Source organism: Hordeum vulgare, chromosome 6H (assembly GCF_904849725.1).
Source record: "Hordeum vulgare subsp. vulgare chromosome 6H, MorexV3_pseudomolecules_assembly, whole genome shotgun sequence".
Taxonomy (NCBI): domain Eukaryota; kingdom Viridiplantae; phylum Streptophyta; class Magnoliopsida; order Poales; family Poaceae; genus Hordeum; species Hordeum vulgare.
Window position 1 is genome coordinate 415,860,000 of NC_058523.1, and position 72,089 is coordinate 415,932,088.

General features: G+C 44.5%; 3 protein-coding genes across 5 annotated transcripts; 1 reads left to right on the plus strand and 2 right to left on the minus strand.

Moving 5' to 3' along the window:
• Positions 1–4,694: 4,694 nt before the first annotated feature.
• LOC123405546 (probable E3 ubiquitin-protein ligase RNF217) lies at positions 4,695–7,798 on the plus strand. The gene is made up of 2 exons (XM_045099198.1): positions 4,695–5,290; positions 7,574–7,798. Exons 1-2 carry the CDS (start codon positions 4,695–4,697, stop codon positions 7,644–7,646), a joined length of 669 nt encoding a protein of 222 aa, XP_044955133.1. The 3' UTR covers positions 7,647–7,798.
• Positions 7,799–9,350: 1,552 nt separating this feature from the next.
• On the minus strand, positions 9,351–12,635 carry LOC123403717 (peroxisome biogenesis protein 19-1-like). 2 transcript variants are annotated; one of them, XM_045097631.1, is made up of 4 exons: positions 12,360–12,635; positions 11,997–12,276; positions 10,478–10,794; positions 9,351–9,605 (listed from the first exon to the last, which is right to left on the minus strand). In XM_045097631.1, the coding sequence occupies exons 1-4, from the start codon at positions 12,470–12,472 to the stop codon at positions 9,560–9,562; spliced, it is 756 nt and encodes a 251-aa protein (XP_044953566.1). In that variant the 5' UTR covers positions 12,473–12,635; the 3' UTR covers positions 9,351–9,559. The 2 variants fall into 2 exon arrangements, with proteins under 2 accessions (XP_044953566.1, XP_044953565.1); XM_045097630.1 differs by having other exon boundaries at positions 11,997–12,279.
• A 36,892-nt stretch (positions 12,636–49,527) lies between these two features.
• Positions 49,528–53,408, minus strand: LOC123404368 (probable trehalose-phosphate phosphatase 1). Of its 2 annotated transcripts, none has more exons than XM_045098286.1 (11): positions 53,319–53,408; positions 52,088–52,249; positions 51,566–51,961; positions 51,313–51,453; positions 51,143–51,214; positions 50,869–50,967; positions 50,723–50,779; positions 50,466–50,567; positions 50,136–50,354; positions 49,926–50,018; positions 49,528–49,841 (listed from the first exon to the last, which is right to left on the minus strand). In XM_045098286.1, the coding sequence occupies exons 3-11, from the start codon at positions 51,845–51,847 to the stop codon at positions 49,791–49,793; spliced, it is 1,116 nt and encodes a 371-aa protein (XP_044954221.1). In that variant the 5' UTR covers positions 51,848–51,961; positions 52,088–52,249; positions 53,319–53,408; the 3' UTR covers positions 49,528–49,790. The 2 variants fall into 2 exon arrangements, with proteins under 2 accessions (XP_044954221.1, XP_044954220.1); XM_045098285.1 differs by having other exon boundaries at positions 51,566–52,005.
• Between the last annotated feature and the right edge of the window lie 18,681 nt (positions 53,409–72,089).

The following is a 72,089-nucleotide window of genomic DNA, read 5'->3' on the forward strand; positions in this document are numbered from 1 at the left end:
GGTGTTTAGGGCTTTGTGTGGTGGTGTATTCGGTTTACCCAATGCTTTCTTTCGGTAGCGTAGTTGTTCTGCGTGATCCATCTATCTTGGAACCGACATTGTATGAGGGTTATCTCACCATCTTGTATCTTACGTTTGCGAACTTAGTTTGATGCTTGCTTTATATATAAAAGGGAACTACTATGCAACAGCACGTCAATCAGAACTTTTGGTCGGTCCCCTAGCAGTCGCATGATTAAAACAATTTGTAGCATACGATTGACTCAAAAAACCAATCATCGTCTTCCTCTTAATCTCACTGAAATAGAGAAAAGTCCCTTTCTGCCATTGACGTGCCTACAGCAAACTTGCTTCTCATGGATACGAGAGTACCCCCAACTTGAAGCGTCATTGTCCCACCACCATTTGCCTTCCTTGTCATATCGCAGACACTCACCTTCCTCGTCAGTTCCAGCAGGGCGTTGTCGCAGCGTCGAGTCGTTTCCCTCGTAGCAATGCCCGCCATCCGTAGAAAGCCTGATGCCTCCGTTTGCAACAACTAATCGTTGACGTCGTAACACACCCGTTGCAGCACCACCATGTTGTTGGCCATAGCTCCCGGCGATGCCCCTCATAACATCGTCAGCAGACATTGTCGGTTTTTGAAGATTCACGATGGTAGCTCTTTTTTACACCGGTTGAAGCTTTTTTCCTGTATGGTTGAAGCTTTGTGTGATTCCGGTCAAAACTTTTTCACATGGGTTGAAACTTTTCTCGAAGCTGGTTGAAGCTTTTTTTTACACCGGTTGAAGCTTTGTTTGGTTCCAATCGAAGCATTTTTCACACGGGTTGAAACTTTTCTCGACGCTGGTTGAAGATTTTTTTACACCAGTTGAACTTTTTTGCTGTATGGTTGAAGCTTTGTCTGATTCCGATCGAAGCTTTTTTCACGCGGGTTGAAACTTTTCTCGATGCTATTTGAAGCTTTTTTTACACCGGTTGAAGCTATTTTTCTATATGGTTGAAACTTTGTCTAATTCCGAAGCTTTTTTCACACGGGTTGAAACTTTTCTCGACATTGGTTGAAGCTTTCTCCATGTTTGAAGCTTTTTCTCTACGTCGGTTGTAGCCTTTTCCCATAGTTGAAGCTTTTTTCTATGTCGGTTGAAGCTTTTGCGGTTGCTGGTTGCAGCAATCACGGCGCCATCCCCCGTTGCCGCCCCAGCACAATTCCGCCGTTCTAGATTCTAGTTTGTTGGTTGCGGCAAACTCTGTATCGCGGTTCGCCGTGAGGGCAGTGCCTCGTGCCGGTTACAACAAAAACATTTGGCCCGTTCCAGCATATGGTGGTGGTGTTGGTAGCAAATGAGATTGCCAATTGTAGCTCTTCCTGCTGCAGGTTCCATCAATGACGCCGACAGCTTGTTACACCCATAGGGGGCGGTTCTAACATGTGTGACGACGGATTGTAGCAGTCGTAGTGGCCGGTTCCGGCATTTGTGACGGCGGCTTGTAGCACCCGTAGTGGTCAACTTCAGCACCAGTGTTTGACGATTCCAGCACCAGCGGGGCGGGAAGGGAGCACTAATGGTGGGCGTTCCAGCACCTATGGCGCCCGTTTCTAGCAAAACCACGAGGCTTGTTCTAGCACCTCCATGGCCGGATGTAGATTTTGGAGGAAGCGCCCCCAGTAAACCTCCTCATTGACACTGCTAGCACCTCGTCCATGGCCAAAAAGTTTCCCTTGCTGAATGGCTCGAATCCGGCCATGGCCTACGCCCACCACATGAATCTGGCCATGGAGCATGCAGCCAAGGCACCGCCGCATGGTGACCTTTTTTTTTTGAGGGACCGGTAGGAGCACTACCTTTTTCTTATAGAAGGGATGGTGAAAAGACACAATTTAAAGAGGGGCGAGCGTTTTTAGGGAACATCGCAGAAACCACAAAAAACCAATCTAGAAACTAGTTTAGTCAATGCCCGTGATTGGCAGGGTGCCAACAAAAGCCAGGTCATGCTGGTTAATTGCGTCTAGGGCAAGTGCCGCCACCTCGCGGCGCGTCAGCCGATGTCGATTGAACACACGCTTATATCTCTCCTTCCAAATCGACCATAGCGTGTAGATGATTCTCCCACTACGCCTCTTGCGCAACTGTTTGGACTGTGATTTCAGTGTCTTATCCCACCAGTTGGACACGTTTCCTGGCTCTGGGAGGAAGCCCAAGATTGGGATGCCCTCATTTGTCCATGTGTTCACCTGGTTCCACACCGTGACCATGAAGGGACAGTCCTTGCAGACGTGAGTTGTTGTTTCTGGCTGCTGAAGACATAACAGGCACCTGGGGTCATGAGGTCATCCCCTCATAGCCAACAAATCCGTAGTGAGGATTCTTCCATGTAGAGCTAGCCACGCAAAGAACTTGCATTTGGTCTCACCATTTGCGGACCAGACCTTGGCCGTGTCGAAACATGAGTAGGAGCCAAAGAATTGTGCGCCGCAGGCAGAGGCAACAGAGTATGCCCGTGAGGTGGTTAAGTTCTAGTGAATGTTGTCCTCCTGGGCAGGAAGGAGGGCGGTATGACTGATCTGAGTCCATATAGACACGAATTCTCCCAATTGTTGAATGGTTTGATGTCTGGCCACCGCCCTGATCCAGTTCTCATTCATTATCTCTTTGTGCACCGATCTGTTCTTTCTGGAGGTAATTTTGTAAAGCTTTGGAGCTAGAACCTTGAGTGGGCCGTCTTCGGTCTGGTTGTCATGCCACGAGAGGGTCTTTTGCCCATTGCCTAGCGTAATCGAGGTGCACGCGTGAAAAGTGGTTCATGTCTGCTTGGTCACACGGTAACTCCGATCCCACCCACTACCTCTCTGGATCAGTCCATTGCAACCACGACCACTGAAGGCGCATGACACGGCTAAATCTCTCCAGGTCCATGATCCCAAGACCGCTCAAATGCCTCGCGTGGCAGACGCTCTTCCAGTTAACAAGGGACTATTCGCCCAGGTCTGAGATGGGTCCTCTTTTTGCCAGATGAAGGCCCGAATGACTTTGCCAATCTTTCTCACAGTCCCCTTTGACAAGTTGAGAGCGGTGATGTGGAAGGTAGCCATGGTCGTGAGGACAGACTCTGCGAGTGCCACCCTGTCAGGCTTGTTGAGCAGTTTTCCTTTCCATCTTGGAAGTCTGCACGCGAACCTATCGATGAAGGGTTGGAGATCAATCCCTTTAAGACGGCGATAATGTAGGGGGGTGGGGGCAAGTAGCGTCCCGGGAAGGTGGCGATCTTGGAGGGGAAGACTTACAACACATCCTGGAGGTCAATGCCGGCACATCAGATCGGGAACACCTCAGTCTTGTTCAAGTTTGTGATCAGTCCGCTTGCCTGCCCAAAGGTCTTCAGAATTGTAGAAATCGCACAAAGCTCATCCTTGTGTGGGTTCGCAAAAATGCAAGCATCATCGGCGTAAAGAGAAATCTTGCATCTGGCCGTCCTTGCACGAATGGGCTTGAGGATGCCTTGTCGGGAGGCGAGCTAAAGGATCTGCTGAAGAGGGTCAATGGCCGGGATGAATAGCATCGAAGATACTAGGTCGCCCTGAGGGAGGCCCTTTGCGTGTCTGAACTTCCTTCTGGGGTTTCCGCTAAGTAGAACTCTTGATGAATAAGAAGACAGGAAGAGACAGATCCAGTCCCGCCACCGTTGCCCAAAAGCGAGGAGTTGCATGACCTCAAGGGCGAGTTAACAGAGTCGAAAGCTTTCGAAATGTCAAGCTTAAGGAAAAGACCCGGGATGTTCCGACAATGCAGGCCCTTTATGAGATTCTGGACATGCAAGAAGTTATCGTGGATGGAGCGCTTCTGCACGACGTGGTTTGCTTCGGAGAGGAGGAAGAAGCATGGCACGGGCACAGGAAAGGGAAGAGAACGGTGAGAACGGTGATGGGATGTGGACGGTGGAAAAAGAAAATAAGAAAGAGAAAGCTAGTGTAAGGCCCTCACGCATGCCTCGCATAGGTGCGACCGGAGAAACGTTTCAGTCGGCACTCCAGCTAGAAACGAGGTAAAAGCTGGTTTTAGGCTGGTCATAGTGGGGTATCATAGCTAGTAACATAGTCTTGGAACTAGCAAACATGGTGATGTGGCAAGTAATTAAAGAAGAGAGAGAGGATTAGAGTAACATAGGTAGATACCGTACCATGTTAAATGCTATGCTACTATGTGTCATTCATGTCAATAAATGAGATCACCTATAATACTAGTTTATGTTACTATGCACTATGAAGATAGTATCATACAATAGTAATATATGCATGATACTACTATATGTTACTTCCCGAGCAGCGTTAAGAATACGAGATCAAAATACATATGTGAGATTACACGGTAGGTCAGCCGGCTGAATTTTTTTAGGAAAATGAGTCGAACCAAACCACGGTCCAATCGTATCATTTCCGCTCACCTTGGGAACATAAGACGTGGGAAACCAACAGACGCCATTTAAATCCCACCGTAAAGTCCTTTAAATCATAACGAAACCAAAGAAACTAACAGACATGGCACCATTCTCTCTCCTAAACAAGAAGATCGTATACCATCCGAAGAAGAGAGATTGTTAACGGTGTATTCATCGTAACTGCAGTAACACCGGCCGTAAAATACGCCAAACTCAGTAGCTTCCCACCTTTCCAACCAAAAGCTCGCGCCACAGCAATGGAGGAGGAACCCGTGGGGAAGGCGCAGCACTCCTGCAGCATCTGCATGGAGCCCATGGCGCCTACTGAGGCCCACCGCGGCGGCAGCGGGTGCGCGCACGCCTTCTGTCGGGCGTGCCTGTCGGGCCATGTCCGCGCCAAGGTCGAGGCCGGCGCGGCCGTCGTGCGGTGCCCCGGCGTGTCCTGCGCCGGCGCTCTCGACCCGGAGCTGTGCCGAGCCGCCCTCCCGGCCGACCTGTTCGTGCGGTGGTGCGGGGCGCTATGCGAGTCCATGTTCCTCGGGGTGCGGCGGACCTACTGCCCATTCCCCGATTGCTCCGAGATGATGGTGGCCGACGACGACGGCGGTGGCGTGTCCGAGGGGTCCGTGACGCAATCGGAGTGCCAGGTGTGCAGGCGGCTGTTCTGCGCGCATTGCGCGGTGCCGTGGCACGCCGGCGTGAGCTGCGCTGAGTTCGCGCAGCTCGGCGCTGGGGAGCGCGGCCGAGAGGATCTGCTGCTCGTTGAGGCCGCCAGGGAGTGCAAATGGAAGCGCTGCCCGCGGTGCCGGTTCTACGTCGAGAAGTCCCATGGCTGCCTGCACATCACATGCAGGTACGTACTGTATTCTGTCTGTATACACCTAGATGAATTTGCGACACGCCCATATCCATGCGTCTCTAATTTAGGAGCTATCGGTCGACCTCTAACTTCTGAATTCCGATGTGTAATGACGTGGCAGTAATTTTCTGCTGCAGAACAACACTTGGTTTCTGCGGTGATTGAAAATAGTACTATATGTGTTGTGACTTTTATCTAAAGTTTTAAGTAGTGGGGGCTTTAACCCTGCTGTACAACTAATTTTGAAGAGCCCTCTCGCTAAAGTTAATATAAAGCAAATTTAACAGCGCCCTCTTACCAAGTGGCAAGTGCATAGAAGATCTGAACCGTTGATTTTGTGAAGTAGTAGGGGCAAGTAATTAACATGTGATCAGTGCTTGATGCCCGACCAGTGCTTGATTTCTACTCCTTCTATCTTAAAATAAGTGTTTTAATTTATTTTTTAACTTTAGTATAAGATGGAGTACTCCCTCGTTTCTAAATATATAAGTTATTTTTAAGATTTTAATATGAACTACAAATAGATGTGTATAAACATATTTTAAAATGTAGATTCATTCATTTTGCATTGTATGTAGTCTGTATTGAAATCTTTAAAAAAATTATATTTGGAAACGGAGGAGTACATGTGTTATACTTTCTCTGTTTCTAAATATAAGTCTTTTTAGAGGTTTCATTAAGAGGCGACATACAAATGTAAAAAAAAAAAATTGAAACGCGGTCCCTTATGTACCGATCTCATTAAAAAAGGTCGAAGAGAGTTGCCCGGTTAATAATCGGAAAACCGGGCTAAAACCGTTACAATGCGCCCGCCACAACAGGGCACACAGGGCGACTTGGCAACCTACACAAGAACGCACACACGCCGTCAAGGGGAAGAGCTCCGTCGAGGTTGTAATCCCGGTTTCATCGTCATCACGCCTCTGCGAGGGCGACTCCGACTTCACCATCGACGACCACGGATGTAGCCTCCACCGCAGACAAGCGTAGAGGCTTGCGTCGGACAGCACCAAACAGTCCATCACACGCGCCGGCGACCTCTCGAACACGCCGGATGAGACCGACAACCAGAACCCAACAGCAAATCCTACTCCGCTTGAAGGGGTCACACAAGAAGCTGCATAGATCATCCACATTGCCGGACGAGCCCCAGCCGACGGCAATGTAGCGAGCGTCTAGCCTTGGAGAGGGCCAACGAGATCCAAAGCTCTTCAAGACGACGCCCCCAAGGAGGAAGCGACGATGCCGACACCGTCGTCCGGCCCAACCAGGCCTAAGGTTTTCACCCGAAGAACTGGATCCGAGAGTGTGTAGGGAGAGAACTCCTCAACGGTGCCTCCAAGGAGGTGAGACGACGTCCACAGACGCCGACACCGTTGGCCGGCAAGCTTTCGCCCGGAGCACCTCCCAACACCACAACCCTCCCAACACCACAACCCCACGCACAGCACCTCCGCTAGCCCGCACGCCTCCCACCAAGCCACCACGCCAGCGGCATCGGAGAGCCACCGAGCACCTCACCTCCCCGCCGTAGAGGCCGACGGGCCAGATCCGGCCGATCTGGCATCCCACCACCGCAGCGCAAACGAAGCCACCAAAGGCCAGCCCGCCACAAGCCCGACCAGTGACCGCGCCCCACAAGACGCGTTGAAAAGGAGTCGCCCGGTCAAAGACCAGACGCCCGTCGACGGCGCTGCCACGGTTGCCACCCGCGAGCGCCGCAGCCAGGAAGCCGTCCCGCTGGAGAAGGAGGCCTAGGGGCTCATCGGTGACGCAGCTGAAGCCCTCGACAAATCCATCGCGCGATGCGGAAAAAGGGGATCGAGCCTCCCCACCCTGAGATCCCGTGACCTGACGAGAGGAGAAACGCCCCCGTCGTCGCCGTTCGCTGCCCGGGCTTAGCCCGGCGGCCTCCTCCGGCGATGGCGAGGGGAGGAAGGAGGAGGGCGGGAGGGCGGCGCGACTAGGCGTGCCCCCGTGTCGCCTCGGCTGAGACGACGCGGGGGCGCAAGATGTCTTCTATGTTTTTTCCACTTGTGATATACAAATGTATATGAATATGCTTTAGAATATAAATTTATTCATTTTGTTTTGTAGGTAGCCAATAGTAAAAACTTTAAAAAAACTTATATTTAAAAATAAAGGGAGTATTATACCATATGCCTGATTGTATGCTTAGTTGTATCATGTTTCTATGCTTTAATTAAGAAAAAACACTAGAACACGCTGTTACATGGCATAGTCCGCTATTTAGATCTTTGATTGATCCCATGGCAGGTGTGGCTTTGAGTTCTGCTATGGATGTCAGAAGCCGTGGCAACTCGAACACGACGGCTGTCCTGGAGAATGAAGTGTGTTCTCTTATTTGTTCATGTGAACAATGGCAACCTACCGTGTGCCCGTTGAAACTGAAACACGCAACGCGAGGAGATTGCATAGACATGATGGATCTTTCATCCACCCGTGTCTATGTAACATGATCAAGTTTATTTTTTATTTGGAGCATGCCGAATCCATTTTAGAGGCTAACATTGTCATTCTCAGCCATCGAGCATATATATATGTTAGTTCGTTGAGTTGATTCTCAAACTTCAAGCATTTTTATGTTGCCACCATATCCGGTGCTTCACACAAAACCGTTCAAGTTTATACATATATGCAATGTCTTGTACTCCCTCCGTTCCGAAATATAAGACATTTTAGAGTTTTGACTATAGGCTACATACGGAATAAAATGAAAGAATCTATACTTTAAAATATGACTACATACATCTGTATGTAGTATATAGTGGAATCTCTAAAAGGTCTTATATTTAGAAACGGAGGGGTAGTTTGAAGGGAAAACACAAAGACAGCTGGCCAAATTAGCAAGAAAACAAAGGATAAGGCAGCCATCCAACGACCAGGAACAATCAAGATGCGACATCTGACGGCCCAAATCGTTGAGGGCGTCAGAGGGCTTGAAGGTGCTTAGTTTTACGGTGTTCAAAACAAATCTGAAATAATAACGTCCATACGTGTGGTATGTTTGCACTTTATCCACACACGTCGATTAATGTTACTCCCTCTGTCTCGGTGAATAAGTCATTTTACGAAAATCAAATAATCCCAAAACACTTAGGCACGATGCATTAACTTTTACCTCGTTTCTTGTTTTTTGACATGAATAAAGGAATCAACCAATAAGAGACATGGGTCATGTATGTTTTTAATGACTTGAGACTAACTAGCACAACATGCATTGGTCAATTCATTGCATGCAATGGTATTAATTAGCAAATTAGCATTGATTTCTCTCGTTTTCCTCTCCGTCTGGTCACGGTGCACAACCTAAGATGACTTATACACCGAGATGGAGGAAGTAATTTTGTTTTAGCCTGGTCATAATAAAACTAACGTAAGTAGTAACATAGATACCACATAAGCAAAAAAAATGATGTGATAAGTAACTAACGAGAAAAGTGGCATAGAATAACATAATATGTTGTGTTTTTCAATGCAAAATGACTCTATAAAGTAATAAATAAGGACATTTATGTTATCACTCCTATGACACTATCCACTATGAAGATAGTAATATAGACTAGTAACATATGCATGTTACTAGTTTAAGTTACTCCCCACTATGACCAACCTTACACGAATAAGTAGTTAATCGTACATGATAACTATGATTTAATTACACGCGATAACTACCGTTAACTAGACATAGCGACTATAGTTTATCAAAACAAAGAAGTTGACATGCTTTTTTACAACTACATTTGCCATTCCGAATAACTAAACTTGTCATTCCTGAGGTAACTAAAGTGTCATCGTATGGATAACTAACGTAGCTGCGTTAGGACGTGTGGACAGATTTGCTGCGCCCCCACGTGTGGACAGTTCTAATGTCCATCCATACAAGACCGTGTGAGCTGCCTCGTGATTATGCCACACAGGACAAGTGCGCATAATGTCTAATATGCAATATATGTGATGAATATCAGCACCCAAATAAATACAAACATGTTGTCTACAATATTTATGCAGAAACACTCAAATATACCCCATCTTTGCAAACGGACTTACTTTGCTCATTATTATAGTACATCAACTGAACCGAATATGACATTCATCCAAGAATAAGAAAATTGAATTCACTTTATATCTGCAGAGCTTTACAAATATCCCAATGAAAAGAACTTTGAACTAAAAGGGGAGTGGTTACAGGTATTGTCGCTACTACATGGAATTTGCACCCAAGATGGACTGTTTTGCTCATCACATTATGCAGCAATTTTCTGTTGATTCAAGCATCTCGGGAGATCTGCAATATAGTAAAAATCCCTAGTTAGTCAGTATTCGGTGTAAATAAGGGTGTACATAAGACATCTTCTTTTTAAAAACTACGGCAAAAGACTTGCCTCAAGGAGAGGGAAAGAGTACAAAGCATGGCATAATACGTCCATTTGTTTACCAACAACAATACGATGTGCATAAGAAAAAGTAATACTACTAGCATACTCTATTGTTAAACAGACAGGCTAATTGCTAATTAAATCACAAGACAATTTCTTTAACCAGCTGATCACCAGCTGAAATTACCATGTGCAGATGTGTTCTAGCCTATAGTATGCTCATACGAACAACTACTACTATTGAAATTGAGCAAGAAGATGTTGGAAAGGAAATTGGCAAATAATAACCTCCATTTTTGCATAAACACAATAAAAACAAAGTGGTATTTACATTCTTAAGATCAGAGATGTGCCCTCAGTAGTATGCAGTTTTTATTAGAGAACTCTTTACTTGATACTATCAGCATAATTTAGGCAATCTGTTGTCATGCAGTTTGAATCCAGAAGCATAAATGTTTTTGTGTCACAACAAGTAGAAGATAAACGACCATCACAAAAGAACAAGATCAACAACATCATCATTCGACCAGAGTTCAATAAATCTTTTTACAACTCACGCCATTAAAAGAAGATTGCATGATCTTCCGTAATAAAGTTTACCATTGTTCATCACAAGATATAAGTAATAAATAAATTATTATCTAGAGGTAGTGTACATCACATAAAATAAATAAAAATACCAGTAGCCCACAAGCATATAAACTTCGGTTCAGACGGACGTGCCAATAAAATCAGTAATGACAGCGTAATGGTTTAAAATGGAGAAGACAGTAAGACTTACAGTTGTCCCAACTTGCTCAGATCCAGATCCGGAACAATATCTTGAACAAGATCACTGGGGGGCTGACCACATTCTTGCATGTTTTGCATGATCTCAAAGACCTTAGACATATTCTCAGGCTCATGTTCATAGACCTCATTAAGTTTCAGCATGAGTTCGAGCTGATTGCTGTAACGCTCATATTCTTCTTTGCTTATCTTGCTTTTGTTATCCTCCAGCCATTTTGGGTACTTCTCTACAATGTCCTTCATGGGTTCATAAAGAATCTCCTTGGAAAGAAGTTGTTTCATCATTGTTTCAACAATAGAGTCCATATCCTGCGGAAGATGAGCAAAGTAAAGCAATTGATTCACAGTTGTATGAATACAACATAAGGTTACAACACTTTATCATCAAACATTCTGTTTTGGAACTTTCTAACATCAAACACTAACTTAACAGCTTCTTTACATCAAGTTCTCTATTTTCCATGGTTGAGTCGTACAACTAGTAGAAACTAATAATATATACGACTTCTTCCCAAATAAACCAACAATCTGCCAACAATGGTGCCATAGTTTACTAGGGAGTCTTATAGTTTCAAATCCCATGCCTAGAAAAGGACTAGTTGGTAAGATACTGAGCATAAATAATGATGTAACATGTGTTGTCTTAAAAACTTCTTAGCAATAGTCATGCCTGCCCAAAAATTGTGATTTCATTACAACTGAAGACATCACATTCACATGTAGGATTGGAGTGAGCTTATTGCACCACTCTAACTGCTATTCAATTTAAGGAGTATGCCCTCGAAAACCAGATTTACACCAATGGATTCCTTGACTCCTATGCCTATGAGTTCAATTAGCTTTCTCAGGCAAAGATTCTTAAGACTAAGAAATATCCCTATGCCAGTACACCATTACATCCTAAATTTGTATCCCCGTGAAGTGTTGGTTTAGCCAATGGCTTTCAGCATGTCACATATTTTACCAGATTAAGCAGCCAATTTAAGGCTTCGTTTGTGGGGTCAAACAAACGCTAAAATTGGAAAAGCAGGTGCGGCAAACAGGATTGTGAGAATCTACCCCAATGTCAAACCAAGCTAAACTGCATGAACATGCATGGTAAATGAACCATACTTGCACTCCAACATATTTTCTCCTTAAAACATTTTAGTAGCAGTCCCGCAACTGAAGGCATCGCATATAGAAATTGGAGCTAACATATAACATCACCTGAGCAACTATAAAACTAAGGGAGTATGCACTGTAAAAATCAAATCACACAAACGGCTTCACGTTGCAGGCAACTAAATTTGCTTTCTACTCGCAAAAATGGAAAAAGTAGATTAGCTTTCTCCAGCAAAATCTTAAGCTAATGAATCCCTAATAAAATGCAAATACACGGATTGCATCCATCCCAGCACTTTGGAACGATTTTAGCATGTCACATTTTTAACATTACTGACTGGGCAGTCACCGAAGTCATCCAGGCATTTTCTAATTTCCATTGAACATGCATCGTACACCAATCATACCTGCGTGCCAGCGAACTCCTCGAACTGCTTCACAAAGTCCTCCATCATCGCCTCGTCATCCAGGCCCGCGATCCCCCCGGTGGCCGTCTCGAGCCCCCGGACCGCCTCCCGCGTCTCGCGCGTCAGCTTCTCGAGCGCCTCCGACGCGTGCGCGCCCCTCGGCGGCGGCGGGGGTTGCCTTGCCGCGCGTCTCCTTGGCGCCCTGGGGTCAGGCAGCGACATCCCCAGACCCATCACCGGCCTCGCGCTCCCGGAAGACGATGATGCCGATGCCTCGCTGCTGCTGCAGAGAAGGGACGTCGTCACAGATTCAGTCAAAATCCTCGCGAAATAGTTTTGACTCGGCGGGTACTCGAGGTGGACCTTTTGGGGGCGGCGGCTAGATCGAGGCTGGTGAAGTCGTCGAGGGCGCTGTCGAGGAGCTGGTCGAGGTCGTCGGCGGCAGCGGCGCCGGAGCTGGGATTGGAGGAGGCCATGGGAGGTCGGACCTCAGAGCAGGAGAGACGCCGCGGCGTGGATGGGGCTCCTGATTCGGGGGTTTCGGCGGAAGGCGTGTGGGAATTGCGCTTGGGATTCAGGGGTGAGAAAGGAACGCGAGGAGGAGCCGGGCGAGCAGAGGCAAGGTAGTCCTAACGAACACGGCCGGCAGTGGATCCCTTCTCCGACTAGCAAGGATAGCCTTCGCTATCTCAGCCGTCGGATCGTCATCCTTGGACGCAGGAGCCTTACAACTTTAGAGCATCCTCAATGGTCCCACAAAAAATCCACACGCAATAAAAGTTATAGCGCGTCACGGTAGCACTTTTTAATACGCCTGGACCGATATTGCTTGTATAGACGTCTAAAAACGCAGGCAGTAGTCCGGCAGCAAAAACTCCATATCGAGATTGAGGACATTCTCGAGAAAGAGGAACTATACTGGATGCAACGAGGGAGAGCAGACTGGCTTGCAAAAGGAGATCAAAATACATGCTTCTTCCACCGCGCAGCCAATGGCAGAAAGAAGCGAAACGCGATTATGAAAATCAAAGATCCCAATGGCAACTGGGTAGAGGAGCTTGATGATATACATGAGCATATTTCAGCTTACTTTACCTCTCTCTTCACGGCTGGAGCACAAGGAGATGATGACACTGTCATTCAGACAGTCAACCCTAGGGTCACACAGGAGATGAACACAATGCTCAATAAACCCTATAATAGAGAGGAGGTTAAAAAAGCTTTGTACAACATTGGTGATTTCAAAGCCCCTGGCCCTGATGGCCTGCATGCTGTTTTCTATAAGCGGTTCTGGCATATCATAGGGGAGGATCTGGTGGACGAGGTGTTGCATGCGATACAGACCAAGAAAATCCCTAGGGGATGGAATAATACAACGATAGTTCTTATTCCCAAGGTGGACAACCCTGAATTTGTTACACAATTCAGGCCTATCAGCCTCTGCAATGTTCTATATAAGATCATATCCAAAGTGTTGGCAGGGAGACTAAAACTGGTACTATCAGAGATCATATCACCCAACCAGAGTGCATTTGTACCGGACCGGCTCATTACCGACAATTTCCTAGTAGCTTTTGAGTCCTATCATGCCATCAAGAGGAAGACATCGGGGTATGGCACCTGTGCTGTGAAACTAGACATGCATAAGGCGTATGATCGGGTGGAATGGAGATTTCTTGAGAATATAATGATCAAGCTAGGGTTCAGCGCCGAGTGGGTGGCCCTCATCATGGAATGCGTCTCCTCAGTTCAGTATCAGGTACGTATTAACGATGATCTATCAACACCTTTTACTCCAACGAGGGGCCTCAGGCAAGGCGATCCACTATCACCATATTTATTCCTGTTATGCGCGGAAGGCCTGTCTAGTATGCTCGCTTCCGAGGAGATGGCTGGTAATATTACAGGGGTTAAAGTTTGCCGAGATGCGCCAGCGGTCTCCCACCTACTCTTTGCTGACGATTCACTAATCTTGATGCGCGCCGACCAGGCAAATGCAACATCCCTACGGAGAGTTCTTGACGACTACTGCAGGGCCTCGGGACAGTTAGTCAGTGAGGCCAAATCAGCGTTGTTCTTTAGCCCGTGTACGTCAGTCCAAGCACGAGTGGAAATCTGCACCACTCTCAACATCATGGCCGAAGCTATCTCAGAGAAATACCTAGGCCTGCCGCCAATTGTTGGAGTGGATCGCGCAGACTGCTTCCAGCACCTGGTGGAGAGAGTTCTGAGTAAGATCAGAGGATGGAAAGAGAAGCTTCTCTCGGTGAGGGGAAGAGAAATATTGCTCAAAGCAGTAATACAAGCTATTCCCTCTTATGCCATGTCTGTGTTGAAACTACCAAAGGAGATATGTAATGAGATTACATCGGCTATCTCAAAGTATTGGTGGGGTGATGAAGAGCAGAAAAACACATGCACTGGTTTGCATGGTGGAAAATGTGCGTGCCAAAAGAAAAAGGAGGTATGGGGTTTAGAGACATCCAATGTTTTAACCTAGCTCTCCTAGCAAAACAATCTTGGAGGCTCCTATGTTATCCAGATTCATTGTGTGCAAGGGTTCTCAAGGCCAAATATTACCCAGATGGTGATCTGCTTAACTGTACCCTAAAGAAGGGGAGCTCCTACACATGGCAAAGTGTGTGGAGTGGATTACAAACATTCAGACAAGGCATCATTTGGCGTGTGGGAGATGGAGCTTCTATTAAAATCTGGGAGGATCCGTGGATACCTAGCAGCCCCAACAAGTAACCTATGACTCCACGGAGTAATATTGTGCTAACTAAACTTTTTGAACTTATAGATATGATAGCAGATCATGGGATGAGGTGCTCATCACGGATATCTTCTGGCCAATTGATGCACAGCGCATCTTAAATATTCCCCTGGCGGTGGGAATGATGGATGACTTCGTTTCCTGGCACCCAGACAAGCGAGGCATGTTCTCGGTGAGATCGGCATATCACCAAGAATGGGATCACCAACATGGGCGAAAGTTGAGGAGGACGAATACAAATCATTCCTCAGGTAATAACCCTATTTGGAAGACCATATGGAAGTTGAGGCTGCCTGCAAAGATCAAAATCCATATATGGAAATCACTACTAGGAGCTATACCATGCTATGGGGTTTTGGCAAACCGACACATCATGACCAGTTCTCAATGCCCGCTTTGCTCACTAGACTGTGAAAGTATTAAGCATGCTCTTTTCCAGTGCCCTAGAGTACAGGAAGTATGGAGGGTTCTTGGCCTCCTGGAACTGGTAAACCAAGTGTGTGATCTGGAGCAGAACGGGAGTGCGGTCCTATCTGAACTGATGCTATCCAAGAGCACCATTAATGCAAATGTTCTGGATGTTGATCAGGCTGAACTAATTGCGACAACGGTCTGGTATGTCTGGTGGGAAAGGAGGAGTTTTACTCATGGGGAACATGTTGTTGATCCACCAAGATCGGCACATGCAATATCGGCACTGGTGAAGAACTTTGTAAGGGCGAGGAAGAGGACCCCGGGTGTTGTTCGACATGGATGGCAACGGCCGCCTGATGGTACTTACAAGCTGAATGTGGATGCTGGCTTCTCGGCAGACTCGGGGAGAGGTAGCACCGGTGCAGTGTTGCGATCAAACAAAGGGGTCTTCATAGCTGGCGCACGCAGAGATATACCCTTTGCCGAAGATGCCAGTTCAGCGGAAGCGAGATCGTTGCGAGATGGACTACTTTTGGCCAGTGAGGTCGGGGTACAGCAGCTCCTTGTCGAATCTGATTGCCAGGATGTGGTTGACACCATGCTACTCGACGGCAATTCACTAGGTCCAGCGGCGGCATTATATGAAGAGTGCTCTTTCCTCGCCAAGAACTTCTCCCTGATACAATTTGCTTTCTGCCCAAGGGAAGCAAATATGGTAGCTCATACTCTAGCTAGGTTTGCTGAACCCACTAGGACTATAAAGTGGATGGAGGAGCCTCCCGGTTTCCTTATTGATACACTAGCAAATGATGTAACTGTGTTTCCCAATGCAATATAAAAGCCGTCAGGCTTTCCCCGCTCAAAAAAAAAACGCACGTCTAAAAGAACATGCAGTGTAAATTCTAAAACACGCGCAATCCGACGCCATATATTTGTTGCGCGCGATAACGTCTTTTAGTGCGTGCCCAAAATTTTTTAGCGCGCACAACATTTTGTAGCCTCTGCTGGAGCTGTGCGGCGCCAAAAAAATGGATTTTTAGGGCGAAGCTTTTTTGGGTGCATGTTGAAGATGCTCTTAGGCCAACATAAGGCGTCGGCCCAAGTTTCGACCGGTCGCGCGCTATCTGTTTGATTGGATCCCCTCGAGCCGTTGACTTCTTGTTTCTAAGTCGTATTCTCCCTCCTTCCCTTCTCCTTCGCTCCTTCATTTGATCTTCCTCGGCGCATAGGTTGCCGCACCCCACCGCACGTGATTCCGCGCCTTGTCGTTTGAAGCTCGTGATTGCCCGTTGTTGCCGTTTGGAGCTTGCCAACCGGCATAGCACACGCCAGCGTGATGATATAGCTCCCACCGCCCGCCGTTGCACCAATTATGTGCGTTGTTTCATCCCCTACCAACGTCGTGGAGGCATAGCTAGTCGACGATTGCAGCACCGACGGTGTCAAGTGCCACGGCTCGAATCCCTGATGGGCACCGCCGGTTGAAGCTCGTCATGCGTGCCACCCCAGTACCGCATCACCTAAATTGTTGATTCGAGGAAAAAGAAACATCGTTTCCAGCATAAAAACACCGTCGATCAGAGCAAAAGCCACCATCAGTCCCAACAAAAACCATCAGTCGAGCACCCCCTTTTGCTGGTTCCAACAAAATGAAGCATCGATTCCAGCAAAACAAAACATCAATTCCAGCAAAAAGCACGCTGGTCGTAACCAAACCCACCATCGGTCCCAACAAAAACATAAGTAGTTCTAGCAAAAAATATAGTTGCTGTAGCAAAAAATCCACTAATTCCAGCATCCCAGTGCCACATTTCTGGCACCATCGCATCCCCGCCAGTCACCGCCGTCACAACTTTTTCGATAGTTGGTTGCAACTTGTTTGTCAGTGAGTTGCGCCACAAAAAAGTGACGGCCATCGATCTGCCCAACGCCACTTCGGTTCCATCATGAGCAACGATGGCACATCACAGGTTGCATCGTCGTTTTTTTAATCTAATTGAAGCTCCTTGTGTTGACCTCTTTCAACCTCCATTGGTCACAACGGGGGGTGCACATAACTACGGTGAGCTTCGTAGGCGCATCCGTGCAACAGTCTCTAGATGAAGGGCCAGCCAAGGGGAAGAGCAATAGGAGCAGCGGCGGAGCGGCGATGGAAGAAAATGATAAGGGAAGTGGTTCCAACATCGAACGTGTGATGAGGAAGAAGATAGGCAAGAGGCCAGTTGCACAAGCCCACATTGGACGACGTGCCCCATGTGCGCTGATATGTGCAATTTGCATCATGAATTCTTACTGATATTTATAATTGTTCTTGTTCATTATTCCTCATTGTTATACAATTCTTATGCATTTCCCTCTCAATTTACAAGGTACATCACAAAGGGGAAAACTGCCAGAGACTAGACGTGAAAACCAAGAAAATGCTGAAAAAGCACTGGACTCCAAATGACTTGAAACTTCACGGAGAATATTTATGAAATATATGTGAATTATTAGGCCAAAAAATTACTAGAGGGGGGCACCTGATGCCCACAAGCCAACAGGGTGAGCCCACCCCCTAGGCACGCCTTGTTAGCTTGTGAGGCCCCAATAGGTCTCCCCCTCTTCTCCTATAAGGTGTATTTTTACCTAGAAAAAAATACTATACTTTTAGGATGAAGAGCCACCGTCTCGAGGCGGAAACCTGGGTAGAGACCCTTCTGCTCTCTCACAGAGAAATTCTGCTCCGGAAACTTCCCTCTGGGAGGGGGAGATCGAAGCCATCCTCATCACCAACGCCTACTCCTTCGTGGGAGGACTAATCTTCATCGACATATTCACCAGCACCATCTCATCTCAAACCCTAGTTTATCTCTTGTATTCAAACTTTGCCTCAAAACCTCACATTAGTACCTGTGGTTTACTAGTAGTGTTGATTACATCTTGTAGTTGATGCTTGTTGGTTTACTTGGTGGAAGATATTATGTTTAAATCTTTGATCACCATTATTATACCTCTGATCTTGAACATGATGATGATGTGTGAGTAGTTACTTTTGTCCCTGAGGACATGGGTGAAGTCTTGTTATAAATAATCATGTGAAGTTGGTATTCGTTCGAATTTTTGATGATATGAATGTTGTTGCTTCTCTTAGTGGTATCGTGTGAACGTCGACTACAAGACACTTCACCATGTTATGGGCCTAAGGGAAGGCATTCTGGAGTAATAACTAGATGATGGGTTACGAGAGTGATAGAAGCTTAAACCCCAGTTTAGGCATTACTTCATAAGGGACTGATTTGGATCCACACATTTTATGCTATGGTTAGATTTATCTTAGTTCTTCTTTCGTAGTTGCGGATGCTTGCGGGAGGGGGTAATCATAAGTAGGTTTCTTGGTCAAGTAAGAACAACAACTTAGCACCGATCCACCCACATATCAAATTATCAAAGTAAAGAACGCAAATCAACTCAACATGATGAACATGACTAGACAGAAATTCCCATATGTCCTCGGGATCGTTTGCTTCATATAAGAGTACTTTCAAGCATGTCCTTTGCTATAACAAGGATTGGGCTATCTTTCTGCACACTTGCTACTATTGTTACTTGTTGCTTGTTATGAATTATCTTGCTACAAAACTATCTATCAGTGTTACTCACAATAGTTGGAGAGAACCCCTTGCTGAAAATTTCTTATCGTTTTCTTCTGCTCCTCATTGAGTTCGACACTCTTACTTATTGAAAGGAATATGATTGATACCCTATACTTGTGGGCCATCAAGACTCTTTTCTGGTGCTATTGCGAGGGAGTGAAGTGCCTTTTGTAAGTGGAACTTGGTAAGGAAACATTTTTTATACATGCTGAAATTACCTGTTGCTTGTCACTATGGATGGTCACCCTTTCAGTGGCTTGTTCGGGGCATCTTCGCATCGAACTAAAGTGGAAAAGATTGCTTCTCAACCTACTGAACCTACTGAATTTTTTTATTATGAGATTCCTTCGGGTATGGTTGAGAAACTGCTAGCAAATCCTTATGACGGTACAACTCATCATGATTACCACTTGATATATGTAGATGAGATTTGTGGATTATTTAAGCTTGCCGGTCTATCCGGAGACAAAATTAAGAAAAAGGTTTTCGCTTTATCTTTGGAGGGAAAATCATTGACTTGGTACATGCTATTGGATGATATTGGATCATGGGACTAGAATCGCTTGAAGCTGGAATTTCATCAGAACTTTTATCCTATGCATCTAGTCCATCATGATCGAAACTTTATATATAATCGTTGTCCTCGTGAAGGAGAAAGCATCACTCATGATTGGGGAAGTCTTAAATCTATGATGCACACTTGTCCCAACCATGAGCTATCAAGAGAATTGATTATACAAAAAAATTATGCTCGGCTTTCTCATGATGATCAATTAATAATCGATTCTTCTTCTACTGGTTCCTACAAGAAGAGGACTACTGAACTCAAATGGTATCTTCTGGAAAGAATTAAACGCAACTCGGAAGATTGGGAATTCTATAAAGGTAAAGAGTCAGGTGTAAATCTTAAGTTTGATTGTGTTAAATCTTTTATGGAAGCTGATACTTTTCATAAGTTTAGCAATAGATATGGGCTTGTCTGTGAGATAGTAGCTTCTTTCTGTGAATCATTTGCTACTCATTTTGATCTCCCTAAGGAGAAGTGGTTTAAATACCATCCACCTATTGAAAAATCAATAGAGGAACCTGTTAAGGTTAAGGAAGAAATTATTATTAACCATGTTGATCTAGTTGTTCCTACTACTTACATTGAGAAATCACATTTTCCTGTTAGCATTAAGGTGTTGGAGAACGTCGCATGGGAAACAAAAAATGTCCTACGCACACGCAAGACCTATCATGGTGATGATCATCTACGAGAGGGGAGATCGGATCCACATACCCTTGTAGATCGCTAAGCGGGAAGCATTAAGAAACGCGGTTGATGTAGTCGAACGTCTTCGCGATACGAATCGCAAACGTCTCACGAACTCTGTCTCGATCTAGTACCGACGGACGGCACCTCCGCGTTTAGCACACGTATAGCTCGATGATGATCTTTGTCTTCTTGATCGAGAAATAGAGATGAAGAGGTAGTTGAATTCTCTGACAACATGATGGCATGGCGGTGATGGTGGTTGAGCTACTCCGGCATGGCTTCGCCGCGCCGTACCGAACTAGCTATGGGGTGTCACAAAGTGGTGGAGGGAGATAGGGTTGCACTATGGCTTGGGGTGCAAAAATCCTCTCAAACCTATATATAGGTGGAACAAGAGCGAGGGTTGTCTTGCCTCCTACTCAAAGTAGGAGGGTTCGGCCGAGCCAAGGGGAGGAGTCCTCCTCCAATTCGGTTTGGTGGAGGACTCCCTTCCCACTTGTCCACCTCCTTCCTTTTTTTCCTTTTTTCCTTTTATATTTTCCTTTAGCCGAAATAGGTTATTGGGCTGGCCTCACCAGCCCACTAAGGGCTGGTGCGCCATCCATAGGCCTATTAGGTCCTCTCCCGGGTGAGTGGCCCCTCCCGGTAAAACCCCAGAACCCATTCGTCACTCCCGGTACTTTACCGATAATGCCCGAAATCTTTCCGAAAGCCAAATGCAACATACATATATATCAATCTTCGTTTTTGGACCATTCCGGAAACCCTCGTGACGCCTGGGATCTCATCCGGGACTCCGAACACCATTCGATTACCATCATCAATAATTCAACTATATCGAAATGTCATCGAACCTTAAGTGTGCAGAGCCTACGGGTCCGAGAACTATGTAGACATGACCGAGACACTCTCCGTTCAATATCCAATAGCGGGACCTGGTGTTGGGGAACATTGCATGGGAAACAAAAAATTTCCTACGCACACGAAGACCTATCATGGTGATGTTCATCTAGGAGAGGGAGATCAGATCCACATATCCTTGTAGATCTCTAAGCGGAAGCGTTAATAAACGCGGTTGATGTAGTGGTACGTCTTCATGATCCGTCCCACGATCCGTCCCGATCAAGTGCCGAACGGACGGCACCTCCGCGTTCAGCACACGTACAGCTCGATGATGATCTCCGCCTTCTTGATCCAGCAAGAGAGACGGGGAAGTAGACGAGTTCTCCGGCAGCGTGACGGCGCGCGGGTGATGGTGATGATCTATTCCTGCAGGGCTCCGTCCGAGCTCCACAGAAAATCGATCTAGAGGAAGAACTACGAAGTAGAGGTTTAGGGTTGCACGTGGCAAAGTTGTGTCCCAAAAAGCCCTAAACCTCTCGTATATATAGGAGGAGGGAGGGGGTATCCTTGGCGCCACAAGGGAGGCTCCCTTGTGTCGGCCGAAGTGGAGGAGGGAGGAGTCCTCCTCCAATCCCACTTGGATTAGGACTCCTTCCTTAATTTCCCACCTCTTTTGGATTTTCCACTTTTTCCTCATGGGCTTTCCTTGGATGACTTTGTCAGCCCATTATGCCTTATTGTGCACCCAATAAACCCATGTGGACCCCTTGGGGCGTGGTGGGCCCACCCAGTGGGCCCCGGAACCCATTCGTCACTCCCGGTACACTACCGACAATGCCCGAAAACCTTCCGGAATCCAAATACCAACTTGCAATATATCAATCTTCGTTTCTGACCATTCCAGAACTCCTCGTGACGTGCGGGATCTCATCCGGGACTCCGAACAAAACTCCGGTCACCAACACATATAACTCAACTATACCGAAACGTCACCGAACCTTAAGTGTGCAGACCCTGCGGGTTCGAGAACTATGCAGGCATGACCTGAGACACTCTTTGGTCAATAACCAACAACGGGACCTGGATTTTCATATTGGCTCCTACATATTCTACGAAGATCTCTATCGGTTGAACTTCTATGTCAAGGATTCATATAATCTCATATACTATTCCCTTTGTCCTTCGGTATGTTAGTTGCCCGAGATTCGATCGTCGGTATCACCATACCTAGTTCAATCTCGTTACCAGCAAGTCTCTTTACTCGTTCCATAATTCAAGATCCCGTAACTAACTCCTTAGTTATATTTCTTGCAAGGCTTGTTGTGATGTTGTATTACCGAGTGGGCCCCGAGATACCTCTCTGTCACATGGAGTGACAAATCCCAGTCTTGATCCATGCCAACCCAACAAACACCATTGGAGATACCTGTAGAGCACCTTTATAGTCACCCAGTTACGTTGCGACATTGGTATTCCTCCGGTGTCCGGGATTTCCATGATCTCATGGTCATAGGAACAGATACATTGACATGCAGAAAACAGTAGCAACAAACTAACACGATCATATACTATGTTTATAGTTCTGGTCTTGTCCATCACATCATTCTCCCAATGATGTGATCCCGTTATCAACTGACAACACTTGTCTATGGCCAGGAAACCTTGACCATCTTTGATCAACGAGCTAGTCAACTAGAGGCTTACTAGGGACAGTGTTTTGTCTATGTATCCACACATGTATTTGTGTTTCCAATCAATACAATTATAGCATGGATAATAAACGATTATCATGAACAAAGAAATATAATGATAACTAATTTATTATTGTCTCTAGGGCATATTTCCAACAGTCTCCCACTTGCACTAGGGTCAATAATCTAGGTCACATCACTATGTGATTTTAACTAATCACCCATACAGTTCTGGGGTTTGATCACATCTTGCTTGTGAGAGAGGTTTTAGTCAACGGGTCTGAACCTTTCAGATATGTGTGTGCTTTACAAATCTCTATGTTATCCTATAGATGTTGCTACTACGTGCCATTTGGAACTATTCCAAATGACTGCTCCACTATACGAATCCGCTTTACTCCTTAGAGTTATTCGGATTAGTGTCAAAGCTTGCATCAACGTAACCCTTTACGACGAACTCTTTAATCACCTCCATAATTGAGATAAATGCCTTAGTCCATTAGTTACTAAGGATAACTTTGACCGTTGTTCAGTGATTCAATACTAGATCACTCTTTGTACCCCTTGACAGACTTATGGCAAGGCACACATCAGGTGCGGTACACAACATGGCATACTTTAGAGCCTACGTCTAAGGCATAGGGGATGACCTTCGTCCTTTCTCTTTCTTATGACATGGTCGGGCTTTGAGTCTTACTCAAATTCACACCTTACAACACAGCCAAGAACTCCTTCTTTGTTGATCTATTTTGAACTCCTTCAAAAACTTATCAAGGCATGCATGTCATTGAAAGTTCTATTTAGCGTTTTGATCTATCTTTATAGATCTTGACGCTCAATGTTCAAGTAGCTCTATCCAGGTTTTCCTTTGAAAAAAAACTCCTTTCAAACAACCCTTTATGCTTTCAAGAAATTCTACATTACTTCCGATCAACAATATGTCAACCACATATACTTATCAGAAAATCTATAGTGCTCCCACTCACTTCTTTGGAAATACAAGTTTCTCATAAACCTTGTATAAACCCAAAAGCTTTGATCATCTCATCAAAGCATATATTACAACTCTGAGATGCTTGCACAAGTCCATAGAAGGATCGTTGGAGCTTGCATACTTGTTAGCATCCTTAGGGTCGACAAAACCTTGTGGTTGTATCACATACAACCTTTCCTCAAGGAAACCGCCGAGGAAACAATGTTTTGACATCCTATGTGCAATGTCTCATAAATAATGCAGTAACTGCTAACATAATTCCAACATACTTTTAGCATCGCTACGAGTGAGAAAGTCTCATCATAGTCAACTCTTTGAACTTGTCGGAAACATCTTTGCGATAAGTCGAGCTTTTCTTAATGGTGACTTTTCACCATCATCATCTGTCTTCCTTTTAAAGATCCATACGTACATAATAGTCTTACGACCATCAAGTAGTTCTTCCAAAGTTTATACTTTGTTTTTACACGGATCCACTCTCGGATTTCATGACCTCCAGTCATTTGCCGGAATCCGGGCCCACCATCGCTTCTCCATAGCTCGAAGGTTCATTGTTGTTCAACAACATGACCTCCAAGACAGGGTTACCATACTATTTGTAGCAGTACGCGACCTTGTCGACCTATGAGGTTTGTAGTAACTTGATCCGAAGCTTAATGATCACTATCATCAGTTTCCACTTCAATTGGCGTAGGCGCCACATGAACAACTTCATGCGCCCTGCTACACACTGGTTGAAGTGACGGTTCAATAACCTCATCAAGTTCCACCACCCTCCCACTCAATTCTTTCGAAAGAAACATTTCCTCGAGAAAGGACCCGTTTCTAGAAACAAACACTTTGCTTCCGGATCTGAGATAGGAGATGTACCCAACTGTTTTGGATATCCTATGAAGATGCATTTATCCGCTTTTGGTTTGATCTTATCAGACTGAAACTTTTTCACATAAGCGTCGTAGCCCGAAACTTTCAAGAAATGACAGCTTAGGTTTGTCCAAACCATAGTTCATACGGTGTCATCTCAACGGAATTACGTGGTGCCCTATTTAAAGTGAATGCAGTTGTCTCTAATGCCTAATCCAAAACGATAGTGGTATTTCGATAAGAGACATCATAGTATGCGCTATATCCAATAGGGCGCAATTATGACGTTCAGACACACCATCAAACTATGGTGTTCTAGGTGGCATGAATTGCGAAACAATTTCCACATTGTCTTACCTATGTAGCAAAACTCGCAACTCAGATATTCATCTCTATGATCATATCGTAGACAGTTTATCCTCTTGTCACGACGATCTTCACACTGAAATAGCTTTGAACTTTTCAATATTTCAGACTTTGTGATTCATCAAGTAAATACTCCTGTATCTACTCAAATCGTCAGTGAAGTAAGAACATAACAATATCCACTACGTGCATCAGCACTCATTGGACTGCACACATAAAAAATGTATTACTTCCAACAAGTTACTTTCTTGTTCCATCTCACTGGAAAAACGAGGCCTTCAGTCATCTTGCCCATGTGGTATGATTTGCATGTCTCAAGTGATTCAAAATCAAGTGAGTCCAAACGATCCATCTGCATGGAGTTTCTTCATGCGTTTATACCAATAGGTATGGTTTGCATGTCTCAAACGTTTCAAAAAGGAGTGAGTACAAAGATCCATCAGCAGGGAGCTTCTTCATGCATTTTATACCAACATGACTCAAGTGGCAGTGCCACAAGTAAGTGGTACTATCATTACTACTTTGTATCTTTTGGCATCAACATTATGAACATGTGTAACACTACGATCGAGATTTAATAAACCATCGAAGGTAATTATTCAAGCAAATAGAACAACCATTATTCTCTTTAAATGAATAATCGTATTGCAATAAACACGATACAATCATGTTCATGCTCAACGCAAACACCAAACAACAATTATTTAGGTTTAACACCAATCCCGATGGTAGAGGGAGCGTGCGATGTTTGATCATATCAACCTTAGAATTACTTCCAACACACATCGTCACCTCACCCTTGCTAGTATTCTTTTAATCCGTAGCTATAACTTCGAGTTACTAACACTTAGCAACTGAACCGGTATCTAATACCCTGGTGCTACTAGGAATACTAGTAAGGTACACATCAATATCAGGTATATCCAATATACTTTGGTCGACTTTGCCAGCCTTCTCATCTACCAAGTATCTAGGGTAGTTCCGGCTCAGTGACCGTTTCCCTCACAACAGAAGCACTTAGTCTCGGGTTTGGGTTCAACCTTGGGTTTCTTCATTGGAGCAGCAACTGGTTTGCCGTTTCATGAAGTATCCCTTCTTTCCCTTGCCCTTCTTGAAACTAGTGGTTTTACTAACCATCAACAATTGATGCTCCTACTTGATTTCTACTTTCGCAATGTCTAACATTGCGAATAGCTCAAGGATCATCATATCTATCCTTGATATGTTATAGTTCATCATGAAGCTCTAGTAGCTTGGTGGCAGTGGCTTTGGAGAACCATCACTATCTCATCTGGAAGATTAACTCCCACTCGATTCAAACGACTGTTGCACTCACACAATCTGAGCACATGCTCAACGATTGAGCTTTTCTCCTTTACTTTGTAGACAAAGAATCTTGTCATAGGTTTCGTACCTCTCAACAAGGGCACAAGCATGAAATCCCAATTTCATCTCTGGGAACATCTCATATGTTCCGTGACGTTCAAAACGTCTTCGATGCCTTAATTCTAAGCCGTTTAAGCATTATGCACTGAACTATTACGTAGTCATCAAAGAACGTGTATGTGAGATGTTTGCAACATCCACAGACGACGCTCGAGGTTCAGCACACCGAGCGGTGCATTAAGGACATAAGCCTTCTGTGCAGCAATGAGGACAATCCTTAGTTTATATGGACCCAGTCCGCATAATTGCTACTATCAACTTTCAACTAAATTTTCTCTAGGAACATATCTAAAACTGTAGAGCGACAACGCAAGCTACAACATAATTTGCAATTACCTTTTGGACTATGTTCATGATAATTAGTTCAATTAATCATATTACTTAAGAACTCCCACACAAATAGACATCCCTCTAGTCATTCGAGTGGCGCATGATCCAAATCCACTAACTCAAGTCTGATCATCACGTGAGTTGAGTATAGTTTCAGTGGTGAACATCTCCATGTTGATCATATCAACTATATGATTCATGCTCGACCTTTCGGTCTCTTGTGTTCCGAGGCCATGTTTGTACATGATAGGCTCGTCAAGTTTAACCCGAGTTTTCCGCGTGTGCAACTATTTTGCACCCGTTGTATGTGAACATTGAGTCTATCACACCCGATCATCACGTGGTGTCTCGAAACGACGAACTGTCGCAACGGTGCACGTCGGGGAGAACACAATCTTATCTTGAAATTTTAGTGAGGGATCACCTTATAATGCTACCGTCATTCTAAGCAAGATAAGGTGCATAAAAGGATTAACATCACATGCAATTCATAAGTGACATGATATAACCATGATCTTGTGCTTCTTGATCTCCATCACCAAAGTACCGGCATGATCTTCATCGTCACCGGCCCCCCATCATTATCTCCATCATCATGATCTCCATCATCGTGCTGCCATCGAGGTTGCCGTGCTATCTATGCTATTACTACTAAAGCTACAACCTAGCAATATAGTAAACGTATCTGCAAGCACAAACGTTAGTTTAAAGTCAACCTATGGCTCATGCCGGTTGCCGTAGCATCTACGTGCAAGTCGATATTTAACTACTACAACATGATCATCTCATACATCCAATATATCACATCATGTCTTTGGCCATATCACATCACATGCATACCCTGCAAAAACAAGTCAGAAGTCCTCTAATTTGTTGTTGCATGTTTTACGTGGTTGCTATGAGTACCTATTATAATCGCATCTTACTTATGCAAAACCACAACGGTGATGTGCAAATTGCTATTTAACCTCTCTCCAAGGACCGCCTCGGTAAAATCCGATTCAACTAAAGTTGAAGAAACAGACACCCGCGAGTCATCTTTATGCAACAAGTTGCATGTTAGTCGATGAAACTAGTCTCTCGTAAGCGTGCGAGCAAGGTTCGTCCGGGCCGCTTCAATCCAACAATACCGCCGAATCGAGAAAAACTAAGGAGGGCAGCAAATCGAACATCAACGCCCACAAAAACTTTTGTGTTCTACTCGATATTACATCTACGCATGAACCTAGCTCTCATACCACTGTTGGGGAACATCGCATGGGAAACAAAAAAATTCCTATGCACACGAAGACCTATCATGGTGATGTGCATCTACGAGAGGGAGATCGGATCCACATACCCTTGTAGATCGCTAAGCGGAACCGTTAATAAACGCGGTTGATGTAGTGGTACGTCTTCACGATCCGTCCCACGAACCGTCCCACGATCCGTCCCACGAACCATCTCACGATCCGTCCCGATCAAGTGCCGAACGGACGGCACCTCCGCGTTCCGCACACGTACAGCTCGATGACGATCTCCCCCTTCTTGATCCAGCAAGAGAGACATGGAAGTAGATGAGTTCTTCGACAACGTGACGGCGCGCCGGTGATGGTGATGATCTATTCCTGCAGGGCTCCGCCTGAGCTCCGCAGAAAACCGATCTAGAGGAAGAACTACGAAGTAGAGGTTTAGGTTTGCACATGGCAAAGTTGTGTCTCAATAATCCCTAAACCTCTAGTATATATAGGAGGAGGGAGGGAGCAGCCTTGGCGCCACAAGGGAGGATCCCATGTGTCGACCGAAGTGGGGGAGGGAGGAGTCCTCCTCCAATCCCACTTGGATTAGGACTCCTTCCTTAATTTCCCACCTCTTTTGGATTTTCCACTTTTTCCTCATGGGCTTTCCTTGGATGACTTTGTCAGCCCATTATGCCTTATTGCGCATCCAATAAACCATTGTGGATCCCTTGGGCGGGTGGTGGGCCCACCCAGTGGGCCCACGAAACCCATTTGTCACTCCCGGTACACTGCCGACAATGCCCGAAAACCTTCCGAAATCCAAATACCAACTTCCTATATATCAATCTTTGTTTTCGGACCATTCCGGAACTCCTCATGATGTTCGGGATCTCATCCAGGACTCCGAACAAAACTTCGGTCACCAACACATATAACTCAACTATACTGAAACGTCACCAGACCTTCAGTGTGCAGACCCTGCGGGTTCGAGAACTATGCAGACATGACCTGAGACACTCTCTGGTCAATAACCAACAGCGGGACCTGGATGTCCGTATTGGCTCCTACATATTCTACGAAGATCTCGATCAGTTGAACCTCTATGTCAAGGATTCATATAATCTCGTATACTATTCCCTTTGTCCTTCGGTATGTTAGTTGCCCGAGATTCGATCGTCGGTATCACCATACCTAGTTCAATCTCGTTACCGGCAAGTCTCTTTACTTGTTCCATAATACAAGATCACATAACTAACTCCTTAGTTATATTGCTTGCAAGGCATGTTGTGATGTTGTATTACGGAGTAGGCCCCGAGATACCTCTCCGTCACACGGAGTGACAAATCCCAGTCTTGATCCATGCCAACCCAACAGACACCTTTGGATATACCTGTAGAGCACCTTTATAGTCACCGAGTTACGTTGCGACCTTTGATACACACAAGGTATTCCTCCGGTGTCCGGGAGTTGCATGATCTCATGGTCATAGGAACAGATACATTGACATGCAGAAAACAGTAGCAATAAACTGACACGATCATGTACTACGTCTATAGTTTGGGTCTTGTCCATCACATCATTCTCCCAATGATGTGATCCCGTTATCAAGTGACAACACCTGTTATGGTCAGGAAACCTTGACCATCTTTGATCAACGAGCTAGTCAACTAGAGGCTTACTAGGGACAATGTTTTCTCTATGTATCCACACATGTATTTGTGTTTCCAATCAATACAATTATAGCATGGATAATAAAGATTATCATGAACAAAGAAATATAATGATAACTAATTTATTATTGGCTCTAGGGCATATTCCAACACCTGGATGCCCATATTGGATCCTACATAGTCTACGAAGATCTTATCGGTTGCACCTCTATGTCAAGGATTCAGTTAATCCCGTATAATGTTTCCTTTGTCTTTCGGTATGTTACTTGCCCGAGATTCGATCGTCGATATCTATATACCTATTTTAATCTTGTTACCGGCAGGTCTCTTTAATCATTACGTAATACAAGATCCCATGGCTAACTCTTTAATCACATTGCTTGCAAGGCTTGTTTGTGATGTTGTATTACCGAGTGGGCCCCGAGATACCTCTCTGTCATACGGAGTGACAAATCCCAGTCTCGATCCATGCTAACTCAATGGACACCTTCGGAGATACCTGTAGAGCACCTTTATAGTCACCCAGTTATGTTGCGACATTTGATACACACAGGGTATTCCTCCGGTGTCAGTGAGTTACATGATCTCATGGTCATAGGAACGTATACTTGACATGCAAAAAACAATAGCAACAAAATAACACGATCACGTGCTATGTTTATAGTTTGGGTCTTGTCCATCACATTATTCTCCTAATGATGTGATCCCGTTATCAACTCACAACATTTGTCCATGGTCAGGAAACCTTAACAATCTTTGATCAACGAGCTAGTCAACTAGAGGTATTAGGGACATTGTTTTGTCTATATATCCACACATGCATTTGTGTTTCCATTTAATACAATTATAGCATGGATAATAAATGATTATCTTGAAATAGGAAATATAATAATAACTATTTTATTATTGCCTCTAGGGCATATTTCCAACAGTCTCCCACTTGCACTAGAGTCAATAATATAGCTACACATCTCTATGTCATTTACAATGCAACGAATCTAACACCCATACAGTTCTGGTGTTGATCATGTTTCGCTCGTGGAAGAGGCTTAGTTAGCGGAACTTGATACCTCCATTTTGCATCATGCTTTCATGTTGATATTTATCGCTTTTTGGGCTGTTATTACACTTCAGGTACAATACTTATGCCTTTTCTCTCTTATTTTGCAAGGTTTACATGAAGAGGGAGAATGCCGGCAGTTGGAATTCTGGCCTGAAAAAGGAGCAAGTTTGAGATACCTATTCTGCGCAACTCCAAAAGCCGTGAAAATCAACAAGGATTTTTTTGGGATTTATAAAAAATACTGGGCCGAAGAAGTACCAGAGGGGCGCCAGCAGGAGGCCACAAGCCTGCTAGGCGCGACCTCCCCCTGGCCGCGCCTAGGGGGCTTGTGGGCCCCCAGCTGGCCCTTTGGCCCCCCTCTTTTGCTACAAGAAGGGTTTTGTTCCATAAAAAATCAGGAGGAGGCTTTTCGGAGGATTCGCCGCCGCCACGAGGCGGAACTTGAGCAGAACCAATCTAGAGCTCCGGAAGGACGATCCTGCGGGTGAAACTTCCCTCTCGGAGGGGGAAATCGTCGCTATCGTCATCACCAACACTCCTCTCATCAGAGATGACTCATCACCATCAACATCTTCATCAGCACCATCTCATCTCCAAACCCTAGTTCATCTCTTGTAACCAATCTTCGTCTCGCGACTCCGATTGGTACTTGTAAGGTTGCTAGTAGTGTTAATTACTCTTTGTAGTTGATGCTAGTTGGATTACTTGGAGAAAGATTATATGTTCAGATCTTTGATGCTACTCATTACCTCTCTGGTCATGAATATGATTATGCTTTGTGAGTAGTAACTTTTGTTCCCGATGACATGGGATAAGTCTTGCTATAAGTAGTCATGTGAATTTGGTATTCGTTCGATAATTTGATGTGTTGTATGTTGTTTTTCCTCTAGTGGTGTTATGTGAACGTTGACTACATAACACTTCACCATTATTTGGGCCTAGAGGAAGGCATTGGGAAGTAGTAAGTAGATGATGGGTTGCTAGAGTGACAGAAGCTTAAACCCTAGTTTATGCGTTGCTTCGTAAGGGGCTCATTTGGATCCACTAGTTTAATGCTATGGTTAGACTTTGTCTTAATTCTTCTTTCGTAGTTGCGGATGCTTGCGAGAGGGGTTAATCATAAGTGGGATGCTTGTCCAAGTAAGATCAGTACCCAAGCGCCGGTCCACCCACATATCAAACTATCAAAGTAGCGAGCGCGGATCATATGAACATGATGAAAACTAGCTTGACAGAAATCCCCATGTGTCCTCGGGAGTGTTTTACCTCCTATAAGAGTTTGTCCAGGCTTGTCCCTTGCTACAAAAGGGATTGTGCCACTTTGCTGCACCTTGGTTACTTTTGTTACTTGCTACTTGCTACGAATCATCTTTTCACACAACTACTTGTTACCGATAATTTCAGTGCTTGAAGATTTTACCTTGCTGAAAACCACTTGTGAGATCTTTCTGCTCCGCGTTGGGTTCAACACTCTTACTTATAGGAAGGACTAGGATAGATCCCCTATACTTGTGGGTCATCAAGACTCTTTTCTGGCGCCGTTGCCGGGGAGTGAAGCGCCTTTGGTAAGTGGAAATTGGTAAGGAAACATTCATATAGTGTGCTGAAATTTATTGTCACTTGTCACTATGGAAATTAATCCTTTGAGGGGCTTGTTTGGGTATCTTCACCTTGAACGGAAGCACGAAGAGTTGCTCCTCAACCTGCTGCACGTACTGAAAATATTTTCTATGAATTTCCTTCGGGTATGCTTGAGAAACTGCTGGCTAATCCTTTTACATGAGATGGAACATGACATCGAGACTTGCATCTAATCTATGTAGATGAAGTTTGTGGTTTATTTAAGCTTGCAGGTTTGCCCGAGGATGAGGTCAAGAAGAAGGTCTTTCCCTTTTCTTTGAGGGATAAGGCGTTGACATGGTATAGGCTATGTGATGACACTGGATCATGGAACTACAATCAGTTGAAATTGGAATTTCATCAAAAGTTTTGTCCTATGCATCTAGTACATCGTGATCGGAATTATATTTATAATTTTTGGCCTCGTGACAGAGAAAGCATCGCTCAAGCTTGGGGGAGGCTTAAATCAATGTTATATTCATGCCCCAACCATGAGCTCTCGAGAGAAATCATCATTCAAAACTTCTATGCTCGGCTTTCTCATGATGATCGCACCATGCTTGACACTTCTTGTACCGGTTCTTTTATGAAGAGAGATATTGACTTCAAATGGAACTTATTGGAGAGAATTAAAGGAAACTCTTAAGATTGGGAGCTTGATGAAGGTAAGGAGTCAGGTATGAATTTCAAGTTTGATTGCGTTAAATCCTTTGTCGAAACAAATAATTTTTGTGATTTTAGCGCTAAGTATGGACTTGACTCTGAGATAGTAGCTTCATTGTGTGAATCATTTGCTCCTCATATTGATCTCCCCAAAGAGAAGTGGTTTAAGTGTCGTCCTCCCTTAGAAGTCAATGTAGTTAAACCCAATCCAGTTGAACAGAAAGTCATTGCCAATAATGATCCTATTGTTCCTAGTGCTTACATTGAGAAACCACCTTTCCCTGTTAGGATAAAGGATCATTCTAAAGCTTCAATTGTGATACGTAGGGGCTACATTAGAACACCTACACCCCTTGAGAAAATTAGAGTTGAACCTAGCATTGCTATTATCAAAGATCTCCTGTCCGACAATGTTGATGGCCATGATATTCACTTCTGTGAAGATGCTGCTAGAATTGCTAAACCACATGCTAGAGACAAACATAGGCCTGTTGTTGGCATGCCTGTTGTTTATGTTAAGATAGGAGATCATTGTTATCATGGTTTATGTGACGTGGGTGCTAGTGTTAGTGCAATACCTCAATCCTTATATGATGAAAATAAAGACGAGATTGCACCTGTCGAGATAGAACCCATTGATGCCACTATTCAGCTTGCTAATAGAGATAATATCTGCCCTATGGGAATTGTTAGGGATGTTGAAGTCTTGTGTGGTAAAACGAAGTATCCTGCTGATTTCCTCGTTCTTGCTACCACACAAGATAGCTTTTGTCCCATCATTTTTGGCAGACCTTTTCTCAATACCGTCAATGCTCATATTGACTGTGAGAAGCAAATTGTCATTGTTGGCTTTGAAGGCGTGTCACATGAGTTCAGTTTCTCCAAGTTTGGTAGACAACCTCATGAAAAGGAGTTGCCTAGTAAGGATGAAACTATTGCCCTAGATTCTATTGCCGTGCCTCCTACTGATCCTTTAGAGCAATACTTGCTTGAGCATGAAAATTATATGTATATGGATGAAAGGGATGAGATAGGTAGAGTTGTCTTAGAAAAATATCCTATCCTTAAGAATAATTTGCCTATTGAACTGCTTGGGGATCCACCCCCACCAAAGGGTGATCCTGGGTTCGACCTTAAATAGTTGCCAGATACTCTTAAGTATGCTTATCTTGATGAGAAAGAGATATATCCTATTATTATTATTAGTGCTAGCCTCTCAGAGCATGAAGAAAAGAAGTTATTAAAAACTCCGAGGAAGCACCGTGCTGCTATTGCATGTACTCTTGATGATCTTAAGGGCATTAGTCCCACTCTATGTCAGCACAAGATTAAAACTGATCCTGATTCCAAACCAGTTGCTGATCATCAACGGAGATTAAATCCTAAGATGAAAGAGGTAGTAAGAAAAGAAATACTAAAGATCCTGGAAGCAGGTATTATCTATCTTGTTGCTCATAGTGATTGGGTGAGTCCGGTGCATTGCTTCCCTAAGAAGGGAGGTATTACCGTTGTCCCTAATGATAAGGATGAATTGATCCCACAGAGGATTATTACTGGCTATAGGATGGTGATCGATTTTAGGAAATCGAATAAAGCCACTAGGAAAGATCATTACCCTTTGCCTTTTATCGACCAAATGCTAGAAAGACTGTCTAAACACACACACTTCTGCTTTCTAGACGGTTATTCTGGTTTCTCCCAAATATGTGTTACACAATCTGATCAGGAGAAAACCACTTTCACCAGCCCTTTCGGTACCTTTGCTTATAGATGTATGCATTTTGGTTTATGTAATGCACCTGCCACCTTTCAAAGATGCATGATGGCTATATTCTCTGACTTTTGTGAAAAGATTGTTGAGGTTTTCATGGATGACTTCTCCGTTTACGGGTCTTCTTTTGATGATTGCCTCAGCAACCTTGATCGAGTCTTGCAGAGATGTAAAGACACCAACCTTGTCTTGAATTGGGAGAAGTGCCACTTTATGGTTAATGAAAGCATCGTCTTAGGACATAAAATTTCTGAAAGAGGTATTGAAGTCGATAAGGCTGAGGTTGATGCAATCGAGAAAATGCCATACCCCACATATATCAAAGGTATAAGAACTTTCCTTGGTCATGCTGGTTTCTATAGAAGGTTCATTAAAGACTTCTCTAAGATTTCTAGGCCTCTTACTAATCTCTTGCAAAAGGATATTCCTTTTGTTTTTGACGATGATTTTGAGGAAGCCTTTGAAATACTTAAGAAGGCCTTGATAACTGCGCCTATTGTTCAACCACCTGATTGGAACTTACCTTTTGAAATCATGTGTGATGCTAGTGATTATGCTGTTGGTGTTGTTCTAGGACAAAGAGTTGATAAGAAGTTGAATGTCATTCACTATGCTAGTAAAACTCTAGACAGTGCCCAAAGAAACTATGCTACTACGGAAAAGGAATTTTTAGCAGTCGTGTTTGCATGTGAAAAGTTCAGATCTTACATAGTTGATTCCAAAGTCACTATTCACACTGATCATGCTGCTATTAAGTACCTCATGGAGAAGAAAGACGCTAAACTTAGACTCATCAGATGGGTTCTCTTGCTACAAGAATTTGATTTGCACGTTGTCGACAGGAAGGGTGCTGATAACCCAGTAGCTGATAACTTGTCTAGGTTGGAGAATGTTCTTGATGACGCACAACCTATTGATGATAGCTTTCCTGATTACGCAAACTATATCGTTGCCAAATATATACCACCTAGTTTCACTTACCAGCAAAAGAAGAAATTCTTCTTTGACTTGAGACATTACTTTTGGGATGATCCTCACCTTTATAAGGAAGGAGTAGATGGTGCTATTAGACGTTGTGTACCTGAACATGAACAGGGACAGATCCTACAGAAGTGTCACTCCAGGCCTACGGAGGACACCATGCGGGAGATAGAACTGCACACAAGGTATTGCAATCAGGTTTCTATTGGCCCACTCTCTTCAAGAATGCCCGTAAGTTTGTCTTGTCTTGTGACGAATGTCAAAGAATAGGTAATATCAGTAAACGTCAGGAAATGCCTATGAACTATTCACTTGTCATTGAACCATTTGATGTCTGGGGCTTTGATTATATGGGACCTTTTCCAAAATCCAACGGGTATACTCATATCCTAGTTGCTGTTGATTACGTTACTAAGTGGGTAGAAGCTATCCCGACTAGTAGTGCTGATCACAACACCTCTATCAGGATGCTTACAGAAGTTATTTTCCCTAGATTTGGAGTCCCTAGATATCTAATGACCGATGGTGGTTCACATTTCATTCATGGTGCTTTCCGTAAAACAATTGCTAAGTACGATGTCAACCATAGAATTGCGTCCCCCTATCACCCTCAGTCCAGTGGTCAAGTAGAGTTAAGCAATAGAGAGATTAAACTAATTCTGCACAAGACTGTCAATAGGTCTAGAAAGAATTGGTCTAAGAAGCTCGATGATGCAATGTGGGCTTATAGAACTGCCTATAAGAGTCCCATGGGCATGTCTCCGTACAAAATGGTGTACGATAAAGCATGTCATTTACCTCTTGAGCTAGAGCATAAGGCTTATTGGGCAATCAAAGAGCTCAACTTTGGTTTCAAACTTGCTGGTGAGAAGAGGTCATTTGACATTAGCTCACTTGATGAGTGGAGAACTCAGGCATATGAAAATGCCAAGTTGTTCAAAGAAAAGGTTAAGAGGTGGCACGATAAAAGGATACAGAAGCGCGAGTTCAATGTAGGTCATTATGTCTTGCTATATAATTCTCGTTTAAGATTTTTTGCAGGCAAGCTTCTCTCTAAATGGGAAGGTCCTTACATTGTTGAGGAAGTATATCGTTCCGGTGACATCAAGATCAACAACACGGAAGGTAATTTTCCGAGAGTGGTAAATGGGCAGAGAATCAAGCATTATATCTCAGGTACTCCCATAAATGTTGAAAGCAATATTATCAATACCATAACTCCGGAGGAGTACCTAAGGGATATTTATCAGCCTGTTTTAGACTCCGAAAACGAAGAGGTATGTGATTCGGTAAGTAAACAGACTCCAAAAGTTTTCTAGTAGGAGTTTTCATCCGTTTTGGAATTTTTGAAAAAACAGAAAAATTTATAGCAGTCCAGAAAGCGCACGAGGAGGCGACAAGCCTGCGAGGCGCGGGCCACCCCCTGGCCGCGCCTGGGGGGCTTGTGGCCACCTCGTGTGCCTCCCGGACTCCGTTTTCTTGCGGAGTACTCCTCCTGGTGTGGAAAAAATCATTATATATTCTCCCGAAGGGTCTGACCCTCGTATCACACAAATTTCCTCTGTTGTCGTTTCGAGCCTGTTTCTGCTGCAAATCTAGATCGTTATGACGTCCCCAAAAGCTCCGAAAGACAAGATCTTCGAGAAGGTCATCAATCCCTACCTCGTGGGAGTGCTGCAACACCCTCAATCTATAGAGATGCGTGAGGGGATGTTGCACATCCATGATGTTGAGGGGCCCAAGAAGACCGGAAGCATGGAGGCGAGGCTCGAAGCAATGGAGCAACATGTCTTCAAGTGCCAAGGGATGGTGGAGCGTGGACTCAACGCCAACCACATGATGATCGCGGAGTTCACCAACAAGCACAAGATTGATGCCAATGACATCGGGAAGCACCTCTCCAGGCTCTATGACAGAATTGATCACCTCCAAGCCCAGATCTATGATCTGCAGAACCAAAACTGTGAGTATGAGTATAGATTTAAATCAATACGGTTGGCTGCAGATTTGAGGATTCCGGAGACTCGGTCACCTTTCCATGATGGAGCACCTATGCCTTGGAATACGGAGGATCAAACCCATGTTGCAACAACTCCATCACCATCACCTCCAAAGGAAGACAACTGAGCATGGGTATGGGCAATCCCTTGGCTTGTGCCAAGCTTGGGGGAGTTGTCCCAGTATCGTATCACCATCACATCTTTTGCCTTTACCTTTTCTTAGTTCGTTCCTTTTCGGTTTTATTCTTCTCTAGTAGAATAAAGGTCTTAGTGTTTTAGGCTTGAGTTTTGCTTTGTGTCACCCCCGATGTATTCGAGCTCGTGAGCCATATAATAAAGAGTGTCTTAGTTAAGGGCCTTGCTTCATGCCATGATCAAAAGAATGAGAAAAGAACAAAAGCATGAAAGATCATGTAATGATCTTATGGGAAGTGATGGCTTCACATATAAAAAGAATGATGATTGAAACTTGTTGAGGGTAGACAAACGTAGACTGTTGGGGAACATCGCATGGGAAACAAAAAAATTCCTACGCGCACGAAGACCTATCATGGTGATGTCCATCTACGAGAGGGGATTTCCGATCTACGTACCCTTGTAGATCGCACAACATGAAGCATTAAGAAACGTGGTTGATGTAGTGGAACGTCCTCACGTCCCTCGATCCGTCCCACGAACCGTCCCACGATCCGTCCCACGATCCGCTCCGATCTAGTGCCGAACGGACGGCACCTCCGCGTTCAGCACACGTACAGCTCGACAATGATCTCAGCCTTCTTGATCCAGCAAGAGAGACGGAGAGGTAGATGAATTATCCGGCAGCGTGACGACGCTCCGGAGGTTGGTGGTGATCTATCTCAGCAGGGCTCCGCCCGAGCTCCGCAGAAATACGATCTAGAGGAAAAACCGTGGAGGTATGTGGTCGGGCTGCCGTGGCAAAGTTGTCTCAAATCAGCCCTAATACCTTAGTACATATAGGAGGGAGGGGAAGGGACCTGCCTTGAGGCTCAAGGGAGCCTCAAGGGTTCAGCCGAACGGGGGGAGGAGGAGTCCTCCTCCAATCCTAGTCCAACTAGGATTGGAAGGTGGAGTCCTTCCCTTCCTTCCCACTTCCCCCCTTTTTTCTTCTTTTTCCTTTGTTTTTTTCTTCTCCTGCGCATAGGGCCTCTTGGGCTGTCCCACCAGCCCACTAAGGGCTGGTGCGGCACCCCTAAGGCCTATGGACTTCCCCCGGGTGGGCTGCCCCCCTCGGTGAACATCCGGAACCCATTCGTCACTCCCGGTACATTCCCGGTAATGCCGAAAACTTTCCGGTAATCAAATGAGGTCATCCCATATATCAATCTTCGTCTCCGGACCATTTCGGAAACCCTCGTGACATCCGTGATATCATCCGGGACTCCAAACAACATTCGGTAACCAACCATATAACTCAAATACGCATAAAACATCGCCGAACCTTAAGTGTGCACACCCTGCGGGTTCGAGAACTATGTAGACATGACCCGAGGGACTCCTCGGTCAATATCCAATAGAGGGACCTGGATGCCCATATTAGATCCTACATATTCTACGAAGAACTTATCAATTGAACCTCAGTGCCAAGGATTCATATAATCCCGTATGTCATTCCCTTTGTCCTTCGGTATGTTACTTGCCCGAGATTCGATCATCAGTATCCGCATACCTATTTCAATCTCGTTTACCGGCAAGTCTCTTTACTCGTTCCGTAATAGAAGATCCCGTGACTTACACTAAGTCACATTGCTTGCAAGGCTTGTGTGTGATGTTGTATTACCGAGTGGGCCCCGAGATACCTCTCCGTCACACGGAGTGACAAATCCCAGTCTTGATCCATACTAACTCAATGGACACCTGATACCTGTAGAGCATCTTTATAGTCACCCAGTTATGTTGTGACATTTGATACACACAAGGCATTCCTCCGGTGTCAGTGAGTTATATGATCTCATGGTCATAGGAATAAATACTTGACACGCAGAAAACGGTAGCAACAAAATGACACGATCAACATGACACGTTCATTAGTTTGGGTCTAGTCCATCACATGATTCACCCAATGATGTGATCCAGTTATCAAGCGACAACACCTTGTACATAGTCAGAAGACCTTGACTATCCTTGATCAACTGGCTAGCCAACTAGAGGCTTGTTAGGGACTGTGTTTTGTCTATGTATCCACACATGTATCTAAGTCTTCATTCAACACAATTATAGCATGGATAATAAATGATTTTCTTGATACATGAATTATAATAACAACTTATTTATCATTGCCTCTAGGGCATAATTCCAATAGTCTCCCACTTTCACTAGAGTCAATAATCTAGTCCTCACATCGTCATGCGAATTACATTGTAATAAATCTAACACCCATACAGTTCTGGTGTTGATCATGCTTTGCCCGTGGAAGAGGTTTAGTCAGCGGGTCTGCCACATTCAGATCCGTGTGCACTTTGCAGATATTCACGTCCTCCTCCTCGATGGAGTCGCGGGTGACGTTCAAGTGTCGTTTGATGTGTGTGGTCTTCTTGTGAAACCGTGGTTCCTTTGCTAAGGCAATGGCACCCGTGTTGTCACAAAACAGGGTTATTGGATTCAGTGCGCTCGGCACCACTCCAAGATCCGTCATGAACTGCTTCATCCACACACCCTCCTTAGCTGCCTCCGAGGCATCCATGTACTCTGCTTCACATGTAGAATCAGCTACGACGCTTTGCTTGGAACTGAACCAGCTTACCGCACCCCATTAAGAATAAATACATATCCGGTGTGCGACTTAGAGTCGTCCGGATCTGTGTCAAAGCTTGCATCGACGTAACCTTTTACGGCGAGCTCTTTGTCACCTCCATATATGAGAAACATCTCCTTAGTCCTTTTCAGGTACTTCAGGATATTCTTGACCGCCGTCCAGTGATCCACTCCTGGATTACTCTGGAACCTGCCTGCCATACTTATGGCCAGGCTAACGTCCGGTCTAGTGCACAACATTGCATAGTATGGATCTCATCAGTCATATCCCTTCTCCAAGTTCTTCCTCATCATTCCAGCTTTGAAGACAGAAGGGGTGTTTCTCTCAAATCTTGGTTCATTCTCTTGGGGGTTCGTCATTTCAGCTTTGTGCCATCATCTTAATTGTTGTCAATCATGTGTATCTCTCTCTTGCTATTCGGTGCATTTCGATGTTGTTTTCATTCTCGATCCTCCGAAGGCCATCATTTCAGAAGATTCTTCGTTCTCAGCTTTCAGCTTTCATCCTCAATTCTTCTCAATTGTTGTCTCTTCGTTCGTCTCTCAATTATTCTGGTGCCTGTTCTAGTTTTCTCTCAGGTGGCTCATGATCTCTTCGTTCTCATGTATCTCCATTCATTCATGGTTGCCTCATTATTTCAATTCTCACTGGTGTCTCCTTCAAGACTTCTTCTAGTTTGTCATCATATCTCTCCTCAATCATTTCTTGAAGAATAAGGGGTATGCTAAATCCGTTGCTTGTCATCAAGTAAACTTGATGAAGGATAAGCATAACATAATTCTTATTCTTGTTCATAGTAATCTGAATTCTTCTTCCAGAGTGGCTCATGATATCAATTCTTTTCTCTAGTGCTTATATTTCTTTTCCGAAGTTCCAAGTTCTATCAAGTATCTCTTTGAGTAGCTTCATCTAAGTCTTTGCAAGGCCTCAATCTTATTCTTTCATCCTTCATATCTTGCATCATCCTTTTGATACAGAGGCTCGTCATGGTGGTTCTTCAAGGATGTGATTTTTCTCAAAGTGTTCTTCAAGATTCCTGTTGGAGTACCTCAAGTATTCTTTCTCTTGCATTTCCAATGCGTTTGTTATTCCTTTATCCTTTGAGGTGGTATTATAGCATTCTTGTTAGTGTAGGAGCCTCGAAGAGTTTTCCTTTCAAGAATGAGATAATTAAATCCACCAATTCTATGATCATGAGATATTTTTCAACTCAAGATTTCTGGGTTGAGTATCTTGGTTTAGTTTTCAATTATGGTGCTTGTCATTAAAGCCTTTCCTAAGGATTGTCGCAATTATGGTGCTTGTCATTAACCCAAGTTCTTAATGCACACTCTTGGTGTAAGAAGTTCTGATATCTTTGCTTTCAACTATCCTTGTTTCTTTTAGTGGTTGGTTGTCACCTCATAAATGTTGAGATGATTTTCTTAAGCCCACTATAAGCTTGTTCTTTTCGTTGTTGTTTTTCCAACAACTACGTCAATTCTTATTGTCCGGCGGCTCTTCAATACTATTGTGATAGTAGTTGTCATTCTCTTATTCATTCTTTGATCCCAATGATCTAGTTTTATTCCCTTGTTCCGGAGGCATTGTGATGTTACTCTTTTGGGTCAATCATGTTGTTCTATCAAGATAATGGTGTTCCCTTGTTCTATTTAGTTGTTGGTTGTGAATATTTTCTAATTCTCCCATCTTATCAAATTTTTGTCCCCTTTTCCTACCGAAGTGCTGCCGAAATTTTCCGTGAATTCTTGCTTGTTTCTCTTATCATTCCTCATCTCTTTGCAACCTTCAAGGATCGTTGGTTTCACTCATTTGTCAAAGGAGCGGTTAAGTTTTACCTCTTGCCTTCTCATCCTCTTCCCCGTTCATTCTTGGATCTCGGGTCGAGATCCTCTTGTAGTGTAGGAGAGTTGTGACAGCCCGATGCCGACGTTCCAGAAGATTCCCCTTCTATTCCGTTTTCGTCGTGTGATAATTTTTTATTTGTCGCATGATGCACATCATGTGCATTGCATCGGCATCCCGTTGCCGCCAGTTTTCAAACTTGCATCCGTTGTTAGTTGCCGGTTCTCGTCGTTGTCCGTTCTGAGCCCGACCACACACGCACGCGCCTGCGATACCGTAAAAAATCCTGTTTTTAAAAGTATGCGTAAAACTTTCTCCGATTGGGTTGGATCTTGACGTGCGGTCTTATTTTATTATAGGTAGACCGCCTGTCAAATTTTGTCGCAATCAGAGTCTGTATGGTACCCGAACGGTCGACTGTAGTGGCACCGTCTTCGGTCAATTGTCGGACATTTCTGTATTTTAAACACCGTGGCCGGGTTGCCCGTTTTCCCTCTCATCTCCGCCTGGCCTCTCTCCGTAGTGCACCGACCTGCTCGCAACCTAGTCCGAAACTTCCCCCGGACCTGAACCGGGTGATCGTAATCGTTGGGTCCGGATCAACCCTGTTTTACCGCAAACCGTCATCGGTTTGTCCATTAGACTCCTCAGCCTATTTATTCTCGACCGCCCGATCGAATTGGAGGGTCCGGATCAAGCTAAAAAAATTTGTTAGCTATTTAAGCAAACAAAGCCCTAGAACCTAGGACCCTGTCCCATCCATCAAATCCTCCCGTGTTCAGCCGCCGCCACCCACTCTTGGCCTCTCTTCTCCCTTGGGATCTTCCCTGACCCACCTGCCCAAATCAGCCGATCCATCCATCCAATCAGCGCCTGATGCTCGCAACCTCTTCCCGAGTCTCCCGTGCACCTTCTCGCACTGTCAGCGACCGGCGCCGCTACCAGGGACCAGGAGCAGCAGGTCCTGGCCTCTCCTTTGCCTCTCTTATCCTCTCTGTGTTTTCCCTCTGCTCCCTCTAATCTCTGCATCTGTCTCTCTTTTCTGTAAGAGAGCAGGAACGAGGAGGAGCTTCAGGTTCGGTCATGGCATCGTCGGAGCGCCCTGTTGTGGGACCTTCGCCCCTCTGTCCTCAAGCTCGCCGGAGACGTCGGCCGGAGCGCCACCGGCGACCCATCCAGTGAGCATTCGCCTTGCGCGCGCAGCCCCAAGTCTCCTAGCCGCTCGTCCACCTCCATCTCGCCCCGACGCATCAGCAGGAGCAGCTGCACCCGCAGCACCCCGCCGCCTCGCGCCGGCCAGCCACCGGAGGGCTGCCATGCATCGGTTCCCCGGGTCATCCCTCTGCTCATCTCTCTCCCTTTTTTTTCTTCCTTCCCGTGTTTCTTCTCTCATTCTCTCTCTGTCTATTTCTTTCCTCAGGCTGCAGCAGCGCCATGGCAGCCCGGAGCTTGCCGTCGTTCGCCTCCCATGCCGTCGGACCTTGCCGCCGACGAACCTCAGGCCGGAGGCCCGCTTCACCCATCGCCCTTCTCTGCTCCTCTCCTTCCCTCTCCCCTCGAGTCTCTCTCTCTGAATTTCTTCTCTGGCTGGTTCAGGTACAACGTCGCTAGCAAGCAGGAGTTGGACCTCTCCATGTGCTCGTGCGTCGGATCGAGCCCTCGTCACCAGGAATGGAACCCCCAGTCTCGGATTTATTGATCCCCATCATTCCCATGCCGTAGAACCTCATCCCCAAGCATCCCGCTCATGCTTCGTCCCAATTGCAAGTTGCAGGTACAAAGTTGTTTCATTTTTCAGTTTCGTCAGACTCTGGACACGATTGGTTCTTCTAACGCTACAACCCTGATTTTGCATAGTTACTTCGTAGCCTAGTTGGTTAGCTCCTTGGTCTGCAGCAAGGAGGTCTTGGGTTCGAAACCCCACGGCTGCACATTCTTTTTCTGCAATTTCTCCTTCGAGGATGAGCTGATGCACCGTTTCATTTAGTGTAGAAGCCTAGTTATTTTGCGCAATTTCTCCTTCGAGGATGAGCTGATGCGCCGTTTCATTTAGTGTAGAAGCCCAATTATTTTGCGTGTAAGTAGCCAGCCCAGCTGGTTAGCGGCATGCCTTTTTATCCATGAGGTCATGGGATCAAATCCAATCTACCCATATTATTTTCACCTTGTGTTTTTTTTTCGTTGTATTATGTTTTAGAACGTCCGTAACTGTTAAACTGTGCTTTGGATTAAAATGATTTCAACATGTAAGTTGCTTAGAATTTTCTGTAGTTTCACAAAAACCAACTCTCATGCATAATTAGATATGTTTAGTGTGTTGTTTACCCCGTTTTGCGTGTCGACGTGTTAAAACGGTTTAGCCCGTAGTTTTTAAGCCGTAGCTACGTTGGAGATGTGCCACATATGTAAATGGGCTAGAACGACGTGTAGAATCACATGCTCCACTTTGCTTTGTTGTTTAACAAACTTAAAATGTGATTAGGACAAATCTGGACAGAATTAGAATTTAACGCGTGGGGTCATCTCGGAGATGCTGTAAGTTGTTTCCGGCCTCATTTGAAATGCCTAGATAGGTAGATTAACTTGTGCTTCACCCCTTGCCATGTTAACAACATTTAATATTGTCGTGTACCTAATCAAGAGGGAACTAAATAATACGTACGTGGAGTACCGTCAATATGCAACTCGTTGCATATTGAACTTCACTTAATGTGTAGTGTTTGCGTGATGTGAATTGCCATGCCATGCCGTGCATATTTGAAACTGATCATGCATCATATGTGTTGCATCTTAGTGTACATGTGCCGTGGTGAATATCGTGTGTTGATTCTTGTTTCCGGTTTCCTTCGTCTCGTTAGAGTTCCGCAAGCGTGTCGGAAAGTGAGGACCCATTCGACTAGTCGGTCGGTTCGTCTGCTTCACGGAGTCATTCTTCTTCTCAGCGAGATCTCAGGCAAGATGACAATTTCCCCAGATACCATTCTATCATTGCCATGCTAGTCTTATCGTTTCTGTCGCTATGTCTCGTTGCCTACCACATGTTAAATATCAGCCTCTCAACAATGCCATGAAAACCGTCAACCTGTTCACAACCTAGCAAACCACTGATTGGCTATGTTACTGCTTGCTTAACCATGTGTTAGCATTGCTAGTTGCAGGTGTAGTTGCCTCCATGTGATAACATGGGTTCCTTGTTATATCACCCTATTAACTGCTATTTAATTTAATGCACCTATATACTTGGTAAAAGGTGGAAGGCTCGGGCTTTCTAGCCTGGTGTTTTGTTCCACCTTTGCCCCCTTAGTTTTGGCTACCGGTGTTATGTTCCATAATTGAGCGCTCCTAACACGATCGGGGTTGTTATGGGGACCCCCTTGATAATTCGTTTTAGATTAAAGCTGGTCTGGCAAGGCCCAACATTGGTTTTACATTTGTCTAAGAACCTAATAAAATTGCATAGGGACCCGCCGGCACCCACGGATATTTAATCAACCCCCGGGCCAGTGCTCCTCATGAGTGTTGGTCCAAAACGGTCTACGTGCGGGGCCACCGCAAGGAAACTCGAGGTTTGGCACTCGTAGCTAGTTCCATCCGTCGTGTCCTGAGAACGAGATACGCGGCTCCTATCGGGATCATCGACACGTCGGGCGGCCTTGCTGGATTAGTTTTACCTTTGACGAGATATCTTGTGCATCGGGATTCCGGTGATGCTTTGGGTAATCTCAGAGTTGAGGTTTTCCACTAAGGAATCCGACGAGATCGCGAGCTTCGTGATCGAGGATTTCTATGCGGCTTGTGGTAATTTGTGATGGACTAGTTGGAGCACCCCTGCAGGGTTAAATCTTTTCGGAAAGCCGTGCCCGCGGTTATGTGGCAACGTGGAAACTTTGTTTAACACTGGTTCTAGATAACTTGAAGATAACTTAATCAAAATATGCCAACTGAGTGCGTAACCCTGACTGTCTCTTTCGTGAGTTCCTTCTCCGACCGAGGACACGGTGGGGTTATGTCTGACGTAGGTAGGTGTTCACGATCATTCATTTGTTCATCAGTAGGCACATCCGCTATGCTTAGATCTTCCCCCTCTTATTTCTTGTACTCGTAAGTTTAGCCACCAAATATTTGCTTAGCCGCTGTTGCAACCCCACCACTTAACCATACCTCACCCATTAAGCTTTGCTAGTCTTGACACCTTTGGAAATGAGATTGCTGAGTCCCCTGTGGCTCACAGATTACTACAACACCAGTTGCAGGTACAAGTAAAGGTTACTTGACGCGAGCGCATTGATTGTTCATTTGGAGTTGCTTCTTCTTCTTCATCGATCTAGGATGGGTTCCAGGCCGGCAGCCTGGGATAGCAAGGATGGACGTCGTTCTTCTTTTCTCGTTTATTTTTGTCCGTAGTCGGACCCTGCTCTTCTTCATGATGATTATGTATTGTACTGATGTGACTCTGATGTAGCTTGTGGCCAGTGTAAGCCAATTCTATATATATATATATCTTCTTTTCAGTACATGTACTTGTCACGATATCCATTCTTGCGAAACGACGAGATGCGCTTCTATCCCTGACGAGGCCCTCGTGCCAAATTAAGGATAGGGTCGCATCTTGGGCGTTACAGTATGCTAAAGCTTTTCTAATGTCAAGTGTATTTTCCTTCGACCGTGAGATTGTGCAACTCCCGGATACCGTAGGAGTGGTTTGGGTGTATCAAACGTCACAACGTAACTGGGTGACTATAAAGGTGCACTACGGGTATCTCCGAAAGTGTCTGTTGGGTTGGCACGAATCGAGATCGGGATTTGTCACTCCATGTGATGGAGAGGTATCTCTGGGCCCACTCGGTAGAACATCATCATAATGAGCTCAATGTGACTAAGTGGTTAGTCATGGGATGACATGCTACGGAACGAGTAAAGAGACTTACCGGTAACGAGATTGAACAAAGTATAGGTATACCGACGATCGAATCTCGGGCAAGTTCTATACCGACAAACAAAGGGAATTGTATACGGGATTGATTGAATCCTTGACATCGTGGTTCATCCGATGAGATCATCGTGGAACATGTGGGAGCTGCCATGGGTATCCAGACCCCGTTGATGGTTATTGGCCGGAGAGGTGTCTCGGTCATGTCTGCATGCCTCCCGAACCCATAGAGTCTACACACTTAAGGTTCGATGATGCTAGGGTTATAGGGAATTGTTATACGAGGTTACCGAAGGTTTTTCGGAGTCCCGGATGAGATCCCGGATGTCATGAGGTGGGGGAAACCCTAGCGCTGGTGGGCCTAAGGCCCACCAGGGGGTGTGCCACCCCCTCCTCCCCTCCTGGCCGCCACCTCCTCCCCCCATCTAGGGTTGCCACACCCCTTAGGGGTGGGAACCCTAAGGGGGCGCCACCCTCCCTTTCCCCCCTATATATAGCGGGGGTTTTGGCCATTGGAGATATGGGAATTTCTCTCTCTCTCTCGGCGCAACCATGTCTCTCTTCTTCCTCCTCTCCCATGGTGCTTGGCGAAGCCCTGCCGGGAGACCTCATCGCTCCATCGCCACCACGCCGTCGTGCTGCCGGAGCTCTTCCCCAACCTCTCTCTCCTCCTTGCTGGATCAAGGTGCGGAAGACGTCACCGAGCTGGACGTGTGTTGAACGCGGAGGTGTCGTGGTTCGGCACTAGATCGGAATCACACCGCGATCTGAATCGCTGCGAGTACGACTCCATCAACCGCGTTCTAGCAACGCTTCCGCTTAGCGATCTTCAAAGGTATGAAGATGCTCTCACCCCTCTCTCATTGCTGGTCTCTCCATAGGAAGATCTGAATATGGCATAGGAAATTTTTGAATTCTTGCTACGTTACCCAACACTACCTACTCCCAATATCTACATGCTATGATTCAGGGGGAGAGGTAATCTTGCATATTCATTCTAAGGGGAGAAAGTTCTAAACCCTCTTGGATACACATCTATCGTCAAAACAGATTTCTCATATGTTCTCCATATCTTGGTACTTCTGAAGCTCTTTGCATATTTACAATAGAGTACTCTTGTGTTATCGTGTTTGTCTTTTGTGGCTATGGTTTTGGGAGGCTCTTCTAGGGTTTGATCGATGTAGCCATACAAGTCGGCACCCATCATCTGGGGCCGTGCTTGAGCTCTCCATAGGACATAGTTCGTCCTGGTGAGAGGCTTGGAGGTGTTGTAGTTGAGGCCGGAGGTGGGAATGACGGTGGAGGTGGATCGAAGAAGATGAGCTAGATGCGATGGAAGAGGCCTACTCTGTATACCACGTCCACGTAGGATAATGATGAAGTGTCTCAGCCCTCGACAAAGAGCCCGCATGTTGTTATATCGATAGCCAGAGGTTGCCCTCGAGGTTACATCGTACATTGAGAAGCCAACGACCCAGGACATTACAATAGTAAAAACAAATAGATAAGATAGAGAGATTGAAAAGGAGTGCATTTCTCTAACTATCATATCATGTACGTGAACCTCAAGAGTTAGAGCGTGTACGGATTTCCTCCACTCCTTCAAATCCTTGACTCCGCTCCCTGCTACTAGATTGTTGGCTCCTCCCCCAAAATTGGGAGTAGATATCACGTTCGCCAACTAACTCCACTCTCTACACGACGGGGTGTGAGGTTCAGGTAGTTGTTGCGGGCAAGCGAGAATATTGGATCGAGTGAACCGGTAAGTTTTGCACGAGAAGCGAGGGAGTAAAACGTGGAGTTAAGTTTTAGCAACTCTGTCGGATTGAACTACAATCTGCTCCACTCCACTATTTTGACACTGCAGATTAGTAGTGTTCGGCACCGCTCCATCCGTTTCAGGAGCAGAGCTATGGAGCCGAGTGAATCTGAACACGCTCTTAATAAGATCAAGTGCTTGCCATGATCGGGTCTACAAAACGTGTACATCATGACAGCATTTTTTTTATGATAACATCATGACAACATTTAACAGTATGCACCACGTGCGTGGCAACACGCACGAGCACGAAAGATGACGGATCGATGATGGCACTAAAATAATCATGTAGGAGCTTCACTTGTTCATCAAATGAGCCGTCCATCTTTGATAACTCCGAAAATACTATAGAAATGAATGATGTAGAAACTCTTTTAGGCAGATAACATCATATGAGTATATACGTTCTTATACTAAGTAGAACAAAATGATTATTAGGGGCGCATGCAATTTCAGGAAGATGGATGAGCGATAATTAGTGTCAAAACTGTTAACAAAATTGCATTAGTGAGTAGAAACTGGAATTCACTAAAAAAACACAATACGAACAGGGAAAAACGGCAAGAAAAAGTGAGGTTCCAGTTTATTTATCAGCATTGAACGCCAGGAAAAAAGGTCTATCTTGCTTGCGAATTACAATGTCAAGAGACCAACACAGCCACCGATCAAATTTCTCAGTGGTAAAGAACATGACTAGCAGTACAAGAATATCAATCGACCTAAACGAATTAACAGGGGACACAGCAACATCACTCGATCCTAGCTACGGTTTCCAGCGCTGTAAAACTGTCGCCTCGGAAACTACTGTCATCTCCTGTTTGTTCATAGCGAGTGCTTCTTCCACCTCACCAAGGAATTCAGGAACTCCATCACCTGCACGAGAAGCAAACGATTAGGAATCTATCGTTGAACAGAACCAGCAGGAGCAGAGAAAAAGAACTACACGAAGATCTTTACTTCAGACGGGTCCCTGAGCGAGTAGAAGGCTTCGGTTTCCTTGGGCGCCTGCGAGACCAGTATCCCGTATCCGCAGTTCCTCTCCCGAAGCACCTGATCAAACCAAGGGAAAAAAATACCATGAGCTTACAGTTTACAGGCGGACCAAAGATGCCAAAGGACTGCACAAGAAGAACTGCCAAAATTTTCTCCAGAGAAAGAAATGGAAACCTTGAACGCGTCTTCGTCGGTGCGGTCGTCTCCGATGTAGATGGGAATCACGTTCTCGCAGTCGCTCAGCCCGAGCGACTGAAGCAGGAACTCCACGGCCTTCCCCTTGTCCCAGTCGATCACCGGACGAACCTCTAAAACCATTCGTCCGTTGGTCACTTTGAGACGGGGGAAGTCCTCCAGCACCTCGTTTACGAGCCGTGCGACCAGCTCCCAGTCCTGCGAGCAGCAACCAAGAAAAACTGTCAGGCGAATCTGCAGGTGTATGCCGTCCATGGAAGGAGAGACCCAGAGAGGAGGCAAAAGAGATTTGAGGCACAGGGTTTTTACCTTCTCGTCTACGTTGCGGTAATGAACAGACACGCAGAACTTGTTGTCCTCAACGCTCGCGCCTTCGATTCCGCTCGTGACTTCCAGGAGGGCCTTGGAAACCTGTTGCGAAAAATACCCATTAATACAATACAACACAAGAATCACTGAACTTTGCATGAATTGAATCCCTGTCATTTTCTGAAGTTTCAGTTGTCCAGTCGACTAAAGTATTACAGTTTGTCAGCTTCATCACAGTTAAATAAGAAGAAGCGCACCTCGTCGATCATAGGCAGAAAATCGCGAGCAGGTTGGAAGATGTTAGCTTCTTTGCCCTACAAGTAGAGTTAAACAACCGTGAGTATCGCGCACATAAGACAGTGGATTTTATCATCCCTGAAATGGATGAGCAGGACATGCTCACCTTTTCAGCATTGTGTTCATAATGTGCTGAAGATGTCATTATGTCCATCCCATGACTTCCAGCATAACAGAGCTCCTTGAGTTTTACGAATTCAAGAACCTGCATAAATTAGAATAAAACCATCAAATTAATCAGGCATTAATTGCATATCACCAGGATTCTGATATCAAACATGCATATATCAAATGAATCAGGCATATAACTGCATATCACTAGGGAGGATTCTGATATCAGTACAGTGACACGTGCAAACAGTTAGCATAGTTATCAATACCTTCTTCCGGGACCTTCCGCTGACGATGGCGGCGGGGAAGTGCTTGGCAACGTTTCTCACAGCAGCTCTCATCTAAGGAGAAATTTTTGGGGGGACAACTATAAGCAGGTGCCCATTTGTTGATAACCAAGAAACGTTAGTACTAGTTTAAGCAGGTTATTCTGATTTACCACAGGGGACATGACGGCCTTTTCAGGGTCGTCGACGATCGGCGACAGCGTGCCATCATAGTCCAAGAACACCGCAATCTTCTTGCCTTGTGCACTCGCTACGATCTGCTTGAAGGATGCCAGAGCAGAAGGGCATTTTGCCTACAGCACAAGACACATGTATGTAACGAAGCCTTTCTTCAGAAGAGGCATATATACTAGCTAGTACTGCTTCTTGCTGCGTCACCCAAAACTGAATCATGGAAAATCATACCATCCATGCACTGTAGGCAGGATCTTCTTCAGGAAGGTCTTCCTGGCCGAAGACCACGTTGTGCTTCTTACGCGGCGACGAGGATTTCATCGCATCCAGCAGCCCGCTCACGAGGACCTCCTCGATCTTGCGCCTGCTGACGTTTACCCCGGCGCCACCAGCGCCGGAGTAACCTCCGGGCCTGACTGAAAATGGCATCATTTTGGAAGGCAGCACGCCCATCAACGACTGGCTCATTCCTATCGGGTCGGTGATGACCGGTGAGCTGTTGCTCAAATCCATCGGGCCGGACGAAGAGAAAATGGGGTCAGTACGGTGGTCGTCTCTCTTTCAGCTGGATTTGCTTAGCCCACTGTCTTGTCGATGAAGAACCACTTCTTCAGCGTTTTCTTGTCGCTGCAGGTGTGGAGGAAGTTCATCAACAGCAGAATACCTAAGAACTGATGAGAGAAGGTAGGGTAGCGTTAGGGAAAGGGCGTCTGCTCCATGAGAAAAGGGGAGGTAATTCAGGATGATCTGTACCTTGTCATGCTGAGAGAGATGACACATCTATATCACAAGACTGGATTCTTGCATATGAAAAGCCATACAAAGCCAGCTCCGTTAACTCCAATTTTCAGAATGATGCAAAGGCCGGGGTTTCAACCTCCTTTCCGGAAAAACTCCGATGTTCAGAAAGTGTCACTGCATGAATCAAGAACAGGGTATTTTCAGTTACCCGGAAAGATCAAACATTAGACTAGTTACTTCCATGACGTCGACAACTACACATGGATCAAGTGTCAAGCCATGTTAAATATGTGTCCTTGTCACGAGTGGAGGAGGAAAACAACATCCAGAAAAAGCAGGAGGAAAAGGAAAATGTCAAAGTAAAAAACTTGCAGATAGATAGCTGGGTTAGCCTTAACTATTACTCTCTCCGTCTCAAAATAAGTGTCTTAACTTTGTACTTACTTTAATACAAAGTTGTACTAACCTTGAGACGCTTATTTTGGGATGGAGGGAGTATTATTTTTCGAGAATGGGGTTAGCCTTAACTATGGTTAGTTAACCTTGTAGTATTAACATTTTCCTGAAAGAACATAAACATGTGCAATGATATGCCGGCCTAATCACTGATGCCATGTGTGCTCTGGCCCAGGTGTTAATGGTGAGTGTTTCTGTTTCTGTTTCTCCTTCTGAACTTAAGAACGGTAGGTAAACCTAACCAATCCATATTTTGTACGCAAGTTAAATTGAGCGGCATTAAATTGCCTTTGGCCGGAATATGAGAAGAGCAATCGTGCTGTGCCCCTACAAGCCATGACGGAAGCATAAGAACTAAGCTATGAATTACGAGTATGATGGAAGCATGAGAACGTCAGGCTACAGCAGGTTCGTGGGAAAAGGCCAAGTTTGAAACATTTGACTTGACTAATCAGTTCGGTAATTCAACCTTCTTCGCGACGACCAAATCCTCAGCGGAAGATTTATAAGAAACAAAATAATTAACAGAACCTCGCGCCATATACACACTGCTAAACGCTAATAAAAATATGCAAATCAGTCTAGGGGGGAAAGGATTCAGTAAACAAGAAACAATGGCAAGAGAAGGGGGTCAGCTCTGGTCCCCTAGCAAATTTGCAACCATCATACAGTCATCAGGCAAATTTCATAGGGAGATGCAGAGAGAGAGAACAAGTAAACTGAGCATTGCATGCGAACAAGTAAACTAGGCGACTGAATGGGTAGGGGAAGAAGAACATGCACACACCTTAACGTAGGAAAGGGACCTGGATTGAGTGCGAGAGGTGGGGAGTCGAGCAATACGCGAGGAGAGGGAGGCGAGGAAAGAGGGGGTAGAATGGCGTCGATGCCAAGACTATTTATAGAGGAAGCGAAGGCTGGAAAAGGGCGAGAAAAATCTTGAGGAATTCAATTGGGCCTACAAGTTTTTGTTACGCGGTGTATTCGCTAGGCGCACCCGCGGGAGCCCACGCAGATTTTGAGCCCTTCTTTCTCGTCCAGATTCATCGAACAAGGACTCGCGACGACGCCAGTACAGTTAGTCAGTTCATCGGTTGTGGTCTTGTGGAGATACACTTCACTTGCAAAAAATACAAAATGTACTACTAAGGGGTACGTAGTATTCACTCATTCCATTCCTAAATATAAGTCTTTTAAGAGATTTTAATAGAGATTATATACTAAACAAAATAAATGAATGTATATTTTAAAGTATGCCTATATACATCCATTTGTATTCTTTTATTGGAACCTCTAAAAAAACTTATATTTAAAAACGAAGAAAGTACTATAAAAAATATGATAAAAAGATACATCATATTTGCATTCATCCAAAAAAAGCTATTCAGATTTTTTTGCCGTATCCTCGAGCATGCATATTGCAAGGGAAATATTGCCGCCCAAGAGCCTAGTTCTCAAAACAGGCTTTTGCCCCGCTTTATAAATAAAGCAACAAGCACAGTAGTACACGGTCGAATGATACAAGATGATGAGATAGTCCTCTTACACACCCCATCTTGAGATACCCGACACACGTAGAATGCACGCGACGCTACCGGTAGCACGCACCAAGCGAGCTAAACACCCTCACACTACGACTGAACATACCTAGACTCTACGACAATGCCCTAAGAGGGGAAACGATGTAGAGCGCCGTTGCCGCCATCGAGTCCATCGGACAAAGGTCTTCAACGGAGCCCTGACACGAGGAGAAGAACCACAACGACGTCTTCAGAAAAAGCACGGCACCCACGGGTGTCGCCGTCGTTGGCGCCAAGGCATGGAGCTTTTGCTCGGCAACACATCTCTGTCACTACAAGGCCGCCAAGAGGAGCACGACACTGTTAGATCCCCATATCCAGACCAGGATGCCACATCTCCACAAGAGAGATCACGTCCGAGCTATAGGCCACCCCACCTCCCATTGCCCCCACAACCCGGGAAGGGAGCCACCATCATCGCAATGTTGCCCGCCAGAGAGCAAGCATGCGACCCACCATCCGGGGCCACCGCCCCGGCATCCCTGCTGCGAGATACCATCGGTGGCACCTCACGCCACACATAACCACAATATGAAGAACGACGCCTCTTCATCAACTTCTAGCCCGACATCAGTCCCGAGTCTGGATAGACACCTCCAATGTAGGAGGCATCCACACCAGCCTCCCTCGCCAATACCTAGTGGACTAGGAGGGACACGACTCCGAGACTAACGACGGTCGCTGGCAAGCCAGTCCCAAGCCCATGGGCAGGCGAGCTCACCCGACGCCATGTCCGTGGTCACCACCGCCGATCCATCCACCGACGCACCAATATCACGACCACCACCAGCGAACACCGTACCCGGGAAGGAAGCCTGAGCATCCATGCGAGCACATCACGGACCAATCCCAGCCTCTCCTACCCGAAGCAAAAGCTTCGTTCCGCCCCGAGCCCCGATCTGATCTGCCCGAGCATGAACTCTAGATGTGGCCCATCCCCAAAAGGCATGCGAACGGCACATCGACGCCCGCCAAGCCCCGCGCACCGTCGGAACAGATCCAGGGGAAGGAGGCTGACATCACCGCCTCGTGCCACCGGAAGGAGCCTAGCTGTTGCACCACAACAGCTCCGCCCGAAGCGCACCGCCGCCCAACCCCGGTGCTGCCCAGGATGAGCCCACACCCGAGGTAGAGGACCACCGTCGCCCGCAACCACTACCACCGCAGAGCAAGCAAAGGCCACCGGCGCCCGCCGCCACGGCCCGCGCCGCCTGCCAGCCAGTTTCGGACGCTGTGTCGAGGCGCGCACCACCTCCTGCGGCCGTCCACGTAGTGCACGCATGCCGGAAGCTACGTACCGCCACGCCATGCCCGATGCCCGCACCCGACAGGAGGTCCTGCAACATCCCATCGCGTGAGGAGGGGGGGGGGGAATGAGCCCCATCGTCGCCCTAGCAGCGGCGAGGGAGGAGAGGGAAGGAGGGGAGGGAGCTCGCGGCGTGGGACTGGATGCTCTCTGCGGCCGCCTCGCGGGTGGCGGCGCGGCGTCCACAGCCTAGTTGTGCAAAATAAAATAAAAAACAGCAATTGTCATGAATATCATTTATAACTTTGTGTTTTCAAAATTTAATATTATATTGGGCGCAACGAAAGTTTTACTCCCTCTGTCACGGTTTAGAAGGCGTGCTTGGAAATTCTCTGAAACCTAGGTGGTTATTGATTGGCTCTCAGATGGTGTGAAAAATAACATTCACACTATGCGTGCATATAGAAGTAGTACAATGGAGTACTAATTAGCTGTTAGTAGTAAATACAATGCGTCCTACACCTTGTCTATTATGAAAATGTATGCAAATTTAACCGTGTCTTATAAACTATGACGGAAGGAGTATTTGAAAATTGTATACATGCCTATTATGACAATTAATTGAAGAAGATTAAGTAATATCACTTGTTTTTGCGTGCAAGGGGACACTTATCAATCACGCTATGCTTCTTAATGGATCACACAATATTCGTGTCAATGTGAATATGCGGAAGTGCAAAACTTCAATATGTATATTGAAGGTCACATCATTTGTGTGCATCCTTGAGTTCATACTCGCACTTTGTAATAAATGACAATGTGCATCACAATAATGCAGAGACCGAAGATTATCTTTTTTTTAAAGAAAGTTCATGGCAGTATATAGTTAGCATGTTGGCCGATAATACATACAACTCCATTTAGGATGAACCTGATAAAGAGATTTCATATAGTGCATGCAGGGTAACTTTTTGTGAATTTTTTTTTTCGTCATTTTCCTTCTAACTGGTCATTTTTTCATCAAAAGGGAAATATTGCTTAATTTGTTTCACTTATTTATATAATCTTTATAATACTAGAGGAGTTAAGGCCCAATTCTTTTCAACAGATTCTATAAAATCTCAGTTTGGAAAATCTCGAGGGAAAAGAATACGATTTGTCTTTGTAACTGCATCTAGTGCCCATTAGTGATTTTGGTGGATTGAAGACTTATAGGTTAAGAGACTGATATGTTTGTGAGTGCACACAAACTCTATAAGTCGCTGGTGGAGTTTGAGTTATTCGAAGAATATGGAACCCTAAAAATGAATGTCTTCGGGTGAAGACTTAGGTCATTTATTGAAGACTTTGGCAGCAAAGAAATTGCTATTCCTCTTGAAGACATTGAAGATGAGGAATTTGGTGTGTCCCGAAGAAAATGCTCTAAAGACTTTGAGGCTTGAAGATTTACTCCTTCTGTTTCATTTTGTTCTTTCTTGATTCATAGGAACACTGTACTGTTAAAGGGGGTCGAGGTAAAATAAAGGGAAGAATTTCCTCATGATGCTCAAATCAAACCTACACCTAGCAGATCCTCTAAGTGAGGAACATGAGAGGCATGAGGACTTTCACCGTTGAAAGTTCCGACCGTTGCCGTGCCGCGCTCCACGTGTCCCCAATCTTATCCACCCAACGGTCATATCATTGGGGGGAATTAAATTCATATCATGTCAGCATGCTCCCTGACTATGAATAGCCGCCCCCTACAACCACTAGTTGGTTGGCTGCTCCGAGAGAAACTGACACTTGTCACTTAAAGAAACCCAATTCCTCGAGGACTTTGAGAAAAAATCATCAAGTGAGAAAATACCCCAAACACCCAAACCAAAACCCAAAACCCAAAGTGATTGAGCATCACTGAAGAGATTGTTCCTGTGTGGAACCGAGGCTTGGTACCTTTGAGGATTGTGCATCCTCCAGACGGTTAGGCATCATGGTCTAGAGCATCCACCAGTCAATTGTGGATCGCCGGGTGACCGAGTTTGTGGGGGTTTGGAAGTCTGCCCTGAAGACTTACCACGAGTGTTGGGCGAGGACTGTTTATCCTTAGCTCAAGGAGAATACAGTGGGGACTTCGTGTCTCGGGATTGTGTGTCCGTTGGTTTGAATTGCAAGCCGCTCCAAACCAGACATACAACTGTCGCAGCAGTTGGAACTGTGTCATCAACCACAGTCTTCATCAAGCTACTGGTTCTATTTCTTCAACTTTTTTCATTTCCTCAATTGCATGTTGAAGACTTTCATATGCACCGTTTGAATAATTTGATGAATACTTTCTCTGAATTCCTCACCTCAAATTCTTCATGTGAGTTATGCATCACCTGCTCATCGTGTATACGTGACCTATGCAAACCGAACCTATCAACTCACACTGAGTACTTTGTTGTAGTCGCTTTTGCATATCTGTCTAAGTATTATTTCCGCTCCACTCAGTTCATGACTGAATACTTTCCTCACTAGGAATTTCCTCAGTGATGAATTTGTAAAAATCCCCTATTCACCCCCTCTAGTCGATATAATGTGGTTTCAATTGTATGAGAGCAAGGTACTCCCTTGTTTTGTGTGATTTTGGTTTAACCGCGTGGAGATTTAGTTATGTCGACCGCGGTATGATCAAGGTTACTACGGGTTGTCCTACCTTCGAAGGAAAGGACTTCCCCTACTGGAAGAACAAGATGCAAATGCATCTTCAAGCAATTGACAACGATCTCTGCTACATCGTGGAAAATGGTGTTCCCTCTGTCACTTCAACTATCACTGCCGCTGATGTGAAGAAGTTCAAGCAACTTGACTCACAAGCAAAGAATATCATCTGTGGCCATTGAGCAAAGGTCGGTATAGCAGAGTGAGTGCTTTGGGCTCTACGAAGCTTATCTGGGAAAGGTTGTCCAAAGTCAATGAGGGAGTCTCCACACAGCGGGACTCTCGAGTTGATGTTCTTCGTAATCTCTTCAACCGCTTCAAGAGACTAGATAATAAAAATTGCCAAGATACCTTTGATCGCCTCACTGACATCTCAAATGAGCTGCAAGCTCTAGGAGCTAGAGACATCACTGATCATGAAGTTGTGAAGAAACTATTACGTTCTCTTGATCCATCATTTGACACACTGGTACTGATGATTGAATAACGAAGAGACTACAAGATGCTTGATCCTGCTGATATACTTGAGAGACTCAATACTCATGAATTCCAACAAGAAGAGAAGAGAGACCTTTATGGGCTAAGCTACTCAAGACCTCGTGCATTGAAGGCAAAGGTCGTTTCCTCATCTGAAGAAGAAGAATCTGACTGCAGTTTTGCTGATCCTGAAGAACTTGGTCAGGAACTTGCTATGATCGTGAGGAAATGCCAGAAGCTCTCAAGGCATGGCCAGTTCGGAAAGTCTTCAAGAACAGATATGAGGAGATCAGAATCTTCACGTGAGGACTACAAGAAAAGAACATGTCATAAATGCAAGAAATCTGGTCACTACATTGTTGATTGTCCTCGTTGAGTGAAGGAGTCAAGAAGAATAAATACAAGGATGAAAGTTCTGATGACTCGAAGAAAAAGAAGAAATCTTCAAAGTCCTCATCGCACAAGAAGACCAGTTTCAGAAAGGCTCGAGCACTCATTGAAAAGGAAATGTATTCTTAAGAAGAATCTGAGAATGTGATGAAGAGGAGGGTTCTGAAGTGTAGTTGGAGTCTGGTGTGGCAAGTCTGGCACTTGCTACCACATTCATCAACAAGTCCATCTTCAACCTTGAAAAAAATGTCAACGTCAGCAACACTGATGACTATGATGATGACATCGCTCCCTTCTATTGCTTCATGGCAAAAGGTTCAAAGGTACCAAACCACACTTCCTCCTCTGATTCTAGTGACTCTGAACCTGATGATTATCAAAAATCCAGTTACTATAAACTTGCCAACATTGCCACTAAGCAACAAAGTGCAATTGAAAAGCTTTAGAAACTGCTAGACAAAAGCGATGATCTATTGAATGATGAAATGAATCGTACTCAAATCCTCACTAAAGATGTTCAAAGTCTTCAGTCTAGATTTGATAGTCTTCAATATCGTTATGGTACACTCTTGGATGATCATGAGAAGCTTTCCTATGAACTTCTTCAAAGGAAGCTAGATCTTGAGAAACTGGAAATGTCCGATGATGATCTTCGAATGGAAAATATGATTCATTTCTTGCTCAACAGATCAGTACCGCTCAGGAAGATTTCATTGCACCATGTCTGAAATGCATCGAACGTGAAACTACTAATTCTTCACCTGAAACTTCATATGCTTCTATCACTACAAATTCTTCAACTGTTCATGTGCTATCTAACTCTTCACCTGAAGAAACCACAAATATTATTGACGAAGGGTTGAAGGAATTGTATGTGACAGGAATATACAAAAGTCTCAAAGGGCATCAAATCCTTTGTGATGTGCTTAAAAAGAGGATTCTGAACAGGAACCTGAGGAAAGAGGGCATTGCCTTTGAGAGCAAACTGGACGTTGATGGGTCATACTGGAAACCTGAATAGTACCCCCAAACCTCATGGGTTGCTGCCAAAGGATCTCCCATTTATCCATCCACTCTAACAGGCTTTGCATGTGAAATGTCTTATTCCTCTGATGACTCATTTGACTTCAACTATAAACTGTTCAAAACTCATGCTGGTGAAGTATTTATTCGATATGTTGGAACTAACTGCAGGAATGGACCGCCTCTGAGTAAAATCTGGGTTCCCAAAAGTTGCATGGAAAGTCTTTAGGTGAATGTCCTCATGACACTGATACGTCCAAAACGTATCTATAATTTTTGATGGTTTCATGACACTTTTATGCTTTTGGTAATTGTTTTTATATTAAGTTTATAATTTATTTGGACTAACCTATTAATATTTGCAAAAGTGCACAATGTTCTTGTTTTACACTTTTATGTGTAGGAACTATCAAAAATAGAAGGGGAAACCTTGTTGAAGTCGAATTGGGACTTTCCTGAAATCTGTCCGAAAACTCTTTTTAAAGACTGCCACGTTACGGGTCTAAGACGGCGTCAGACGGAAATCTCACAGAAGACAAAAGTGTGGGGAATTTTATGCTGATAATTCTAGATATACAATTCGGTCCATTTGCAGTACGGAAGCTCCAGGAAATCCCGTTTTACTGGAGGACAAATATCTGATTACGGGATTACGGGTATCGGTGACGTGATTGAGTCCAACTCTTACCATATTTGATGGATTCGGCCAAGCCATGACTTTGGGACCTCATTAGGGCTGTGAGGGGTCCCTAGGAAGGTTCTAGAGGTGCCCAAGAGACCTTGGATCAAAGGGTCATCCATCGGAGGGCTAAGGATGATCGTCACGGCTCATATAAGGAGAGGAAAACCCTGATTTCTCAGCAGCCAACAAAAGCCACGAATTTTGCCTCCCCCATGGTCTCATCTCCATGGGGGGGGGGGTCATCTACAGCACCAAGAAGCCATGGAGGAAGGGGGCTAAGGGGCGGCGCTCCCCCATGATGGCCGGCCGGCGCAGGAGGAGCCCCTGCGCCGCCGACGCCGCCCTGCACCTCATGTGGTGCCCCTTCTCCATCCTCTTCGCCGTGATGCCTCCTTCACCAACACCTCCATCATCATCTCCTCCATAGCTACAACAGTCCACTCTCCCACAAACCTCTGTAATCCCCTATGTAAACATGGTGTTTGATGTTATAAATTATTTGCAAATGATCTATTGCATCTATGTCATATTTGTGTAGTTCCATTTTGACATATGATTGATTGTTGAATCTCCATGGATGGTTTGAGCTATATATTAAAAAATTTGAATTCCTATGGTACCCATCATATGTTTATGCATGCATGGATCACATCATAGGGTTTGTAGTATGTGGATAAAGCTAGAGGGTGGGTGATACGTCTCCAGCGTATCTATAATTTTTTATGGTTTCATGCTATTATCTTGTCAAACTTTGGATGTTTTGCATGCCTTCTATATATTTTTTGGGACTAACCTATTAACTCAGTGCCAAGTGCCAGTTTCTGTCTTTTCTGTGTTTTGACCCTTTTTCAGAAGGAGTCCAAATGGAATGAAACTTTACGATGATTTTTTTGGACCAAAAGAGACCCCCGATTTTTTTGGACCAAAAGAGACCCCCGAAGCTTTGGAAGAAGGCCAGAAGAGCCACGAGGGAGTCACAAGCCCATGGGGCGTGGCCTACCCCTAGGTCGTACTATGCGGGCTTGTGACCTCCTTGTGGGCCCAACTGACGCAATTCCACCGTCGTAAATTCCTATAAATTCAGAAACTTCCAGAAAGAAACCTAGATCGGGAGTTCCGCCGCCGCAAGCCTCTGTAGCCACCAAAAACCAATCTGGAGCCCGTTCCGGCACCCTGCCGGAGGGGGAATCCATCTCCGGTGGCCATCTTCATCATCCCGACAATCTCCATGATGAGGAGGGAGTAGTTCTCCCTCGGGGCTGAGGGTATGTACCACTAGCTATGTGTTTGATCTCTCTCTCTCTCTCGTGTTCTTGAGATGCCTTGATCTCGATGTACCATGGGCTTTGCTACTATAGTTGGATCTTATGATGTTCTTCCCCCTCTCCCTTCTTGTAATGAATTGAGTTTCCCGTTTGATGTTATCTTATCGGATTGAGTCTTTGAGAACACTTGATGTATGGCTTGCACGTGTCTATGTGCTGTGATCAACTTGCGGGTTTGTGACAATTGGGAACCTATGCATATGGGTTGGCACACCTGGATTCATGTGAGTACTCGATGTATGTTTTGGTGATCAACTTGCGGGTTCGTGACAATGGGAACCTATGCATAGGGGTTGGCACACGTTTTGACTCTCCGGTAGAAACTTCGGGGCACTCTTTGAAGTCATATGTGTTGGATTGAATAGATGATTCTGAGATTGTGTGATGCATATCGTATAATCATGCCCACGGATACTTGAGGTGACAATGGAGTATCTAGGTGACATTAGGGTCTTGGTTGATACGTATCTTAAGGTGTTATTCTAGTACAAACTCTATAATAGATCGATCAGAAAGAATACCTTTATGGTGGTTTCGTACCCGACAATAATCTCTTCGTTTGTTCTCCGCTATTAGTGACTTTGGAGTGACTCTTTGTTGCATGTTGAGGGCTAGTTATATGATCCAATTATGTTATCATTGTTGAGAGAACTTCACTAGTGAAAGTATGAACCCTAGGCCTTGTTTCCACGCATTGCAATACCGTTCGTGCTCACTTTTGTTACTAGTTACCTTGCTGTTTTTGTAATTTCAGATTACGAAAACCTATACCTACCATCCGTATTACACTTCTTTCACCATCTCTTCGCTGAACTAGTGCACATATACAACTTACAATTGTATTGGGTGTGTTAGGGACACAAGAGACTCTTTGTTATTTGGTTGCAGGGTTGCTTGAGAGAGACCATCTTCATCCTACGCCTCCCGCGGATTGATAAACCTTAGGTCACCCACTTGAGGGAAAATTGCTACTGTCGTACAACCCTCTGCTCTTGGAGGCCCAACAACGTCTACAAGGAGAAGGTTGCGTAGTAGACATCAAGCATTTTTCAGGCGCCGTTGCCGGGGAGGCTAGGTAAGCGGCACTAACATCCCGTCAACGAAGCATTTTTCTGGGAGGTTAGCGCATGAAGGTATATCTTTGGATCTTGCAATCGAATCTTTTTGTTTCGTGTTCTTTCGCTAGAAAACTACAAAAAAATGGAATTGAGGATGCCTCATATGCTCCATCTTTTCAATGTCTTTCGTGAGCATGATGGGAAGGAAATTTTTGCTCAAGTACTAAAAGAAGAATTGCATAGAATGCTTGGCATAGAATATGTGAAGGATGAGCATGATTGCAATGTTTTTAGCATGAATTCTTTGAATACTCATGATGCTAATGATATGCAAAGCCACAAGCTTGGGGATGCTATATTTGATGAAGATGATCTTTTTAGTTCTTCCACTTTGAATGATCAAAATTATTTTGATGAAAGCATGCCCCCTATCTATGATGATTATTGTGAGGATACTTATGCTATAAAGAAGAGGGATGATAAAACTTGTCATACTCCCGAGAACCCCTTTGCTAAACCTTGCTTTTTCATTGTGGACACAATTTGTAGTGCTCAAGTATTTTACGATACTCCCACTACTATTCTTGAGAATAGATTTCCTTATGTGGAGAGTAGTAAAATTCCTATGCTTGTAGATCATGCAAAGAAAGCCTTAGGTGCTAGTTATATTGTTGAATTCATTCATGATGCTACTGAAAATTACTATGAGAGAGGATCATATGCTTCTACTTATTGCAATAGTATCAAGCTTCCTCTCCATGTGTTGAAATTTTTGAAGCTATGCTTGTTTTGCTTTCCTATGCTAGTTGATTCTTGCTCCAACAAGTTGTTTATTCACACAATCCCTATGCATAGGAAGTGGGTTAGACTTAAATGTGCTAGCCACATGCTCCATGATTCTCTCGTTGTGTTTCAATCCTTACCTTTTATGTGAGCATCATTGAAATCAATGCCTAGCTAAGGACGTTAAACAATAGCGCTTGTTGGGAGGCAACCCAATGAATTTATTTTTGCTTTTTTTTATTTATGTTTTTCTTTGTCCACACCATCATAATTCTGTTATGATTGTGTTTTTTGTGTTTTAATTAGCGTTTGTGCCAAGTAAAGCCTTTATGATTACTTGGGTGATAGTTGTTTGATCATGCTGGAAAAAGACAAAAACTTTCTGCTCACGAAATTATTTTTCATTTTTATCCAGAAAAAGCTTTTGAGTTGATTCTTTTTGCTGCTGGTATATATGCTTTTTTCCCAGGCCGTCGTAATGTTTCAGATTTTTTGAGGTACCATAAGTATACGAAGTATACAGATTGCTACAGATTGGTCTGTTTTTGACAGATTCTGTTTTTGTTGAGTTGGTTGCTTGTTTTGATGAAACTATGGTTAGTATCGGGTGGTACTAGCCATGGAAAAGTGAGAATACAGTAGCCCAAATTCAATATAGGTAGAATTCAAGTTTGCTACAGTACCAAAATAAGTGGTAGTTTGTTTTCTTGTGCTAGTGTTATCACGAGTGTTTTTTTAAGTTTTGTGTTGTGAAGTTTTCAAGTTTTGGATGATGTTCTCATGGACGGTGAGATAAGGAGTGGAAAGAGCTCAAGCTTGGGGATGCCCAAGTCATCCCAAGACAAATTCAAGGACACCAAAAAGCCTAAGCTTGGGGATGCCCCGGGAAGGCATCCCCTCTTTCGTCTTCAATCCATCGGTAACATTACTTAGAGCTATATTTTTATTCACCACATGATATGTGTTTTGCTTGGAGCGTCTTGTATCTTAGGAGTCTTTTGTTTTTGTTGTGTCACAATAATCCTTGCTGCACACCTTTTTGAGAGAGATAGACATGCACTCATCGTGATTTTGCTAGAATGCTCATAGTGCTTCACTTATATCTTTTGTGCTAGATACTTTTGCTCTTGTTCTTCACTTATATCTTTTGAGCTAGATACTTTTGCTCTTTGTGCTTCACTTATATCTTTTAGAGCACGGCGGTGTGTGATTTGGTAGTTGGCTTATGCTATGAAAGTAGTACCAAATGTGATAGATATCCAAAGAGGATGCAAAAACCTCCATCTTCATGTGCATTGAGTAGAAAGAGAAGTTTTGATTCCTCTCAATTAGTTTTGAGACGTGGATTCGGTAATATTGAGAGTTATGTTAGTAGGGTGTTGTGAATCTAGAAATACTTGTGTTGAAGTTAGTGATTCCTGTAGCATGCACGTATGGTGAACCGCTATGTTAGGAAGTCGGAGCATAATTGATCTATTGATTGTCATCCTTTGTGTTGAGGTCGGGATCGCGCGATGGTTAACACCTACCAACCCTTCCCCTCGGAGTATGCGTTTAGCACTTTGTTTCCATTACTAATAAAAACTTTCGCAACAAGTATGTGAGTTCTTTATGACTAATGTTGAGTCCATGGATATTACGCACTTTCACCCTTCCACCATTGCTAGCTTCTCTAGTACCGCGCAACTCTTGCCGGTGCACAAAACCACCATATGCCTCCCTCAAAAAAGCCACCATACCTACCTATTATGGCATTTTCATAGCCATTCGAGATATATTGCCATGCAACTTTCACTGTTCCGTCTCATGACTTGTGCCATCATTGTCATATTGCTTTGCATGATCATAAGATATCTAGCATGATGTTTTCATGGCTTGTCCATTTTTTGATGTCATTGCTACGCTAGATCATTGCGCGAGGCATTTCCTATAGAGTCATCATCGTTCTGAGCTTTGAGATGTGAGTAAATAAAAGTGTGACGATCATCATTATTAGAGCATTGTCCCATGTGAGGAAATAAAAAAAGAGGACAAAGATCCCAAAAACAAAAAAACAAAAAAAAGAGAAAAGAAAAAAAGAGCCCTAAGAGCCCAAATGAAAAAAAGAGAAAAAGAGAGAAGGGACAATGCTACTATCTTTTTCCACACTTGTGCTTCATAATAAGCACCATGTTCTTCATGATTGAGAGCCTCTCATTTTGTCACCACCATATACACTAGTGGGAATCTTCATTATATAACTTGGCTTGTATATTCCAATGATGGGCTTCCTCAAAATTTCCCTAGGTCTTTGTGAGCAAGAAAGTTGGATGCACACCCACTAGTTTTCCTTTTGAGCTTTCACATAATTATAGCTCTAGTTCATCCTTTGTATGGCAATCCCTACTCATTCACATTGATATCTATTAATGGGCATCTCCATAGCCTTTTGATACGCCGAGTCAATGTGACCATCTCCTCCTTTTTGTCTCACAACCACCACCACACTCTATTCCACCTATAGTGCTATATCCATGGCTCGCACTCATGTATTGTGTGATAGTTATAAAAAGTTTGAGAAAGTAAGGGTGCAAAAACAATTACTTGGCCAATTCTGGGGTTGTGCGTGATTTAAATTAGTTGTGTGGGTATGATGGAGCATAGCCAGACTATATGATTTTGTAGGGATAACTTTCCTTGGCCTTGTTATTTCAAAAGTTCATGATTACCTTGCTAGTTTGCTTGAAGTATTATTATTTTCATGTCAATAGCAAACTATTGCTTTGAATCTTCCGGATCTGAACATTAATGTCACGTGAGATAAGTTACAAAGGACAACTATGCTAGGTAGCATGCAACATCAAAAATTCATTCTTTTTCACTTCCCTACTCGAGGACGAGCAGGAGTTAAGCTTGGGGATGCTTGATACGTCTCCAACGTATCTATAATTTTTTATGGTTTCATGCTATTATCTTGTCAAACTTTGGATGTTTTGCATGCCTTTTATATATTTTGTGGGACTAACCTATTAACTCAGTGCCAAGTGCCAGTTTCTGTCTTTTCCGTGTTTTTGACCCTTTTTCAGACGGAGTCCAAATGGAATGAAACTTTACGATGATTTTTTTTGGACCAAAAGAGACCCCCGAAGCTTTGGAAGAAGGCCAGAAGAGCCACGAGGGAGTCACAAGCCCATGGGGCGTAGCCTACCCCCCAGGTCGCATCGTGCGGGCTTGTGACCTCCTCGTGGGCCCAACTGACGCAATTCCATCGCCATAAATTCCTATAAATTCAGAAACTTCCAGAAAGAAACCTAGATCGGGAGTTCCGCCGCCGCAAGCCTGTGTAGCCACCAAAAACCAATCTGGAGCCCGTTCCGGCACCCTGTCGGAGGGGGAATCCATCTCCGGTGGCCATCTTCATCATCCCGGCGATCTCCATGACAAGGAGGGAGTAGTTCTCCCTTGGGGCTGAGGGTATGTACCAGTAGCTATGTGTTTGATCTCTCTCTCTCGTGTTCTTGAGATGCCTTGATCTCGATGTACCGTGGGCTTTGCTACTATAGTTGGATCTTATGATGTTCTTCCCCCTCTTCCTTCTTGTAATGAATTGAGCTTCCCCTTTGAAGTTATCTTATCGGATTGAGTCTTTGAGAAGACTTGATGTATGTCTTGCACGTGTCTATCTGCTATGATCAACTTGCGGGTTTGTGACAATTGGGAACCTATGCATATGGGTTGGCACACGTGGATTCATGTGAGTACTCGATGTATGTTTTGGTGATCAACTTGCGGGTTCGTGACATTGGGAACCTATGCATAGGGTTTGGCACACGTTTTGACTCTCCGGTAGAAACTTCGGGGCACTCTTTGAAGTCCTATGTGTTGGATTGAATAGATGATTCTGAGATTGTGTGATGCATATCGTATAATCATGCCTACGGATACTTGAGGTGACAATGGAGTATCTAGGTGACATGAGGGTCTTGGTTGATATGTATCTTAAGGTGTTATTCTAGTACGAACTCTATAATAGATCGATCAGAAAGAATAACTTTATGGTGGTTTCGTACCCGACAATAATCTCTTCGTTTGTTCTCCGCTATTAGTGACTTTGGAGTGACTCTTTGTTGCATGTTGAGGGCTAGTTATATGATCCAATTATGTTATCATTGTTGAGAGAACTTCACTAGTGAAAGTATGAACCCTAGGCCTTGTTTCCACGCATTGCAATACCATTCGTGCTCACTTTTGTTACTAGTTACCTTGCTGTTTTTGTAATTTCAGATTACGAAAACCTATACCTACCATCCGTATTGCACTTGTTTCACCATCTCTTCACCGAACTAGTGCACCTATACAACTTACCATTGTATTGGGTGTGTTGGGGACACAAGAGACTCTTTGTTATTTGGTTGCAGGGTTGCTTGAGAGAGACCATCTTCATCCTACGCCTCCCGCGGATTGATAAACCTTAGGTCACCCACTTGAGGGAAAATTGCTACTGTCCTACAACCCTCTGCACTTGGAGGCCCAACAACGTCTACAAGGATAAGGTTGCGTAGTAGACATCAGTGGGCTGCTTGAGTGACAGAAACATGAGCCCCAATCTAGAGATCAAAGCATATGGGGTAAAGAGGACCTTTTGATCTTAATGCTATGGTTGGGTATTTTTACCTTAATGTATCTTCTAGTATGTACGGATGTTTTCTAGAGTTCCAATCATAAGTACTTGCAATCATTGGATAGTGAGAGCTTGTTAGCTTTGCCTCTCCCACATAAAAGGGGAATATCAACCTTGTGTTTGACTATTTGATCATGGACAATTCGACCACAATTTCCACCACTTTTCCGCACTCATGGTACTGTTAGTTTATGGTTACTTAGTATATTTTATCGCTGCAGCACTAACATTTACTTTCTTGTATTTATTATCTTGCAAAGCTTTCTCTCTTACCCGTATTGTCACTCTAGTTTTATATCCTAGATATTACAAAATGTTTAGTGTGCATAGAGTTGTGTCAATGGTTGATAGAACTTGAGAGAATATTTATCCCACATTTAGCTCCTCGTTGGGTTCGACACTCTTACTTATCAAAAAGGCTACACACGATCCCCTATACTTGTGGGATATCAGACACCACCAGTGAAGAATAGGAAACCCAGATCAAATTCCTTAGGTGGACCAAAGTCTTCACGAGGATCAAATTCTTCAAATGATCAAAAATATGCTCATACTTGCACTAATGCTTCTGATATGCAGGGAAACTACACGGGACATTTATATGTGCACTATTCCTCAAATCACTATCTTCATATGTCCTCAGAGAATTCCTCTGCCTATTCATTGGAGTACTCTAACCCCCCTCATGTGAAAAGAAGTGCATTAGCTTCAATTCCTCGATTTTCATATGGTGCTCGCGGGATGATGAACTCTTTACCACCCCTTCAAATGTGGGTGGTGAAGAAATCAAACTAATCACTTCTGCAGGTCAGGTCTCTAGATGAAAGTCATCATGTGAAGAATTTACTAGAGACCTGAGGAAATTGCTTGATAGGACGCAAGCTAAAGCATGATGAAATCATCTATCATTTCACACGTCCTCATTACGTCCTCAAATTTATTCTATGTGTTGAAATTCAATTATGATGAAATTGATATCTGAAAGTGCGTTATATCGACTAGAGGGGGGTGAATAGGAGATTTTTAGAATTTCATCCCTGAGGAAATTCCTTTTGAGGATATTCCTCACTGATGACTAACTTACAGCGGGAACAATAAAGGATCAGAAGTGCAAAGTCTCACAACAGCAGTTTTTCAGTGTGAGGAATGTGAAAACAGATTGCACAGTGAGAAGGCACGCATAAAATAGATGAGGATTAACTAGCGTGAAGAATTTGGGGTTGAGGAATTTCAGAGAAAGTCTTCAGCAAATTCTTCAAACAGTAACAGTGAAAGTCATCAACACATAATCTGAGGAAAGTAAGGAGTTGAGGAATTAGAACCCGTTTCTCAGTGAAGACAGTAGTTCATGACCCAGTTCCAACTGCTGTGACAGTCGTACATCTGGTTTGGAGCGGCTTGGTATTGAAACAAAAGGACACACAGTCCCGGGATACTCAGTCCCTACCGTGTTCTCCTTGGGCTAAGAACACACAGTCCTTGCCCAGCACTCGTGGTAAGTCTTCAGGGCAGACTTCCAAACCCACACAAACTTGGTCACCCGGCGATCCACAATTGACTGCTTGAAAGCTCTAGACCATGATGCCTAACCGTTTGGAGGATGCACAGTCCTCAAAGGTAAAAGGCTTCAGTCCCACACAGGAACAACTTCTTCAGTGATGCTCAATCACTAGGTTTGGTTTGTGGTTTCGGTGTATGGGGTATTTCCTCACTTATGAATTACTCTGAAAGACTCTGAGGAATTTGGGTTGCTCTTATGAAAAGTGTCAGTTCCTAACGGAGCAGCCAACCAGCTAATGGTTGTGGGGGGCAGCTATTTATAGCCTGGGAGCATCCCGACATGATTTGACACTAATGCCCTTAAATAATATGACCGTTGGTGTGGATAAGACCAATGACTTGGCGTGGCTATTGAAACGGTCGGAACCCTCAACTGTGAGAGTCCTCATGTCACTCGTATTCCTCACTTGAGGCTTTTGGTAGGATTAGGCTTGGGTTGAGCATCATGAGGAAATTCATTCCAAAGTGTAACTTCGACCCCCTTGAACAGTACGGTGTTCCTATTACTCAAGTGTGAAGAAAATAAAACATAAAGAGTAAATCTTCATGCTTCAAAGTCTTCAAAATGATTTTCTTCAGGACACACCGAATTCCTCAATTTTAGTATCTTCATGAGGAATATCAATTTCATCGTAGATTCTTCACGATTCAATTCTTCAGCTTCAGACCAATTTCTTCAACCAAAGATATACATTTTTAGGGGTCGATATTCATCAAATATCTCAAACTCCTTAGTGACTTATAGATCATGTGTACACTCATAAACACATTAGATACTTAACCTATAAGTCTTCAAACCACCAAAATCACTAAGGGGCACTAGATGCACTTACAATCTCCCCCTTTTTGGTGGTTGATGACAATTAGGTTAAGTCTTCAACAGGGATCAAAAATATGAAGTGTAAATACTCATTTGAGGAATTTGAAATCAAGATTCAAAGAGACTCCCCCTGAAGATGTGCATATTTCGAGGATTTTGCTTTTCATAGCAAATGCACATTGATGATATATATCATGGAGATCTCCCCCTAAGTCTTGTAAATCATGCATACATGTAACATATCGTATGAAGAAAATGAAGATGCATGATGACAAATGGTATCTGACGAATTCCGGCATGCGTGCATTAAAACTTGAGGAATAAGCATGCGAAGAAAAATGTTCAAAAGCGTTAGAGTACCATCGGGCTTAAGTTACAACTCATTACATAAAAACTTCAGAAGAGCCAAGAGTTTGTAACTTAAATATAGTTCATAAGCCCCAAAATATCCCGCTTGAATACTAACTCTCAAGTTTCTCCCCCTTTGTCATCAAGTGACAAAAACGGACAAACTGAGGACTAACGCACGTGAAGACTTCACTTCTTGGCGGTTGATGAAGAGGCGTGATGCTTCTGGGGAGTAGTCTTCTTCCTTGGACCGGTAGCAGTGTCGAGTTGTTCTTCATCAGTTTCAGCAGTGTGAATGAAGAAAAGGAACTTTCTTCAAGGTCTGGAACTGGAATGGGCCTGAACTTCTTCTTGGGAGGCCACGACCAGTCAAAGTCTCGCTCAAAGTCCATTTCTTCAAGCTCCGTCTGAGTCTTCAGATGAGCAAGTGTAGCCCAGGTGCGATCAAAAACCTCATGCAGATAGTGATGGTTAAGCTTCACAGAGTTCTGTGTTTTAGTGAGGGTTTTCACAATGGCGCCAAACTGGCGTTTGACCCACTTGTGATTGCGATCCACCTTCTGGTGAAGACTGAGGAGGAGCTCTCTTGTATTCATCACGCGAGGAGGAACGGGGCTTGCCGGACGAGTCTCAGTATCATCCCATGAAGAATAAGCTTCTGGCTCTCTGAACTGGCCATCAAGGGGCCTACTGCCTTCATCAATCACTGACTTGCCTTTTCCTTCAACTGGTTCGAAAGTCTTCTTGTTGACCCGGATAGGAGGCATATAACCAACATGGTTTTGGAAATCAGCATGGAAGTTGATGCCTGTCCTTGTCCTGATGAATCTCATGATCCATGGGGCATATATCTTGTGATCAAATGGACACATAGCATTGTCGGCCAAAGTCCTCAAGAACAAATCATGTATGTTGATAGGAATG

What these genes read in the sequence shown, in the direction of transcription:
- LOC123404368 (XM_045098286.1), bottom strand. Translation starts at nt 51,847, where the DNA reads ATGGATTTGAGCAACAGCTCACCGGTCATCACCGACCCGATAGGAATG. An exon ending in AGGCCGTCATGTCCCCTGTG is followed by an intron (nt 51,215 to 51,312) that starts GTAAATCAGAAT and finishes ATTTCTCCTTAG; the next exon opens with ATGAGAGCTGCTGTGAGAAA. An exon ending in ACCGCAACGTAGACGAGAAG is followed by an intron (nt 50,355 to 50,465) that starts GTAAAAACCCTG and finishes TGCTGCTCGCAG; the next exon opens with GACTGGGAGCTGGTCGCACG.
- LOC123405546 (XM_045099198.1), top strand. Translation starts at nt 4,695, where the DNA reads ATGGAGGAGGAACCCGTGGGGAAGGCGCAGCACTCCTGCAGCATCTGC. An exon ending in TGCCTGCACATCACATGCAG is followed by an intron (nt 5,291 to 7,573) that starts GTACGTACTGTA and finishes ATCCCATGGCAG; the next exon opens with GTGTGGCTTTGAGTTCTGCT.
- LOC123403717 (XM_045097630.1), bottom strand. Translation starts at nt 12,472, where the DNA reads ATGGCCTCCTCCAATCCCAGCTCCGGCGCCGCTGCCGCCGACGACCTC. An exon ending in CTAGCCGCCGCCCCCAAAAG is followed by an intron (nt 12,280 to 12,359) that starts GTCCACCTCGAG and finishes CCTTCTCTGCAG; the next exon opens with CAGCAGCGAGGCATCGGCAT. An exon ending in CTGAGCAAGTTGGGACAACT is followed by an intron (nt 9,606 to 10,477) that starts GTAAGTCTTACT and finishes ACTATATTGCAG; the next exon opens with ATCTCCCGAGATGCTTGAAT.